Raw genomic sequence first — 72089 nt, forward strand, 5'->3', positions numbered from 1 at the left:
TCATCTGAGATCCCATCTTGGTTATTATAATATATACCCCAGTTATCATAATCATTTGTCACATTCATTTAGAGCTTGTCAAACTCTTAGATGTCTATTGTGTTGCCTTTCTGTTGTGAGAAATAACCCCGCTTTCATCATCATTATGAGCCATCAGGAAACCATCAGGAAACTTTATTAAACTTCTTGTTTCACGAGATCTGATATCCAGTTGTGATATCAAGGATAGAATCCTATTGCTGGTATTCACAGCTCTAAGTTGTGTTCTGCATGCAGAGTGGCTTTTTGTCCCATCTGGCAGAGACAAATCCAGGTTGTGAAGAAAAGAGCAGAGTCCTGCATGCTGAACCATTGCAGATATACAATTATGCATTAATAGAAATGTCTTAATGTATATTATACATCTGCCCAATAAACATTTTGAAATAAGGTAATAGCTCTGTGCAGGCCCGTAGCCAGGATTTGGATTCAAGGGGGGGGGGGGGGGGAGTCTGCGTGAAAGAGGATCTACCCTAGCAAACCTTTTGTATCGTTATCCCAATATCCCCATTGATATGGGATATATTGAGCATGGTGATCAGATCATGATATGAATAAACATAACAGTTTAAATAATAAATGTAAGGCCTTCTCGTGGACCACCTCAAGCCCCCCCCCCCCCTCCCCAGGCTACATGCCTAGCTTTGTGCATTCACCATTTATCATATAGCATTATTCAGTGGTATTGCATAACACCAACATAGTATAACTCTGCTGAAGTATATTTACACTAAGTTAAGACAATGTGGTATCTCAGCAATCATCAGCAGTAACAGACAATTCCAGTATTATTTTAAATAGTGAAGGACATAACTATGCAAAACAAAATGGCAAGACATTGCCAGAAAAGTACATGTCCCCCCTACATTGTGTGTGTGATGCTGTGAGTGCTATGGAGAACTGAACATTTTTCCAAGTTTTGAGGACTATTTGTTCAGGGCTAAAACCCCAAGGCAATCTTGGCATATCCAGCAAGTATCCATCAATCTGTTCCCATTTTCCCCATCTCTGATGTCACAGGCAAAATTCTATGTAAATTATTTTTGAAGTAGACCTTTTGAAATCAGAGGAATATAAGTTATCTGTTAACTAATAAAAGGTAAAGGTTTTCCCCTGACATTAAGTCCATTCGTGACCGACCCTGGGGGTTGGTGCTCATCTCCATTTCTAAGCCGAAGAGCCGGCGTTGTCCGTAGACACCTCCAAGGTCATGTGGCCGGCATGACTTCATGGAGCGCCGTTACTTTCCTGCCGGAGTGGTACCTATTGATCTACTCACATTTGTATGTTTTCGAACTGCTAGGTTGGCAGGAGATAACTAATAAGTCCCCTTTATTTCTATAGGTCTACATTAGGCAATAAGAGTACTGGTTTTGGCTCCAGAATTCCAACATTAAGAGGTAAAGACTTGATTAACGATAAGGAATATTGACTGGATCCCAAATGGCATTGAATACTAAAAATAAGATTGTCCATGCCATCATATTTTCCATTTTATGTATGTTTGCAAAAGTTGGACAATGATAAAAGCTGACAGGAAGAAATCAACTCATTTGAAATGTGACACTGGAAAAGAGTTTCCTGGATATGGTAGACTACAAAAGACAAATTCTCCCTAGATGTCAGGATGACTAAACTGAGATTGCCATTGTATTTAGTAAGGTAGAAGGCAGTCCAAAAACAGTTGGCCAGTTTATAATTAGCATAGTTGCCCAGCAGATATCATAATATTTTAAGTTCTCCTATAACTACTAATTCTTTGAGATTTCTGAGATTTCTTTCTGAAAAGTATCATTCATCACTTCTTCTCACTTTGGTGGCCTATAGTAAACTCCTAACTCAATGTTGCATTTCTTTCTTTCCTCATTTATCTTTACTGAAATGTGCTTAAATGGGTAGAGGACAATGCTATCACTGACTGACTACTTGTCATGGTGGCTCTCTCTCTCTCTCTCTCTCTCTCTCTCTCTCTCTCTCTCTCTCTCTCTCTCTCTCTCTCTCTCTCTCTCTCTCTATATATATATATATATATATATATATATATATATATATGTTCTGACCATTTCTGTCTTAAAGTAAACAGCGAAACAAAACACCCAAAACCCACAAAACTTGGACACAGAAGACATGATCATCCCTGCTGTGTTTAGACATCAAAAAACAAGAAAAATAAAGTCTTAATTAGAGGGAGGGGAATAATTGTTTTTTTCCCATTGCTGCCAGTTAGAAGGCTAAGCTCTGCCCACCCTGTCTCCTTGCAACCCACTCAGCCATTTAATGGCACCCAGGGCCACTTCAATAAGACCTCTTCCACACTGCCTATAAAATAAAGATTATCTGATTTGAACTGGATTATATGGCAGTGTAGACTCAAGGCCCTTCCACACAGCTATATTACCCATTTATAATCTTGTATTATCTGCTTTGAAGTGGATTATCTTGAGTCCACACTGCCATATAACCCACTTCAGTGTGCATTTTATACAGCTGTGTAGAAGGAGCCTAATATAATCCAGTTCTAAGCAGATAATATAAGATTATAAATATGCAGTAGAGTCTCACTTATCTAACATAAACACCCCGGCTGAACGTTGGATAAGCGAATATGTTGAATAATAAGAAGGGATTAAGGAAAAGTCTATTAAACATCAAATTATATTATGATTTTACAAATTAAGCACCAAAACATCATGTTATACAACAAATTTGACAGAAAAAGTAGTTCAATGCACGGTAATGCTATGTAGTAATTACTGTATTTACGAATTTAGCACCAAAACATCACAATGTATTGAAAACATTGACTACAAAAACATTGACTACTAAAAGGCTGACTGCATTGGAAATCCAGAACATTGGATAAGCAAATGTTGGGTAAGTGAGACTCTACTGTAATATGAAATAATTATTGTGGTATAATAATACAGAACAATATAATCTCTAAAACTAGGACAGTAAATAAAGAACAATACTCTGAAAGCAGGGAAATTGGGAATTCCAGAAAGGAAACAATCAGGGACAGCTAACACTTCCCAACAAAAGATTCTCCCAGGCAGGAAGCAAACAGGCATTGAAGCTGCAAGGCCATTAAATGCTAATCAAGGTGGCTAATTGCAGCATTCATATCTGCCACACTGAGACTATTGCTATTCTAACTGGCCAACCAAGGATTCCGCAAGATAGAAAGCGGCCAGGCTTGCAAGCAGCAAGGCTATTCATTGCTGTTCAACCTGGCCAACCAAGATTTCCCCTAGGTGGAAAACCCCCAAGCTCTGAAGCCACGAGGCTACTCCATCCCATACAACCAGGCCTAGAAAAGATGCCCTATGTAGAAAGCGGCCAGGCTTTTAAGCTGCAAGACTATTCAGTGCAATTTAAGCTGGCCAAACATGGATTCCCCTACAAAGGAAGTAGCCAGGCTTCAAAGTGGCTCTTTGATTGAGGGTGCTACTCCAGCTACTCCAGAAAACGGCCAGGCTTTGAGGCTGCAAGGCTATTCACTGCTATTCCACCTGGCCAACAAATGATTCCCATAAGCCACAGCAATGCATGGCCAGGCAAAGTATATATATATATATATATATATATATATATATATATATATATATACACACACACATACATACACATACACACACACACACACACACACACACACACTATAATATCAGAAGCCGCCTTCATATAAGGAGAATGTTACACCCTTAATTAACACTAGTGGAAGAGCTAAGTTGTACTTATGACTTCCTTGCGGGCCTCCCCTAGACATCTGGTGGCCCACTACTGGATGATGAAGTTCAACTAAATAGTAGGGTTAAAAAGAATAGACTTGCTTGCTTTTGTGATTCTGAAAACAGTTTATTCTGAAGCAGCTGCTTTTTTAACATGGAGATGAACGTTGTCACCTGCAAATTTAATATTTTCATTTACATTTGAGATTAATAACAAGACATAACAGCAGATGTAACAGAACTTCCTACCTTCCCTCCTCAAAACATTCCTATCCTGTTTGGACAGCCTCCATTCAATTCCCTGCGGCTTAAGCAAATGTAGCTGGCTAAGTGCTGAAGAGATCAGCACACAAATCATCCCATAATCTCAGAAGGATTTGTTTTTCCTTATATGAATTTCCAGTTATTCATCCTGTCTGAGGATTGAAAGTGGGGTGGGGATGGGAGAAACTGGTATAACCACTCTCACAAAAGTTCTTTCTCAAGATTATACATTTTTAAAGTCCTATGTGAGACAGTTTAGCATGACAGAGAAGAACCCAGTGGTGCCATGAAGAATCTCCTGACTTTGTGACTTGGTGGGCTTTAGCAAGAATCAGAGAATTCAATTTCTGGCTTCTGAACTTTGGAACAACTGAAAGCGAAAACATTTCCCTTTAACTAATACAGACATCAAGACAAGGTACAGTCTGACCCAAGTGCCCCCATCACCACTACGTTTAGGAGCCTTCAGTGGCCTAGGGGATAAAAGCCTTGTGAGTTAAAGATTGGGTTGCTGACCTGAAAGCTGTCAAGTTCGAATCCCACCCAGGGAGAGCGCGGATGAGCTCCTTCTTTCAGCTCCAGCTCCATGCGGGGACACGAGAGAAGCTTCCCACAAGGATGGTAAAACATCAAAAACATCCGGGTGTCCCCTGGGCAACGTCCTTGCATATGGCCAATTTTCTCACTCCAGAAGCAACTCCGGTTGCTCCTGACACACACACACACAAAAAAAACCACTACGTTTCATAGTCCATTGAGGACTGGAACCTGGTCATCTCAACTCCAAGGCCACCATTGTGGCCAAGGCCACTATACTATAATGGCCTTCACGGGATAAAGACCATTATATAAGAATAAACTGGCAAAGCTTTATTCCAGGATCACATGTTTGAGAACTTTCCAGACTGCTCCCAGGCTCTGGATCACCTTCCTTACAGAAATAAAACTGGCATTTTCTTTGCTATTCTTTCATAGGCTGGGAAAGATTGTTTTGTTTCAGCAACCTTGATGCCTGACACTCAGGTGGGGTAAAGGCCTTTAACAATATGCTGGAGGGTTGTTTTTTAATGGTCTTGTTTTTAAATGCCTTTAATTATATAGTTAGTTTAATTACATTTTTAATATAAGTGTGAATTAAAGCTATATCTGTTTTTAGACATTGGCAAACATCCTCTGAACAAATTGTACCATGATGCCTCAGGGTCAACATAAATCAAAATAACTTGAAGGCAAGCAACAACTATATTGACTTGAGTCCCATCCTGGGGGAAAGACAGGATACAAATACATATGATATTATTCCAATCAGGACCGGCCCAAGGTAATTTTCAAGTATAGGCAAACAGAATTTTGGTGCCCGCCCCCAAACCAATCACTAAAAAATAAAAGCATTGGATAAGTGAAAATGTTGGATAATAAGTAGGGATTAAGGAAAAGCCTAAATAAAGATCAACACTCTGAAAACAGGGGAAATCCAGACAGGAAACAATCAGGGCCAGCTAACACCTCCCAACCAAGGATGCCCCCAGGTAGCAACAGCCAGGCTTTGCAGCTGCAAGGCACCTCAATGCTAATCAAGCTGGCAAACTGCAACATTCACACTTGCTTCAAACAGAAAAGAGATATTTCTCCCACCCTGGACCTCCAGAGATATATAAACCCCACTTATCTAGCTTCCAACAGGCCTCAGAACCTCTGAGGATGCCTGCCATAGATGTGGGTGAAACATCAGGAGAGAATGCTTCTGGAACATGGCCAGGCAGCCCGGAGACCTGGCCTCGAGGAAGGGGCGAGAAGGAAGGCATTTGCCGCTTTGCAGAGCAGAGAAGCGCTGCTTCTCTGCTCTGCAAAGTGGCAAACGCCTTCCTTGCGGAGGCAGGCACAGCAGCAGAGGAATGAGTTGCCTCAATGGCACCCCCTACAGGATGGTGCCACAGGCAACTGCCTAGTTTGCTTCGCAGTTGAACCGCCTCTGATTCCAATAGTAGCATTTCCCATACATTCTTACATAGACAAAATCACGGTAAAAAAGATAAGCTTCCACCTAGTTTCTTTATTGTTCTACTAATGGGAGAAAGTTTCACAAGGAAGCATCCACCTTCCTGTTTGAAGCCTAGGGTGGTGTAGTCCAGAAATGATGTCAACATTTGTTTTTTCAAAAATATATAAAGAGCATCAGTGAGCATAAAAGAGCGAGAAAATTCTGTTATCAAACTCTTGTTCCCATCAGCTCAGTAGTGCCTGTTCTGACTGGCAGTGGGTCTATGGGGTTTTAGGCTGAGGAGGGTCTTTCCCATCACCTGCTACCTGAGATGTTCTCACCACATCACACAACCTTTGATTTTTTGATAGCAGAGATTGGCTTCTGAATGCAACATGCCCCGGGTTACTTTGTAAGTTTTATGAGTCTGTGATCAGGAGCACACCTGACAGATGCAGCCTTCCTCTCTTGTCACCTTCGTGTGATCCTTTATGTTTGGTATCAAAGAATCCCTCCAGTAGTTGAAAGCAGGTTTATCCTCAAAGGAATTTATGACAAATACCATAATTCCTTTTTTCAAGCAAGTCCTGTTTAATCCACCAACTCATTAAGCACAGCAGAGCTCCAGCAAACAACCATTATGTCAACGATAACCATATTGTACTTAAAGAATACAATTAATCCCTTAATTGGAGTATAAAATACGCCTTTTCCTCTACACAGAACCTCAGATAGTAATCAAATAGTACAAGGTGGTTATCCAAATGTTAATTAAGAGCAAAGTGTTACTTTGGAACTGTGTGTTCCTAAGGCTCCTTGAATACTGCTGAAATCATTCAGATAGAGTAAGGAGGGGAGGAAGGGAAGAAAATATAAATGCAAATCTGCAGAATCTGCAGGAAGTTTTGTTTCCCTTCTACAAAATTTCCAGTGGGATTTGGACTTCAGGGACAGTTTATTTATTTATCGTATCAGAAGTGAATTGAGAATACAGTTATAATGTATAGAAAAACTACAAACAAAATTTAAAAACTTGGCATTTTAATAAATTTCCTTTGACCAGAAGCTGGCCACTTGGAGTGCCTCTGGTGTCGCTGTAAGTAGGTCCTCCATTGTGCATGTGGCAGGGCTCAGACTGCATTGTAGTAAGTGGTTTATGGTTTGCTCTTCTCCATACTCACATGTAATAGATTCCACTTTATAGCTTCATTTATTAAGATTGGTTCTGCATTTTGTGGTACCAAAGCACAGTTTGTTCAGGGACAGATAAGGGAAGCCCAGCAGGATGACATCATTGGTCAAAAGCGAAAATAACATTGGTTTTTTTAAAATGCAAAGCAATTTTAGGCCTGGCTTAAGTTTTTTTTGAGGCAAACGAATTTGCTAACATATCAGCACAATCGATTCACTTGTTCTTTACAAGCCTATAATTGCACAATACCTATTGATGAGAGGATATGTATGTTTGTGTTGACAGAGTATGACCACACTCGATAAGGAAATTAGCTGGAGAATTTAATATCAGCAGCAAATTTCCTTGTTGAGTGTTGTCTGAAGGTTTTTGGTGTGATAAATTGTTTGCAACAGTTCTGGGTAAATAAAGAGGTCAGATTTATAAGAGAAGCTACCTGGATTCCAGAGAGAACATAAGAAAAAGAATCCCATTTTCAAAGAGGTAGCTGAATTAGTTTCTTGCTGTTAAAGCATGTCCCCAAAGGTAAACTGGATACTTAGGAAGTCCTTCTAGAAATGTATGAAATGTAATCTACATGGTTTGAGGAAATGGGCTATAGTCCACCAAAACAAATGTTATAACACAGCAAGTTTGAAAGCTACCCAATAACATTTGGGGGAGAAGAGACTTAACTGTTGATTGTTCTTAAAATGCTTAGTTGCAGTGGACAGTGATAGTCATTGATTATGTCTCATATTAAAATATTTTAAATACATCTCAAGAGACTTTATCTCTTCTTAGAGGACTCCAGGGAACACCAGTCAATCGCTGTTACAGAAAATGTAACAGATGTAACAACATCTGTTACAGAACTCCAATATGCTGATGACAACGTAGTCTGTGCGCATTCAGAAGAAGACTTACAAGCCACTCTAAACACCTTCGCAGAAGCATACGAGAAGCTCGGCCTCTCACTGAACATCGAGAAAACCAAAGTGCTCTTCCAGCACCAGCTAATCCCTCTGCAAAGCCAGGAATACAGCTTAACGGTGTAACATTAGAAAACGTTGACCATTTCCGCTACCTTGGCAGCCACCTCTCCACAAAAGTCAACATCGACACTGAAATACAACTCCGCCTGAACTCTGCGAGTGCAGCATTTTTCAGAATGAAGCAGAGAGTGTTTGACGATTGGGACATCCGTAGAGAGACCAAGGTGCTTGTTTACAAAGCCATTGTCCTCCCAACCCTGCTCTACGCCTGCGAAATGTGGACGGTCCACAGATGTCACACCAAACTCCTGGAGCGTTTCCATCAGCGTTGCCTCAGGAAAATCCTGCAAATCTCTTGGGAAGACAGGCGGACAAATGTCAGCGTGCTAGAAGAAGCAAAGACCACCAGCATTGAAGCGATTCTCCTATGCCATCAACTCCGCTGGACTGGCCATGTTGTCCAATTGCCCGATCACCATCTCCCAAAGCAGTTGCTCTACTCTGAACTCAAGAACGGGAAATGTAATGTTGGTGGGCAGGAAAAGAGATTTAAAGATAGACTTAAAGCCAACCTTAAAAACTGTGGCATAGACACTGAGAACTGGGAAGCCCTGGCCCTTGAGCGCTCTAGCTGGAGGTCAGCTGTGACCAGCAGTGCTGCAGAGTTCGAAGAGGCACGAATGGAGGGCTTAAGGGAGAAACGTGCCAAGAGGAAGGCCCGTCAAGCCAACCCTGACTGAGACCGCCTTCCATCTGGAAACTGATGTCCTCACTGCGGGAGAACATGCAGATCAAGAATAGGTCTCTTCAGCCATCTACGGACACACCCCAGGACCCTATAACTGGAGGATCATCATCCTCGGCCTATGAGGGATCGCCTAAGTAAGTACAGAAAACGAGGATAGAGGATACCTTATTGCTTCTCTTATTCCCACCATAGTTATACCTCCTTGGTTGCTCTCATTATATGAGCAAGTTGTGGTCCACCATGTCTGTCAGTTTTGTGATATGAACTCATAGAAGGGGAACATGGCAAAGTTTACTATTCTTCAGTTGCTGAACATTTGAAATGTGCAGTGGAAAAGGTTTTCTGTTGCAACAAAACTATTATCATGTCCCTGGTGTTCAGTGTAACTGGTCAAGAAATTACAGGTTTAGTTTTGAGCAACTGGTTGAAGAGATATTTATTTATTTATTTTATTTGCCATATTTGTATCCCGCCCTTCTCACCCTGAAGGGGACTCGGGGCAGTGAACATAAAGGCACAATTCAATGCCATACAACACATACTTCGAAGGTTAATTTCCATAGGTGGGAGCAAGAATCAAGTCTCAAAGACATTGGTATTTTAGAAGGCAAGCCTACTTTTACAAGGATTCTCTACAAGAAAAAGCATGACTAAGTTCAGTAGGCAGGAAGCCAAGATCAAGATCTCTCTCCTTGAGATAGGGAATACAATGAGACTATAGGGTTGTTGTATGTTTTCTGGGCTGTATGACCATGTTCCAGAAGTATCCCCTCCTGACGTTTCGCCCACATCAATGGCAGGCATCCTCAGAGGTTGTGAGATATACCTCACAACCTTACAACCTCTGAGGATGTCTGCCATAGATGTGGGCGAAACGTCAGGAGAGAATACTTCTGGAACATGGCCATACAGCCCAGAAAACATACAATAACCTTGTGATCCCAGCCATGAAAGCCTTCGACAACACAATGAGAATATAGTTTTTCTAATAAGCCTTTTTTTTTGGGGGGGGGGGGGGTGAAACCGCAACCATTTGAATAGCAAAATAAAACAAAACGCAATCAGCAATCTTTTTATGCTTCTAGATGGCTGCAATGGCTATCTGTTTGGAGGTATATAACACAAACATATATATCATGTAGATCAATAGGTACCGCTCCGGCGGGAAGGTAACAGCGCTCCATGCAGTCATGCCGGCCACATGACCTTGGAGGTGTCTACGGACAATGCCGGCTCTTCGGCTTAGAAATGGAGATGAGCACCAACCCCCAGAGTCAGACATGACTGGTCTTAATGTCAGGGGAAAACCTTACCTTATATATCATTTCAATAAAATAGATGTTTAATCATAATCTTTCTCTTGTATTATTTTTATGCTTAAATCTCCCAAAAGCATTTGTTATCTGTCATCTCTGCTTTGAGCCATGTGGTAACATTCATCCATGTTATAATTAGTAAGGATTTGAGGTGTGGTTATGTATCAGGATTGACATGTTCATACAAACACACACACACAGGTACATAACTCACTTTTTGGCAAAGGGCATTGCAAACTGACTGATGTCATCGTAGAAATTTCAGTGGATGGAAAATGCAGAAGCTTGCCTAAAATTTCAAGAATCAATAGCAAATGGCCAAGCTTATATCATACATAAGGCCAATGTGTGGAAATTCAATGATGGAGTGGTTTGTTACATTTTGTACAATTAATTGAAAATGACTGATTTGCATTCATATTTTCAAAAGGTTTTATTGGATTGACTGTTTTATCTTTGTTTTTAACCTAATTACTATTCAATATGCAGAATGCCCAATTTTATGAAATTTGTACAAAAGTAATTTTAAAAATCATATGCAAATGTTATATTTCTAAGCCTGATACAATCATATTTGCAAATACAGGTAACCATAAAACTGAAATTAATTCTTCAAGGTAATTCTTCAAGACACAGAGACAAGGAGAGTGCCTTCTAGTTGTGAACTGCAATTCGCGTAGTCTAAGTGGATTCATCCAATACTCCCCTCTCAGTGCCTCATTACCTCACACACATGCATGCAAACACTTCTGTGTTTATTGTTGGCAGTGGCTGGGATTTTGGAATAAAGATCACCCCCTGTCTCCTGATTGTGAAGCGTATCTTGCATTGCAAAGGCCAAACCATCTGGGGTCCCACAGGTAGAGAACCACTGCTCTACGGGTGCAAGCATCCTACAACACTGCACCAGGAACACAGGGGGTTTCCTGTGCTCCATTTGAAACCATGGTACCAGCATGGGGGGAAGCCACATGGCAATGCTTCCCCAAGTGTGATGGGTAAGCTTCACTACTGGTGATTACCCCGCTGCCCTGCCGATTCTCCATGGATGAATCGATGTGGGAGACCTCATCAATGTGATGAGGTATTTAATCAAAGAGTTGTAATTCAGTTGATGACTTTACCTGGGGCACATTTATACTGACCACTTAGGTCAGTGTGAAATCAGCAGAGAAGGAAGTGGGAGCAGGGAGACGTGGTTGCATGCCACAGGAGGCGTGGTCGTGTGCCACGGGAGGCGAGGTCGCGTGCTGCGGGAGGCATGGCCAGGTCTGGCTCCACTTCCCACGGGACGCGCCCTGGTACAGCCAGGCTGCTTGTGGCGGCAGTCCTTCAAGGATGGGTCTTCACCACGGCCTGGAAGGACTCCCACCGCATGCAACCTGGCTGGGCCTGGACGCACACCATGGGAGGTGGGACTGGCCACGCCTCCCACGGTGCACGCCCGCTGCGATGGGAGTCCTTGCAGGAGGTGGCGAACACCCAGCCAGGCTGTGCTTAAGCAGCGGCCTGGAAGGACTCCCGCCACAGCCTGTCTGGGACAGGACATGCACCGCGGGAAGCGTGGCCGCCCGGCATGGGAGGCGGGGTCAGGGCGCAGGAGGGCACAAAATTTTTTTTGCGTACCCCTTTAAATTTCCTTGGGCCGGTCCTGCTAGCAACAAACACCCGGCTTCCCTAAACCAGGCGGGTGCTGACCAGAGGGACGAGGCTTTCCCTCCGGCAACCGCCCGCACTTGCCAGAAGGGGATAATAGGGCCTCCCTATTATCCGAAAAATATGGTTATCCAACATTCCGCCTGCCCGTTTATGTCAAATAACTGGAACTCTACAGCATTCTTCCTCTTGGTGATGCCCGTTCACAGCAAGTAAACCTTGTGCTGTCAATTTGCCTTCAAATTCCATTAAATGGTCAGTGCAGATGTGCCCAGATTTCCCAACTAGGAAAGGCAGAAGTGTGAGAAACCAGCCAAATTGCCAACTTGAGAAGTGCTTTTCAAATCTAAGATGAAGATCTCCTTCTTCCACTCCTTAGTTGATTACTACAAGTCAGCTGAAAAGTAGACATCTTATACTTAATACAACTATGGAGATGTATGTTTCTGCAAGTTAGTTAATGAAGTGCACGAGATGATGTGATGTATGTGAGAGTGGGGGGGGGGCAGAGAGAGAATTTGGGAAGTGGAGCCCTGGTGGTGAAGTGCGTTAAAATGCTGAGCTGCTGAAGTTGCAGACCGAAAGGTCCCAGGTTCAAATCCCGGGAGGGGCTTGAGCGCCCGCTGTTAGCTCCAGCTCCTGCCAACCTAGCAGTTCGAAAACATGCCAATGTGAGTAGATCAATAGGTACCACTCCGGCGGGAAGGTAATGGCACTCCATGCAGTCATGCCGGCCACATGGCCTTGGAGGTGTCTATGGACAACGCCAGCTCTTTGGCTTAGCAATGGAGATGAGCACCAACCCCCAGAGTCAGACATGACTGGACTTAACGTCAGGGGAAACCTTTACCTTTTTTTTACCTATATTAGCTGCAGTCCCACCCACTTTGTCTTATGGTTCTAACCATAATGCCTCTGTGGAAAAATACTACATAATCACATAATATGCTATCCAGAGCAAGGAAACAATTTTAATTGTTTAATTGAATCTTCTAGTGCAGAGTTTTTCAAGCTCTGCTCCCACAGATGTTTTGGATTTCAGCTCCTACAATTCCTAACAGCTGGGAGCTGAAGTCCAAAACACCTGGAGGAGAACAATTTGAGAAACACTGTTCTAGAGGCCAGTGGGCAGTAGCCAAGCTGTTTGAGTGATTCTGAGAGCTGTAATCAACAAAAAGTAAGTTTCCCAAACTCTGGGCTTTCCAGAAGATTGGGTTGTCACAAGCCCACAAAAATTGGAGCCATTGTCTTCCCATTTTTGGACTGTTGATTTAGTGTACAGGAGGTTTTTACATGGAGACATTCAAACATAATTTGGTCCTTTCACAACTTAATTTGCTATCTCAGAATGCATCTTCTCTATTCTACTGCATGTGTAGGCAATACCTGCCCTACCATTAGGCAGGGTGAGGTAACCACTTCAGGCAGTAGTTTCTGCATGTCATGACAGGGCAGCAAATTGTTTATTATTGTGATATGGACCCAGAGAGATGTATGCTACCAGGAAAGACTTCTTGTGGGATTTTTCTGCTCCACATGCTAAAATAACTTGGCTAGTTTTGAGTACTGTGTGCTTTGATGTTGAGGGAGACCACTTGGGTGGCAAAATGTCTTGAGTTAACCCTGCCTCTAACACCATATAATAACATGAGTTCACACTTCAGCTTGAATAATCAAGCTATATTTCCACATGTTCAAATCAGCCCTGAAAAGGCAAACACCTTAGTTACAAAAACAAAACAAAGAGTTCCATGTTAAAGCAACAAGCTAAGTACTTAAATAGATTTGTATTTTGCCTGCCCAAGAATGAACAAAATCAGGTTACACTGTTTCACCTTCTGTACAGAACATTCTTTGTGTTCAACAAATTAGCTTTTGCTTATTAAAATTAATCATCCTTTCCTCACCTTTGATTTTACTGAAGGAACCTGTAGATCCTGTTTCATGTCAGATTAAACAAGCAGGTTCTTGCTGGCATTAAATATGCAGTTAGATTTCAATCTTTCCAATTAACTGAGTTACCATCTGGGTTTTTAAAAAAATGTCTTAAAATGGTTGATGGAAGAGGCATGCCTTTCAGCAATTTCACATGCAAAGCAGGTGTGTTTGTGTGTGTGGTTATAGCAGCAAAAGGGTAAGCAACAACTCTTCATTGGAAATGTTTTACTGAGAATAGACTTTTATCAAAACCCCAATATTGTTCATCAAATGAAAATCGGTTATGTATTATTACTCTGGAGCCCCCAGATGGTGCAGTGGGTTAAACTGCTGAGCTGCTGAACTTGCTAACCAAAGTTTGGCCGTTTGAATCTGGGGAGTGAGGTGAGCTCCTGCTTTTAGCTCTAGCTTCTGCTAACCTAGCAATTCGAAAACATGCAAATGTGAATAGATGAGTAGGTTCAGTGGGAAGGTAACGGTGCTCCATGTAGTCATGCCAGCCACATGACCTTAGAGGTGTCTATGGATAATGCCAGCTCTTCGACTTAGAAATGGAGATGAGCACCAATCCCCAGAGTTGGACACGACTGGACTTAATTTCAGGTTAAACCTTTACCTTTATTATTACTCTATGCATGATGTTATAAAAGAGAATAGTCAAGTTCCCTCTTTCACACAATGTCTCATCAGGGCTGTGGCAATTTGTGGCCTTTTAAACATGCACAACAGGAGGTCAAAAGTTACATCCATAGTCTATTAGTATGAACTTCTGAAAAGCCTGAGTTCAAACTGAGAACAATAGCAAAGCAGAAGATTATTAAATTATGAAAGCATCTGATAGTCTACATGTCACCACCGGAGCATGTGGACTAGTTATTAGACTTTATTGGGATTATCAACTATGATACAATACATGAGAAAATCCATATAGTGGATAGAGTTTACTTCAAAATGTAATAAGTAATAAGAACATCAGCCCTGGCCTTGTCTTTCTCAACTGCTGAGTACGCCTGTCCTGTCTGCCAAAAGTCTGCCCATGCGAAGCAGGTGGACATAGCACTAAACAAAACATGCAGGATGCCTTAAACCTACACCTGTTGATAAACTCTACAAGTTAGCTGGCATTGCCCCTCCTAATGTGCGACGGGAAGTTGCTGCTAACGGTGAGAGAAATAAGGTTGAACACTGTGAAAGCCATCCACTGCATGACTATCAGCCTCCTTTCAACAGACACAAATCAAGGAAGGGCTTCATGAGAACCACCACTCCTTTTGATGTTCCTCCAGCAACAGCAAGGGTGTCTCTCTGGGCAGCTAAACCTGGCAATTCTAACTGGATGGCCCCCCATGAGAGTCCTCCTCCAGAGGCAAAACAAGAATGGGCAATTTGGAAGTCCCTGAACAGACTCAGAAGTGGAGTGGGCAGATCTAAAGACAACTTGGCAAGGTGGCACTACCTGGAGGAATCCTCCATCTTGTGTGACTGTGGAGCAGAACAAACAACTCCGCATATGTATGCTTGTCCACAATGTCCTGCCTCATGCACGGAGGAGGAGTTGTTTAAAGCTACGGACAATGCGGTTGCTGTTGCCCGTTTTTGGTCTAAAACTATTTAGTTGCTTGTGATTTCCTTTTTTTTCATCATTTTAAAATGTATTTGTTATGCAATGCTTTTGACACGAAATAAAAAAAACTTCAAAATGTGGACCCAACTAATTCTTCACACATCCATAACTTGAGCACTTTGTCCCACACAAGTGTTAACTCAGGTTTCCTGAAGGCTGACACTGAAACGAAAGAGCATCAGGTGAGCTCCTCCATCTGGTGTTCCGCTTCTCATATTGTCCCAGCATCACTGGAAGAGTGGTGTTCCTGGAGTTCATAGAATCATAGAATAGTAGAGTTGGAAGAGACCTCATGGGCCATCCAGTCCAACCCCCTGCCAAGAAGCAGGAAATCGCATTCAAAGTACCCCCGACAGATGGCCATCCATCTTTTAAGATGGCCATCCAGCCATCTTAAAAGCCTCCAAAGAGGCTTTTAAGAGTTCCAACAACATTGTGGGAGCATGAGTACCATCCAGAAAAGTGAGGCTAGAAACATCGTGTTTCTACATACAAGAGCATCTAATCATGTGATTTCCTCATCTATAGTCTGAAGAACCTCTGACAGAAAGAATATACCTACCATTAAAACCAGATTGTGGATACAGCTACACTCCCCACTTAAGATAGTTTGGAACTGGTTTGGGAGGAATTGGCTTTGCTGTATGGGTAATTAGACTGACAGGTTTGGAACTGGTTTGAAGGTGACTACATTTACCATCGAATCTGACCTCAAACTACTCTGAGGATTTTTTCCCCATTTCCGTGCCAGCATGGAGGTAAAAAAAAAATGAAAGTGACAGGTAGGAGAGGAAGTAATCAATTACACCTCTCTGGGAGTTAAGTGCTCCCCTCCCCTCCAGCCAGACAAGCCATTTGGGGAATTTTTGGCAGCTTCCAAACACTGCATTCTGAATTCTACAAAGTGTTGCAGCAAGGGGTAAGTGTCCACACTGTACTTAGCATTCTGCAGAACTGATTTTGCTCAGCGATCTTGGATATGAGATCTGTTACAGCACATTAAATGTCTTATTTCAAATATTCCTGCAACTTTCTTAAAAGCACTGTAAGCCCGTAAATCCATGCTGCAGTGTGCAATGCATATTGTAGCTCCCACAATCTTGAAGCTACATTAAATGTGTGGTGTAGATGGGAGCCACTAATTCTTTATTACTTTCAATAAATGTTAATGTTTGATAAGTTAGGAGAAAAGAATTTGTGCATATCAGTTGTTCTCAACCTGGGGTCCCCAGATGTTTTTGGCCCTAAACTCCCAGAAATCCTAACAGCTGGTAAACTGGCTGGGATTTCTGGGAGTTATAGGCCAAAAACATCTGGGGACCCCAGGTTGAGAACCACTGATGTATATGGTTTTGCCTATCTATCTCTCAATCTTCTCCATCTCCCTCTATCATCTATCTATCTATCTATCTATCTATCTATCTATCTATCTATCTATCTATCTATCTATCTATCTGAACCCCAGTGGTGAAGTGTGTTAAAGCACTGAGCTGGAGACCCAAAGGTCCCAGGTTCAAACCCTGGGAATGGCGTGAGCGGCCGCTGTTAGCTCCAGCTCCTGCCAACCTAGCAGTTCGAAAACATGCCAATGTGAGTAGATCAATAGGTACCGCTCTGGCGGGAAGGTAACGGCATTCCATGCAGTCATGCCAGCCACATGACCTTGGAGGTGTCTACGCACAACACCGGCTCTTCGGCTTAGAAATGGAGATGAGCACCAACCCCTAGAGTCAGACATGACTGGACTTAACGTCAGTGGAAACCTTTACCTTTACTTACCTATCTATCTATCTATCTATCTATCTATCTATCTATCTATCTATCTATCTATCTAACTATCTATCATCTATCTATATCTTCTATCTGTTGTTGTAATACTGTACTATTGTTATTGCTATATTCAATAAAATTGCTATAATAACAATGAAACCAAAACTGCATCAGTGATCAGAGCTTGAACCAGTTATTTTTGGACTATAGTGCTTTGACTCAGCCAGGAAGCATGATCACTAACTTTTCCAAGCTTTGAACCAGACTTCATTTAAAAAAAATAGCAAACAGAACTAGGGCTTGTTGGCAAGCATTTTTCTTGTGCCATAACAATATCTTCTAAGTTGTCACTCTTACATAACTTACATGTGAACTGTGAGGTCAAATTGTACATTCTAAACAGACGTAGCCCATTCAATCTTGATGCAGAAGACACCTATGCTTTCTCCTATGTGCTCCTTTTGTGAGTTCAAGGTTATCCCTGAAAAAAGATTGAACCTTATTCACCTAAGAAAATTCATGAATGCTTTTAATGATTTTCACACCCATTACTTTCACAGAAGATTAACATTCAATAGAAAAACCATTATCAGGAGACACTGCCATGCTTCTCCTTGATCCTCTGGTTAATGTTTGTTTCATTCTTCAAAGAGTGTACATAAGTACTCTGTACAAGTTGGTGCAGCCTAAATTGATGGTGTTTAAAAGGGAGGGGGGAGAATCAATACCACCACTTGGGTTTCCAACTTTAACTTCAAAATACCTCCTACCCTGGAGTATAAAGTGATAGAACCAAGGCAGAGACCTCATTATTTAGGATTGTCAATTCTGTATCTTAGGGAGCATCTACAAAGTAGAATGAAGGTAGCTTAACTCCACTTTAATTGTCATGGCTCAATGCTGTGGAATAATGGAAGTTGCAGTTGTACAAGGTGTTTAGCCTTCTATGCCAAAGACTGTGGTGCCTCAAGCTACAACCCCCATGATTCCATGATTCATCCATGATTAGGTGAAGTCAAAATGATCTTATGATCATAGCGCAAGCTAGAGCCACTCCATACCTGGCTAAATTTAAATGCAACGTGGGCATGGAAACCTACCTCTTCTTGACTCTTCCATTATATATTAGAAAACTTTTTCTCCAGGCTAGATTCGAGCAGCTTGACATTAAGTCCAAGCTAGGTAGACATCAGAATATCCCCTATACGAAGAGAACCTGTGGGTGTCGTGAGGTAGAAGCAGAAGTGGAGGACTCAGAACATTTTTTCTTAAAATGCCCCTACTACACCAGGATTCGATCTCTCTATTTAGACCCTCTGCTGGAGAATCATACTCACTTAGAGAATAAGGAGCAATTGCATATCCTTCTACAGGGTTCAGATAAAAACTCTATTTTAAAACTGGCCCTTTTTACGCATAAAGCACTGGCCATTTGTGAGAAGATGGAAGCTGAGAGCTGAGACATTGCAAAATCCAAACTTAAAATTTACTATGGACAAGACACTTGTTTTACTTACCCCTGTTCTCTTTCAAACCTTACCTTAGGAAATTACTAATTTTAACCTTTTAACTCTGTATTTGTACACTTATCTAGGAGCGGGTTATTAGGCCGCAGGTCAGGATGTTTTGTATCTTCGCATGGTTTTATTGTATGTATGCATAAGTGTTATGGTTGAGCCTTATGGCTCCGATACTGGGAGACGTGGTCGTAAGACTCCTCGGGAGTCAGATACTCTCGAGGAGCGAGAAAGGAAGCGGCTGCGGGACTTATTTGCAGAACCATCTGACGAGGATTCCTTTGAGGGTTTTACTGAGAGAATGGAGGAAGAGATGGTTAGCTCAGAGGAGGATGACATGGAATGGACTCGTGTGAGGGAGGATTTGGGTGCCATTGGCAATGATAGTATGGAAGGCGATTGGGGACCTTCAGGATTAGACCCGTGGACAAGCTGGAGGGATAGGACGGGATCCACAGCTGGGGATGCTGTGGGGCGTAGTCAAAGGTGTTTCAGTTCTGATGAGGAAAGTGATGAGGAAACGCCTGGAATTAGGGTAACAGCTGATAGCGATGAGGAGCTGTAAACTGGCATAAAATGGGGTTTGGAAGCAATGGCTAATTGTGTTGGGCAAGGTAATCTGGACGAACGCTTGGGCTCTGTGTGGGAAATTCCTGAAGACGGGTGTGATTCGTTTGCTGACTACCTTGGACCTCCGTCGTCTTCTTGACGGACGCCATCTGTTTATTCTGGACTGACTGACTGACTGACTGACTGACTACGGCCTCGGACTCTCCTTCCTGTGATTATCGTTGGACCTGGTGAACTACAAACGTCTGTACCTGCCTTACGACCTTCGGACCAGATTGGAACTTCGCTGGCCGCTTCTGCCCTTGAATGCTGCGTTTGTATCTGGAAATTGCTCTTAGTTACTCAAATATAGCTTTTGGCAGCAGAGAAGCATCTGCTGCCAGTTTTTTGTATTCCTCTGAACCTTTTGTTCACCAGCTTTTGTTTGTTTTAGTCCCAGGCTGAAGTAAGCTTTTTTGGTTTGACCCGGATTAAACTCCGGTTTAATCCGGTTTATCTTTTGAACGTTTTCCTTGTGTCTTTTTACTTTTAAGGCCAATGTTTGCCTAGCCCTTGTCTTTTACGGGCATTTTTGGTTCTGTAACTCCAATAAACTTTGTTATATCTTATCTTGTGGCGTTCTGTCCTTGACAATAAGTGTGTACGTATTGTATGTTTTACATGTTTTGATATGGTCAGAAGTGACTAATCAATAAAGAATTGTTGTTGTTGTTGTTATGAGGTGAAGTCATCCAGGAGTCTAATGATACAACATCTTTGTTTACCCTGAAGCTTTCCCATACAAAGATCTGAAGTCTCTTCATTCTACTTCTGAGAGAGACAAAGGGCAGAATTAAAGTGGAACCATGAAGGTTACAGAGAGACCTTGATGTGTGGCCTTGAGTGTATAGAACAGGTCTGCACAACCTGCAGCCTCCAGGTGTTATGGACTTCAGCTCCCAGAATTCTTTGCTACTGGACAAGCAGACTAGGAGTTTTGGGAGTTGGAGGCCCAAACATCTGAAGGGTTGCAGATACTGCAAGCCTGATATAGAGTTTATTAATGTTTCAACCCTTACAGCTCAATCCTGAACATGTATGTTTAAGAACAACTCCCATTGAGTTTACAAAGAGGTGAATGTATAGTTGCAAGCTTCAATTATTGGGTTGTTGTATGTTTTTCGGGCTGTATGGCCATGTTCCAGAAGTTATTATTTTGCAACAGAGTTTGGTCTTATTGGTTTGACCAATTAAATTAATATTGAGTCAAAGTTCCCTCTTCATTGGCATAGGACCATTCTCTGCCCAATTTCCAATCTTGCTGGCCAGCTAAAAAAACCCAAGACTGGATTTCCCTCTCTAGACATCTTGGTTTTCTCCTTGTGAAGAAGCAGTTGAAGGCTTCTAGTGGCCCTTGGTCCTCCTGGCCAATGAATGAAGCTAGACAACACTGCATTTCAGGACAGTATAACGAACATAAGTAATTCAAGTCTAATATAAATCATTCTCAAATTGTAACATTTATCACCAAGTAGTCATTTTTGCAGTGGTGAAAATATAAGATGTGATTAAAAAGGATCCTGGCAACTAGAAGCATTTGCAATAGAATGGCACCATAGCTCAAGGGGTACAAAGAAGGCCAAGATTCCTCTTTCCTGAGGCTCGACCTCTTGAGGACTGATAATTGTAAGAGGTGATGGAAATATTTCATGCATGTTGTCAAAGATTACTCTATGCCATTTCGAAATATCTTGGATATTAAGGGATATACTCAGTGCCATGGCCAGAGGCGGGTTTAAAAGTTCAAAAAACCCCTGAAACATGTCAGGTTAAAAAAACACCCTGGTTTACTTATAAATTGGTTAACCAGTTAAAATTCATGAGTAAACCAGGTTTTTTTTGGGGGGGGGGGTTGAACCCTTTCATGGGGGGTTAGAACTGTTAACCCCACCCCTCCCTCTGGCTATACTTATATTTATCTTTATATACTTATATTTATCTTTAATAAATGATGCAGCTCCCATCCGTCAAACTGAGAATCTCTCTATCATTGTGTTTGATCTTAGGAAGGAGTCATTTCACAATGTATAATTTATAGTCATGATTGCACTTTTACTACCTTCACTTTACAATGGAATGATGGGCTTTGTAGTTTGCTGAGCATTAAAGCAGGAATGGACAGAGTTCAACCAACATGATACATGGGGTGGCCAGAATTAGTTTTTTGTCTCCTGGGGATAAAATAGTAAATAATGACAAGGAGCATTTTGTAGCTCTGCAGTTACTGCTAGGACAGCAACAAGATGATGATGGTAAGTGATATCCCCTGTCCCCAAGCTATGGAGCATGTAAAGAATGGTGGCCAGTTCTGAATTAGAACCGGTCTAACAATTTACATTTTTCCAATGTGTGTGGAAGCTCCAGTACATTCCTCAACTTTGGCTAACATGAGACAAGACCATGTTAAGTGGCTTTGTCCAGCATGGAGACTGAATCAGCTCTTTGTATCATGTGGATATTATAGAGTTCATTCATCCCTGCACTGATTGTTTGGCCTGTGTAGATGGGCCCTAAGAGATGAATGAAGATGTTACAGGATTCAAAAAAGTTGTACAAATGAAAAACCTAGTTACGGGAATTTGCATAAGATCTATTCTTTTTACTTTGAATGAGATATGACAAACTGAGATTTTACGGAACGTGGAAGAGGAAACTCATTCTTAAGTAAATCCGAGGAATGTGTATTAAGCAGTAGGCTTGTGCTATTTGTTCGTATACTCATTAAATTTGGATCTAAAGCACTTGTGAAGTGAGTTTTGACCTACCTTCTCACTGCCTTCCCAATGTTAAGCATTTGAATCAAAAGTAGCCTTTGTTTCTTTTGTCTTGGATGTCTGCGGATGTAGCTGTCACCATGCCCCACTGAGAGGTGAAGCCAAACATGTTGGCATGCCTCTCAGCCAATCAGGGCTGACGGAGGAAGGAGTGGAGAGGCAAAGGCATCATTCTTGTAGTCTTTTTTTTAAAAAATGAAAAAAAACTTTGAAAATTCCCCAAAAATTAGTGGATGGGTGAAACATTATGAAACTTGATAGACAAAGAGTGATAAATATGTTCTGCCATTGTAGCAAGCACCACCCCAATAGCTTTAAAAATGAGGGAGAAAGGAGCCTCTGAATTCTCCCCATTTATAATAATTTCATGGGGAGTGAGAAGCCATATGCCTGCACTAAATTACATTTCACAAAATGCATTGGGCTGGAGCAGCTATCTGTGGGATTGAGAGACAGTCTAATTATTATAATATATACAATCATGGAATCTGCAAAGAGTGTTGGGAATCATCCTGGACTACTCAAGTCTAGATGTAGTTAGATAGATGATAGAGTTAGATTGAGGTAATCCTTTCCCTGTTTCCAAAGCATGCCTAGATAGACTTTACTGTGTTTCACTCTGTCCTGTTTACGTCACATCCCTTACTTTGAAGTTAGTAGAAATGTGAATCTTCAGGACACTAACTTCTCATTGGTCAGAATGTTTTATGGCCCCAATAAACTGGACCATGAGGTTGAAACCATTTTGGTTCTCTCTTCTCCCTTTGTTCTTCTAGCTAACAAGAAGCATCTTGCTGTCTCTCCTGGCAAGATGTAACTATTTAGATATTTGTAATTTTTCCTTTCTTATTTTTCCTTAGAAACCAATCTAGAGTAGACTAGACAGCTCCCAAGCCTTTCTATCTACAATGGAGTTCTTTTTACCTGAATAAATACTTTTTGAACTTTTACTGAGACTCTGCAATCCATTGCAATCCTAAATGGTCAAAGGCTTCTCTTGCTCACCCCGTGTAAGTAACTGCTGCATTTAAAGCTTTGCTTTTGCTACTCTGCTGATTTTTGGTGGAATCTCCCCCAAAGAGGGTTAAATTGAGTCTAACCGCTCAGAGATTACCACAACAAAGAGGAGTTAAGGAAATAATAGTATATAAACCTGTGATTGTGTGTCAATACTAGGGAAGCCAAGCTAAACCTGTGCCTCTCAGCCAATCAAGGCTGCAGAGGAGGGGAGCAGAGAGGATCTTTTTAAAAAGTTGGTAACTCCTGAAGTCTACTCAATGCATAGGTAAAGTTAAAGGTTTCCCTTGATGTTAAGTCCAGTCATATCTGACTCTGGGGGTTGGTGCTCATCTCCATTTCTAAGCCGAAGAGCCAGGGTTGTCTGTAGACACCTCCAAGGTCATGTGGCCAGCATGACTGCATGGAGCACCATTACCTTCCCGCCGGAGTGGTACCTATTGATCTACTCACATTGGCATGCTTTTGAATTGCTAAGTTGGCAGAAGCTGGAGCAACAGTGGGCGCTCACTCCGCTCCCAGGATTTGAACCTGGGACCTTTCAGTTTGCAAGTTCAGCAGCTCAGTGCTTTAACACACTTCGCCACCGGGGCTCCTTGAGGCTGTATTCACACCAAATTTAAATAGTGTATTTCTTCAGGAAATAATTTAACCAATGGCAGTATGCACAGTTAGTTGTGTACCTTCAGATTTACAGCAACCTTAAATGGGGTTTTCTGGGGCTGAAAGTCTGAGATTCACTCAAAGTCACCCAATAGGTTTCCATGGCTGTAGTCCAACACTACAGGACACTCACTCTACATAGTTTGTTGTACAAAGAGGAAGGTAGAGAAAAGAAACATGGCATGGTGATTTCAGCATGAGGAAGGGCAATCTTTGCCCAGTGATTTCTGAAAGGGAAACAGCTCAGTAAAAAAGGGATAAGTTAAACTATTAATTATGACATTCCTCGACACTGGTAACTTTGTTCCATCTGTTTGATGTCATTGTTTTTGAACAAATCCAGAAAGTTCACATTTCACTAAAAAAAAAAAAACCTCAGACGTCTTTGTTTGGTTTTCAGTCAAAACAAAGACCACCTTTTAAATGTATTTTAAGATCTTTGGTTTGTTTGGAAGGAAAGAATATGCATTTAAGCTGTAAATGGACAATCAATATCTCTGTGTGCCACGAGGGAGAAGCAGAGTGACTTCTTCGTTATGTCCTTGAACTCTGCTGAGATGTCACCAGGTGCATCGGTTATTCTTTGCTGGATAGGTGTCTGGTTCAAATTCAGATTGTTAAAAGAAAGGCTTTTATTCTGTTTATGTGTATCATGCGTGTATTTGTGTGCATTCACGTGTGTGTGTGATCTTTTTGGCTTGTAACATTTTATTTCAGAGTGAAGGAAAGGTATTTTGCCTTTCCTCCTACATCAGCTGCATGGCTACCTTCTTAATTATTATATCTTAACAAGTGACTTTTAGAAAAGAATGGTTTGGAGTCATTGGGGTTTGTCTTTGTCATAATCTACAAATTAACTGTGAATATGCATTTTGATTCTTAGTTCTATTTGTCCCCAGTAATTTGTCTATATAGTTGAAAATAGTAAATTCTCTGGCAAATAATAAATAGCTGAAACAACAATCTTGAAAACTCTTTTTAGAAAGGCCACATACAGGTCAACTTGGAATTAATAAGGTTGTCTCAAGATCAGTAGTCCAAAAGCTCCTTTTAATGTGTTCCTTTTTCTTTTGGGTTTTCTAAGCTGGATTCCATAACAAATGGGCAATTTGTGGGAAAACCTTTGTCGTTTGTTTTGTTTTTGTTGCTCTTCAGATAGTAAAGACCTCATCACACTGATGGTGTTTAGGGTTTTGATTTGCCAGCCTCTGTGGTGAATTGGGGGGGGGGGCAGCGCTGTAATCTTGGCACCCCACACCGCTTCTCACTGCCAGCTGATGCTCCCCCATCACATGTGGGGAAGCGTCTCCATGTGGTTTCCCCACACGGTAGCCCCATTGTTCCAAATGGAACACAGGAAGGCTCCCAATGCTGCCACCCTAGTTGACTCACAGAGTTCCGCTGGAAGTGAGTGTGTCATTTGATGGGCAGCATGGGGCTCCATGGTCAACTGGGGTAGAAGAGTCCTAGGACACTAAATTTCCATCATATGATAAGGTCATACGTTTCCTCCAGTCTACATCTACACTGGGCATTTCTGCTGCAAAGCTATCCCACATTCAGCAGATTGAGGAAGTGCTATCAGAGTGGATGATGAAGCAGCTGCTCCCCCCTGTGGCCAGAATTGAACATCCCCTCAGGAGAAGGTTAAATTGCCTCTGCATCTGTCTGTCTGTTGTCTCTGTCTTGGTTCGATGTGTTTATGAGCATTGAATGTTTGCCCTATATGTACATAATGTGATCGCCCTGAGTCCCCTTCATAGTGAGAAGGGTGGAATATAAATACTGTAAATAAATAAATAAACAAATTCGTGCTGAATCCAGGGCTTCCTTCCATGCCAGAACATCTCCTTGTCCCTATGTCACCATCCCTGCTCTGTGCCAATTATGTGACTCCCTGCGACTACCTGGATTCTGTCCGCTGATGTCAGAAGGAAGCATCTGTACAATCAACAAAGAGGGAGTAGAGTAACTCCTCCTTCTATCAGGTCATACGGGTATCTCATTCTGAAATCAGTAGATCCAACTGCGATGGGCAGGTACTTGCAGTCTTGATCCAGCTGTCCAGATGGACTCAAAACCCTGAGATACTCCAGAGTTTCCTCTAAACTCTGGAGTATTCCCTGACTTTGCCTAAAGTAAATGTGGGATACTTACCAGAAATTCCTGTTTGTCATTAAGACTACAAGCAGTCCCCAAGTTACAAACATCCGTAGCATTTGTTGGATTTTCTTTGTGGGTCTCTAGATAGTTTGTAGGTTGTGCTTCTTCATCAGTTTGCCTATGCGGTCAGTGGTTCCCTTGATGTATGGTAAGAACACCTTTCCTCTGGGTGGATCTTTGTCTTTACTCTCCCGGCTTGCTCTTGGCCTTACAGCTCTTCTGATGTCCATGGTGGAGTATCCACTGGCCTGTTTAGTTGGTTTAGTTCACCACCTAAGTTTGATGAACCAACCTGTGTGAACCCACTGCCACTTGAGTTCAGCCTCTGCCTCAGAAAGCTTCAACAGGAAGCCAGCAATCAGTCAAAACAATAGCCTTTCAAAACAATAGCAGAGCAGCAAAGAACCAAGCACACGGTTTCCTAATGGAGTCTCAGAAGGAGTCAAGCACACGGCTTCCCAATGCAATCCAAGGAAAGAGTCAACACAAACTAAGCTTTTAAATGCAATCTCAGACAGGGCCTACCTAAAGCAAGGAGCAAAACTGACTTCTTGCCTCCTCACCTCTGTATTTTTAATGTATGTGGAAAAGCTCCTAGACATGAAGTGAGGAACATATAGCTGAGAATAGCTTTTCTTATGGCACACTAGTATGCTCTAGTACAGTATGGGAATTACTATTTTAATGCCATTATGTGAAGAAGATTTGCAACAACGTATTCCCCACTTTAACCTTGCAATGACCCCAGGCAGTGAGGTTCAAATGTCCTATTTGGTGTTGTCTTCAAGGGAGTAATCCTAGCTTTCCCTTCACGAGGAGACGATCCTCCTGCCAGAATCAGTGATCAAGTGACCGAGGTCACCACTGAATGAACAGTATTGCTAGAGCTAGTAAAGAAAATCTATCCCATGCATTGTCTCCTCTCTCTCTCTTTTAAATTAGGGATTCCATTGGTAATAAAATTTGTACAATGAATAAAAGCAATGATTGTGTCTTCTTCAGAGCTCTGCATGGGCACATCATCATGCATTAGTAATATGCACATTCAATAAAGCCCTCATCTGCTTTCAACTGACAATTGTTTAACTTTTCTTTACACCGAGGCTCATGTTCTTTTGGAGGATGGCAAAGCTTGATGGAGGTGTTGTGAAATGCTTTTCATTGAAGCTTGGCTTTAATTATGGATGTCCTGCGTGACAAGTTCTTCTTTAGCATATGTTTCTTCACTCAAAGAACACCAGTTTAAGTCAGCGATCAAAGGGAACTTGAGAGGATCACTGTGTATGAATAAATCCCACCTTAACATCTACTGAATATGGACTGATGCCCTGCCCCCAAATTGACAGGTCTCTTCATTAACCAGCTATCAAAATGTCTGCTGTCAGAGAAGGTGGGATAAGTATGGTGGTAAGCCTGGTAGTCTCATCACGCAAGCTGCCCAACAGCAAAGGCCAGGATGCCTTATGCAGCTTTTAAAAAAATCTAGCACAACCAAACAAACATGCCAGCCCTAAAATTATATCCCTGTCCACCCCAAGCTCCGAACATGTATCTGGAAAGACAATTGTACATTTATTTATTTATTTCCGCTATTTCTACCCCGCCCTTCTCCCTGAGGGGACTCAGGGCGGCTTACACAACTGGCAGGATCACTACCAGTATATCATCTTATATATATATAAAAGGATAATGGTGTTGCTCCACTGGGCAAACCAACAAAACTAAAGGCCCCCCAACCTAGAAACTTGACAACACAACCCCTCATCCACGTCTCTACATTCTTACGCTCAACAAAGGATTCCCCCCCCCCCCAAACAGAGAAACACACACTCTTTGAAGGTCCAAACCCATTCTATACTCATCACTCTTTCATCTCAAAACACAAAATAAAGAGCAACACTCTGAAAACAAAGGAATTCCATCCAGGAAACAATCAGGCCCACCTAACACCTCCCAACAAAGGATCCCCCCCCCAAGACACGGAACCACCTAAAAAAAGCCACAGCAACGTGTGGCCGGGCACAGCTAGTAATACACTAAAATACTAAACAGTTAAAATAGTTAAATAACATATTAAAATACAATATATAAAAGATTTAACACAGTGCAACACCGAATATATATGGCAGTCATCCATCAGACCTTGTGCAAGAGCCTTAATCTAATCCATGTCAGCGCTAACTGAGTTCATGTTGCATTTGAATTTTGGAAAAGGAAATATGAGGGAATTTAGCAGGAGAAAATCACAGTGCCTGGCTACAAACCCACCATCACCACTTGACATGACTTTGTTCCAACCCCTCATCCAAAATCTAGACTTTTCTTACACATGCCTGCATGTAACATGTAAGTCACAGGCTGAATCATCAATAATCTAGATCTGGGGTGAACAGAATGCACGTTTGGTCTCTTCTGTGGTTACTGAAGGCCCCCAAAGTCTCCACAAAGTCCTGCAATCCCTCCCAATTTTGTATGTGGTACAATTTTCAGGCAATGTTTCCACCCAAACCACACAGAAAGCCCACAAATTCCCGAAAGCATACAAAATTCTGGTAAAAAAACAAACAATAAAATTATATGGCCAGCAGAAACAATACTGTCAATTATAATGCTTGTGCAAATAAATATATAGAAACTGTAATGTTTGTACAAGTTGCATATCTCTTATTCAAAATGGTCAGATCCAGAAGTGTTCCATAGTACAGATTTTTTTTATTTTACAATGCTTATAGATATAATTAGATATTTTGGAGATGAGACCCAAGTCAAAATATGAAATTCATTTATGTTTCACACACACCTTATAATTATACCATGAAAGTAATTTTATACACAGTATTTTAAATAATTTTGTGCATGAAACAATGTGAATATTAAGTCATCAGAAAGCAAAGGTGTTGCGAACTAAGTCACCTATGTGGACAATTTTGGACTTTGGAATGTTTTGAATTTTGGAATTCTGGATAAGAAATGCTCATCCTGTACCAAAATACCCTTTCCACAACTAGAACACTATGTCAGAAAAAGACCTTCTGTCATATATTTACATAATATCCTTGTCTATTGATGTTACTTCAAGAGAAATTTCCTCTGATTATCTTAATGTATGGATATATTGGTAGAATTCTTCCTGTATCCATAATTACCAATGGCCAATACTTTGACCACACAACTTCACATTTTCTATGGTCAGTTTCTTGGGTCACTCATTGGTTTTAATGGTGGAATTATTTTCTCTTTGTTTTTCAAGGAAATATCATTCTCACCAATATTTCATTTGCAACTACAGTAGAGTCTCACTTATCCAACATAAATGGACCGACAGAACGTTGGATAAGCGAATATGTTGGATAATAAGGAGGGATTAAGGAAAAGCCTATTAAACATCAAATTATCTTATGATTTTACAAATTAAGCACCAAAACATCATGTTATACAACAAATTTGACAGAAAAAGTAGTTCAATACGCAGTAATGCTATGTAGTAATTACTGTATTTACAAATTTAGCATCAAAATATCACAATGTGTTGAAAACATTGACTACAAAAATGCGTTGGATAATCCAGAATATTGAATAAGCGAAATCTGGATAAGTGAGACTCTACTGTAATTTATTTCATTGATTTGATTGATTCCTAATTTGTACTCATTGCTATCAGTTTTCCCAGGTCAAGAATCTGAATTTTCTGTTTTTGTTATAACTAGATTTCTCAAGGAATAGTGCAATGCTATATTTCAAGATACAACAAGGATTAATAGTAGACAATTTTTAGCCATCTAGCCTCAGTTTAAAAACCTCCAGAAAAGGAGACTCTTCCATACTCCAAGGCAGAATATTCCACTGCTGGACAGCTCTAACCACCAGGAACTTCTTCTTAATGTTTAGCTTATTCTTCTTTCTTGAGTTTGAATCTATTTCACTGTGTTTAAGAACCTCATCACATGAGGCTTGGGCTCCATCCTAGGATGCTTTCAGGACAGAGCCCACCGGAGCCCATCATGTGATGAAGGACTACTTCCGGCAGGTGTCCTGGCTCAGTCCTGGAAGCATCCTAGAACAGAGCCCTGAGAACATGGGTGGCAGGGCGAAGCCAGGCAGCAATAGTTTCTCTGTGATGGGGTAGGGGGTGATGTGGGGTTCAGGACAATGTTTTCCCCTGTTGCCCACTGGATTTGTTTGCTGCCCCACAGATGTCCCCACTGTCCCCTGGCTTGAGGACCTCAATCTCTAGAGGAACAGAAAATGACCTTGCCCCCTCCTCAATATGACATTCTCTCAAATATCTGAGCATTGTCATCATGTCCCTGCTCAAACTTCTCTTCTCCAAGCAAAACATACCCAAGCTCCCTAAACTACTCCTCGATCCTATTGATGCAGTCAAGAATTGTATTAGCCTTTTTAGCTGTCACATCACACTGTTGACTCATGTTGATTGTGGTCTACTCAGACAACTAAATCATTGTCATATGTACTGTTTTCAAGCCAATTGTCACTCATCCTATATCTGTACATTTCATTTTTCTGCCTAGTGTAGCACCTAACATTTTTGCTATTGAAATTAATTTTGTTAATTTCTGCCCAGCTCTCAAATTTGTTAAGGAACCCAAGCAAGGAAACTATAACTTGCCAGTGATTACAACTAATGTGTGTCTCATTGATTTTAGTGGATTGGCTCTAGGTAGAACTAACAATGGATTTAACCCAATGTCAGTGCTTTTGTGCATGCAACGGGCTAGTCTGTTCACTTTCAGGCCTGCCTCAGACTTACAGCAGGATTGATGGTATGAATTATCTGTATAATTCAATTGTAAGTCCATTAAAGTCTCCCAAAGTTGTAATCCACAGTCAAAGCTAGTCCACAACACTGTCCAAGCAGGAGCAGCCGAAAGTCACAGGGAACAAGAGCAAAACATCGGTAATCCATGAACTGTAATCCACAGGAACAAGGAGTAACAAGGTATCACTGAAGCTGGAGTCAACAAGGCAAGAAGAACTCGGAAGACGCAAGGCACAGTTTTCGGCAAGGAAGTCACGAAGCAAGGCACTGGAACAAGGCAAACTTGGACCAAAGTACTGGAACAAGGCAATCAAGGAGCAAGATACTGGAACAAGGATACTTCTACCAAGGATGGCAAAGTTGACACTGCAATGAGAACAAAGAGTGGGGCATCTTTAAAGAGTTTCCAAGATTAAGGCACAATGAGAGTCAGAACGGGCAGAACTTCCCATGGGAAACTTACTCATTAGTGCACCTGAGAGCCAAGCGGCGACTTCTCACACCCTCCCTTTGACTCCTATCCCTCGCGAAGGACACTCTCCAATCAAAAACAGCACTTCCTCTGCAACAGCAACATCTGATGAACCCGACCTTGACTGATCCTCAAAATGTTCCCCAATTACTGGATCCTCTGTAAGCACAATTTCAGGCACCTGCAAGTCTTGAGCAGGCCCAAAATCCAAATCAAACTCTGAATCAAACTCTATTTCCTGCTGAAGAGCAGGCGGTGATGGCTGAGCTACAACACACCCCATCAAATAACACAGGTCCAGGCCCCACCCCATCAGTGGGTGAAGCAATGAGGAAGTGTTGCAAGAAACGTCCTCACCACCATGATAAGTCATTCATCTTTTGGGTAGCTCCAATGGAGCTACAGTTTTTACTATACTCTTATGGGGGAAACGACAACGCTCCTTGCCACACTTTCTCCTGTCTGATAGGGGAAGCAACAGAGCTGACATGCCTTGGCCTGATATGCCACCCTTCCACCATGTGAAAATAGAAAGACAGAGGGTGTGTTGCTTGTCGCGAGTCACCACACACGCCTTTCCGTTCACCGGTGATTGCTGGCAAAATGGGACAGGGGGGCTCATCAGTGTGATGAGGTCCTGGTGTCATCAATGTTTTTGAGAGTTTTGGCACACACTTTACAAGTACTCAACTCCATGAAAAGTATCTGATTCAGGTTAAATAAAATGCTTAGCTTGCATGGAATTTGACTGATACATTTTGTAAGACATACACACTTCCAATGTCAGTGCATTATGGCTTTCTTTGTGATCAAACCAAAAATCAACTTACCATTGATGCTTGTCATTGTTCATCCTCTATAAAAACTATTCCTGAATCTGTATATGATGCAAATGAAAATGCTTAAAAACCTATGCTGTGGCATAATCCCTTCATTGCATGAGGACCTTATTAACCTTGTTCAGGCAAAACAATTGTACATTAACTCAGCCAGGCCAATGCCATTTTAAATAACTGTTTTGGCTAGCTTTCCTAATCCTCTTTGATACTTTCAACTACACTTTAAAGATCCCTTTGTGGAAGTTTTCCCATCTTGCTTCTGGTTAACTTGCTGAAAATGGAACCTGACAGCCAAGTGGAATATGTCTTGGTTTCCTTACATAAAGGGATCAATAGCACTTTACACCTAATCTTTATTTCAGCTTTTAAGCTTTTAATGCATCATTTGCTCCCTTTTGACACATAGGGAAGGCCAAGGATGGGGGGGCGGGTGGCAGGAAGCACAACAGAACAACAAGATAATTTTACTTTAATATAATAGCCTGCAAACTACCCCTCCCTCTTTAACACTGCAAAAGAAGCAGAGGGAGAGATGTTAGGGTCCCCAAGAAAACATTTTATTTTACTTTTCAGTAGACTAAGCAAAGGAAATGACTTTCCAGTCAATAGAAAACTAGTCAATCTGCATGGGGTAGAGGGACAAATAATGGAAAGAAATGCTGTAAAGGAAATTGAAGGGCCTTTTGCAGCCTGCACATAAAGGTGAAGAAAACACTTTCTTGAGACCATGCATGACCAAATGCCACACTAGTTGGCTGTCCCCCAACTCACCCCCACCCCATGTAAGTCTGTAAGTGCTACCATGGGGAGGATAGGAGACAAAAGAATGCAGAGCTCATGGAGTTAACCAGGCTTGTCTTCATGAAAGATTCCTGTTAAGCACCCCTCCCTTTCCCTACAGGCCACCATGACTGCTATCCAAAGGCCAGTTGACATTTGAACTGTTAACAGGGCACAATGTTCTGGGAATTTTTCTAAAATAAAAGATTTCCAATGGATTGTTCATGCTGTTATGTTCTCATTACTTTTTTGTTTAATTATATCACAGTCTGGCTTAATATATGTTATTCTAAAGAGGTCTCTTTACAACATTACTTTAAATAAGTAAGGAATGGATTGATAGAATGAATAAAGTTCTGCAATATAGAATTATGATTTTGGCCCATCAAAGCAAACCTCTTTTTATTTTGCATGTTCTCAATATCCACACTGTTTTCAGATCTAAGGCTGGAAAAAGATCTAGCATTTTCCTATATGTGTTACATTATAGTTTTAGCGTTTTCAGTGAAGTAAGAAGAGTAGAAAGTAGGAAGTGTTCTACTGATCAAATAAAATGATAAAGATACAACAGTTCCAAAACCACCCAGATTCTGGGAGCTGTACAATCAACATTTCCAAATAGGTCTTCCTTGGATGCTCAGCTACACGGTGCAGGACTTTTAAACAATTATTTATTTATTTATTTATTTGCAGCATTTATATTCCGCCCTTCTCACCCCGAAGGGGACTCAGGGCGGATCACATTACACATATAGGCAAACATTCAATGCCTTTTACACATACATTACACATATAGGCAAACATTCAGTGCCTTTTAACATAGAACAAAGACAAGACAAACATAGGCTCCGAGCGGGCCTCGAACTCATGATCTCCTGGCTTGCTTTCCCGCCTGTGCCACAGCTCGGGCCCTTATTTCCTCAAGAAGCTTAGAGAGATCCTTCTCAGCCCCACTCAGGCCTCTTCTACACTGTCCTTATATCTCAAGATCTGATCCTAGGTTATCTGCTTTGAACTGGATAATATGAGTCTCCACTGGTTATAGGGCAGTGTAGGAGGGGCTTCAGCTGCTAAGTAACATCTCAAACTCAGTTTATCTCAAACTGTTATTTAACTCTGTACTTTGTATGCCCACTCTTGGTAGTGGAGCTAATTTAAGATGATCAGGAGTAGGATGTGTATTTGGGAGAAACTTTGTCCCATTTCGTGTCCTGGCTTTCATTGGGGCCCCCAATCTGTGTTTTTTAAGCCTCCCGAAATTGGGAGGGTTGTTTTTGGTTCTTTTGTTTCATAGCCCGAAAATCAGACCAGTATTGGGAAAAACTTTGTCCCATTTCATGTCCCGGCTTTCATTGGGGGTCCCAATCAGGTTTTTTTTAAGCCTCCCGAAATTGGGAGGGTTCTTTTGTTTCATGGCCCGAAAATCAGACCATTATTGGGTGGGGGGTTTCTCATCCACTGACTTCACTTCCTGGCGTGCGCTCTTCTTACCTGGCATCTGCTGTTTCTACTCTAGAGTAAGAGGCACTTGGCTGCAGGCACTGGCAGGTGGGCATGCCTTCCGAGCCTGCCTGCATGCCCCGCCACACATACACTCTCTTTGGAAAAACACACACTCTCTTTCCAAGGCAAGGAGGCAAGTTCAGATGCACATGAAAGCAGGTTTCGTGTAGAGCAGATATTCATGTTTCATGCTTCCAAAGAAAGGGAAGACATGAAAGAAACGGTAGAAATGGTAGGAACGAATGTCACACACATGCTTAATCAGTAGTAGTAGCCCCATTAGCATACTGCCTTGTCTTTTCGAATAACAAAGTAACATTTGAAACTTCGTATAGCTCTGCAGTGATGTTTGCTTAAAACCCCTCTACTAAGAGCACCAAACTCTCAATTGTTTAGTAATTTATACATATCCCTACGCCTGCTTGAAGGTCTGTAAATTCAGATTCCAGTTTGGAAACTTAGAGGCAGACTTACTTGAGTCTCTATGGGTTGTTGTTTATATGGTGCTATTTTAAATATTATTTTAGAAGTCATGGATATTTCATAAAGTCAATCACATAGGAAATGAAAATAAACCTGCTAAGAGCATGAAATGAAATAAACTGGGTGGTTTGGTGGGTTTTAAAATGGATTTATGCATTCAGTGTTCAAACAAATAGAAAATGCACTAACAGCTTATTTGCAGCATTTGTTTTGTGCACAAAATTTAGAAGGAATATGAGTCCGGCAGATTACTTGGAGCACTATAATATAGTAGGACTGCTCAACATGTGACCCACCAAGCAGAACACAACCTACTATTTATGTAAGGCAGCTCACTATATTTTCCCCCCAATCTGCCTATACAAAACCAAAGAGATTATCAAACACCTGCCAGACTACATAACAGAAAGGCTAGATAGTCATTTCTTGGTGGAAGCACAAATTGTGAAAGTCAAGATTTCTGAAACATTGGGTTTTTTTCCCAATATACTGGTAGATATAGATCAAAAATAACATTTCTAAGTTACTGTTTGCCCCAAACAAAAATACATGTTGGTTTCCTTTATGCAGATATATTTCCTGAATATATATTTTTTGCTTTTGGTGATATTCCCGAGGGCGTGACTTTTTCATTGTGCAGTCTGTTTTATATAATTTGGCTACCTCGCAATCTCTGTAAAAGAGATCACAAGCATATAGGGACTATAATACTAATATAATAACTTTATTTTTGTATCTCACCACATCTCCCCGAAGGGACTTAGGGTGGCTCACATGGGGACCAAGCCCAGTAATACACAATGAAATACAACATAGATACATTTAAAACATGTAAACATATAAAATCATAAGGCATATAAAATACAATAAAAATATACTCAGAACCAATAACCAATAGCTATGGGCAATAAGCGTATTAAAAATTGGAGGCAAGACAATAAAAATTATGTATGTGCAATATCTTGCATGAAATGGTCCAGAAAAAAGTGCAGTAACTGGGTATAGGTGGAAGTAAAGGACACCGTCAATTTATGTCAAATTAGTCAAACGCACATTGAAATAACCAGGATTTCAGATCTTGCCTTTGAGCCCAAAGCTCAAATATTTTCAAAGGAACATGAAAAAATGAACACAAATACAGACTCATCCAAAATGCTTGGGACTAGAAGTGTTTTGGGTTTCAGTTTTTTTTAACACTTGTGTTTGCATAAATGTACATACTGAAGATATGTTGAAGATGGGACCACCCCAGCCTAAACATAAAATTCATTTCTGTGTCATGTACACCCTATACACATAGCCCAGTGGTTCTCAACCTGAGGTCCCCAGATGTTTTTGGCCTACAACTCCCAGAAATCCTAGCCAGTTTACCAGCTATTAGAATTTCTGGGAGTTGAAGGTCAAACCCATCTGGGGACCCCAAGTTGAGAACCACTGACATAGCCCAAAGACAATTTTATAAACAATTTTAATGAATTTTGTACATAAAAAAGCTTGCGTACCTTGAACCATCCGAATGACAGCTGACAAAATTCCCCATCACTGGTAATTTTTAAAACAAAGCATCGTACACATCAAGTAATAAGGTTTACATTTTATTCATCTTTGGTAGGAAGGGGCTGACAAAATAAACCTTTCATGCCAAGGATATTATCTGACTTTATAAAACCCGATGTCGCACCCCAAAGCTGCATGGACACCTTGAAAACCACACTGAAGCCCAGAATATAAGCAAGCAGCTGTTTATTGAAGGATATAAGAAAGCACAAGCAAATAAAGTTCAAAGTCAATAGGTCAAGTCAAAGTCAAGCAATGTACTTATCTGTCCTTAAACAGAAGTCCAAGAATATCTCTCATGATTATAGTCCAAACTGGAACTGTGCTTAGTCCCACAAGAAGTATAAGGAGTAGTCCACACAAAGTTCACTTCCTAAACAGGAAACATCAGGAAGCCACAAGGAACAAGAACCAAACTCAAGGTAATCCAAGAAAACTGTAATCCACACAGCAAAGAATCAGGAAGGCTCAACTGGAAACAAGGTACAACAAGGCAGGGAATAATTATAATCCACAAGGCAGAATCTTGGCTTGAAAGTCTCAGATGCAGGAACATGAAGACAGAGATCTTCATGACACCTCTGCAGTGCAGAGAAAGCAAGAAGTATTTAAGGAGATTTCAAGGCTATTGTTTCTAAGGAGAGCTATCCTTCTCATAGGAAAGTTGGTCATTAGCATGTTTCTGAACCAGAGGTTGACTTCTTTGCACACATTCCCTCTGGCTCCATTCCTGGGTAAACATCTCCCTTCTGTTCATTCCCTCTGGCTCCATTCCTGGGTAAACATCTCCCTTCTTCTCCCCTCCCATCACTCTCCTCCAGGCTGCTATGCCCATCTGTTGACCTGGCCTTGACTGAACAGAGGAATGCTTATCTCTGGTTTCAGAACCTCTGCTGAAACCAATTCAGGCAAAGGTAGCTGGATTTCAGGCATTTCAGGCCTAGAATCAAAGACTACGCCTGACCAGAAGTACCAGCCTATCCACCCATTTTTTTAAAGTGACTAGCATGGGCCACATTCTTTTGGTGATCTAATTTTAGATATGTGAAAATCATTGCCAGTAATTCAGAGATAATAAATATTTAGGGTTATGTAGAATCCACCTGAAAATTTATCAGAGGTATGAATTCCCCTCCCTTTTCTGCAAAGCAAAGGATTCTACTGGATGGAGTCATGGTCATTACAGTACAATAATAGCTCTACAGCTGTGTAGTGTAAAGTGATCCTTAGTTCCCTCAATTAGTTAGATTGACAAGGAGGTTTATCAGATTATCAGACACTACGGCTCAGAAGTGAAACTGCCTAAAGGTGACATTATGTTGGTCTTTTGTTTTCTCCTAATTCACACTAAATATTTGAATTACTGGGCTTCTCACTGGATAGTGGCTTCTGCATGGCCAAGCTCCTCCAAGGAGGTATTTGGCCTCATGTTCTGCCTTCGGAAAGTTCAGTGTACCATCCTTACCTGCTTAAGTATACAAAATGATATCATTTTAAAATCTTACTGTCTCATCAATGGAACAAAGGAAAGTCATGCTGCAAGAGTTGCAGGAGCTCAGTGGTCATTCTATGACTTCATCAGTTAGGCAAAATTGCCCATGGTATGACACTTTGACCTCATTTGAGGCACAGAGCCGCCAGATCCTATCTCATGATTTCAATCTACTTCCAGCAGGACTTCATGCCTCAAGTGAAGTTGAAGTGTCATAAGAGGCTGTGCAGATAACACGGAAGGCTTCCCATGTTGCATAGGAAACAACAAGGGGAAGCCAGGCAGTGACACTTTCTCCTGTGGGACGAGATGAGGGGCAAGACTGGCGATGTGGGGAATGAGGCAATGGGTTTCCCATGCCCCCTCCAAGCCCCACTGGATTTGCCATGATCTGCAACAAATCCTCCCCTCAATGTGATGAGGTCCTTAATTTTGCATGAGTGTGTACTGCATTGTGATATACCTCAGACAAGCACGAACATAGAAGTTCACAAGTCAGTTCATTTTATAAGGAAATGTTAGCTATTTTTTTGTTTGGTGCCATGCATGTGAGGTAGGAAGCTTTCTACAAGTGCACTGCTGAATACACAATTTTAAGTGCATTCTTGGTTACAATATGACCTTGGTTAGTGTCCATCTCTAGAACCCCTCATGCTATGTGCCTGATCCAAGCCTTCATGGATATAGGTTTTCAGCATAATGTCTTGTTCACTGTGACACATACAACCTGGGCAAGTAATTGTTTACAATCAGATAAGCAATTTTATCATCTGGCTCTGACTGTCCAGTTTCAGAGCAGATTTCAGCAAGACTCTGGCTATTTGGTGATGTGAGCTCATGAGAGCCATGGAGTTGTCTTTAGCACCAAGAATCAGAAATAGCTAAAACAAGGTATAGAGTCTTCCCATTGAAAGTAAGGGCAATGACTCTGCAAAATAATTAAATTGGAAGTAGCTTGCTACTAAATCATAGAGTTAGAAGAGACTTCACAGGCCATCCAGTCCAACCCCCTGCCAAGAAGCAGGAAAATTGTATTCAAAGCAGCCCCAACAGATTGCCATCCAGCCTCTGTTTAAAAGCCTCCAAAGAAGGAGCCTCCACCACACTTCGGGGCAGAGAGTTCCACTGCTGAACAGCTCTCACTGTGAGGAAGTTCTTCCTGATGTTCAGGTGGAATCTCCTTTCCTGTAGTTTGAAGCCATTGTTCCGCGTCCTAGTCTGCAGGGCAGCAGAAACAAGCTTGCTCTCTCCTCCCTATGACTTCCCCTCACATATTTATACATGGCTATCATGTCTCCTCTCAGCCTTCTCTTCTGCAGGCTAAACTTGCCCAGCTCTTTAAGCCGCTCCTCATACAGCTTATTCTCCAGACCCTTGAGCATTTTAGTTGCCCTCCTCTGAACACTTTCCAGCTTGTCAACATCTTCCTTCAATTGCAGTGCCCAGAATTGGACACAGTATTCCAGGTGTGGTCTGACCAAGGCAGAGTAGAGGGGGAGCATGATTTCCCTGGATCTAGACACTATACTCCTATTGACACAGGCCAAAATCCCATTGGCTTTTTTAGTTGCCGCATCACATTGTAGGCTCATGTTTAACTTGTTGTCCACGGGGACTCCAAGAACTTTTTCACATGTACTTCTTTCAAGCCAGGCGTCCCCCATTCTGTATCTTTGCATTTAATTTTTTCTGCCTAAGTGGAGTATCTTGCATTTATCACTGTTGAACTTCATTTTGTTAGTTTCGGTCCATCTCTCTAATCTGTTAAGATCGTTTTGAATTCTGCTCCTGTCTTCTGGAGAATTAGCTATCTTTCCCAGTTTGGTGTCATCTGCAAAGTTGATGATCATGCCTTCTAGCCCTTCATCTATGTCATTAATAAAAATGTTAATCAGAACCGGGCCCAGGACGGAACCCTGCGGCACTCCACTCATTACTTCTTTCCAGGATAAAGAGGAAGCATTGGTGAGCACCCTTTGGGTTCGTTCGCTTAGCCAATTAAAGATCCACCTAACCGTAGTTTTGTCTAGACCACATTTTACTAGCTTGTTTGCCAGAAGGTCATGGGGGACTTTGTCAAAGACCTTACAGAAATCCAGATATGCTACATCCACGGCATTTCCCTTATCTACCCAGCTCGTAACTCTATCAAAAAAAGAGATCAGATTAGTCTGGCATAATTTGTTTTTGATAAATCTATGTTGACTATTAGCAATGACCGCATTTGTTTCTAAATGTTTGCAGACCACTTCCTTAATGATCTTTTCCAGAATCTTGCCTGGTATTGACGTGGGGCTGACCGGACGGTAATTGTTTGGGTCATCCTTTTTTCTCTGCTTAGGGACCACATTTGCTTTCCTCCAATCTGCTGGGACTTCTCTCGTTCTCCAAGAACTCTCAAAGATGATTGCCAATGGTTCTGAAATAACTTCTGCTAGTTCCTTCAATACTCTTGGATGTAGTTGATCTGGCCTTTTCAACTAAGTTGCATTCATGATTTAATCTGAATGTTAAGGGGCCTACCCAAGTTTTGGATAAGGTTATTTAAAATTCATACTAAAACTTGGAGCAGATTCAGCACTAGTTTTAAATAAAGAGAGAGAGAAACCTGAAGATTTTAGGGCACAAAAAGCCAAAGGCTCTTTTTAGGTTGTATCTATCCACACTGTAGAATTAATGCAGTGTGACACCACTTTAAATTCCATAAATTAATGCTATGGAATTATGGGGATTGCTTCTTTGGTAGTAATTCAGAGAGCATGTCAGTTTAAAGTGGTATCAAACTGTATTAGTGCTATAGTATATATTCATGTTGAGGCCTCATCTACACTGACCGCTTAGGTCAGCATAGTATTGGATTAGCTCCACAGCTGCTGTGTGTCAAACGGGGCTGATCCATGGTAATGCAAGGCAAGGACACAATAAACTGCCTTGACCCATGTTACGAAAAATCTCCTCCTGAATTAGTGGCTGTAAAGACAGTTGGGTTGTTTGGGTGAGATGGGAACATTTAGGATGGCCGGTCAGTGGTGCTGAATGGGGGGGCCAGGCTGTGGCGCAGGCTGTTGAGCAACCAGCTGCAACAAATCACTCTGACCAAGAGGTCATGAGTTCGAGGACAGCTCGGAGCCCCATGTTTGTCTTGTCTTTGTTCTATGTTAAGGCATTGAATGTTTGCCTTATATGTGTAATGTGATCCGCCCTGAATCCCCTTCGGGGTAAGAAGGGCGGAATATAAATACTGTAAACAAATAAATAAATGGAGTTCTGGGTAGATAAGACTCTGGGCAGTTGAGCACATCAGATCAGCCCCACAAAAAGGGTTCAGTATAGATGTGCCCTTAATTTCAGTTCTGTTCAATGGAAGAGAAACATACAAGACTTTCTTTACAGCGGGGTTATTTTGATATCACTCCATTGCTATTTTGGTTCTCTCTTTTCTGTTTCGTTACATAAAATGCTAGGCATCTTTCATTTCTATGTTGATGACCAGACTATAAAAAATGTTTCTAGGAAATACAGTGGGAATGGATGGTAATATTTACACTGTATAGACTTAAAGAGGACTAACAAAGAAAAATCATTTTCTCTGACATATTTTTTTTATTTTTAAAAACCCTTCAATTTTTCCATCCTCGGTAGTTTTATTTCCAAAACAACTAGATTCAAACTCCTTGGACTGTGGGTGAAGGGCAGAAGGGCCCCTAGCCTATTTGGATTATTTTCTCTTCCATTTAGGTATTTCTTCATTTTAGACTACATGGGGTAAGGGCAGGAAGAGAAACAATGAGACAGCCTCAGTTTCAGGTCTCAGAACAGACCCTCTGACTGTGGCCTCAGGCTCTCTTCTATTAAGCTGACCTTCTGCCTCCAAGCCCACTGACCTGTGACACCATTCAACTGTTATTTAATCAATTCAGTCAAAATTAAAAAGATGTATTTGTGTTTGCCTCCCCGTTCTCCCCCACCACCACCACCACCATCACCAGTCCCCTCCTTCCCAACACACCCACTGCTTCTTTCTGGTTTAATGTTTTGGTGACCTTTGTAGCATTTGATTTTAGCTGTCAATAACACACTAGGTCCAGATTGGTTTCTCCCTCCTATCTGATAAATAATAAAGCAAGTTCTATGGAGAACCAGGGTTAGGATGGAGTTGCTTAAGAGTAGTCTATGTGATTCAGGGCACGGCACATCAAAAACATTACTGCACAAGCAAATGTAAGGTGTTTGAGTTGGGTGACCCCTTAGAAATGAAGGGCCAGAAAGATGCTTTTTTGTTCATTCAAGCCCCACGGACTTTATAGTGCTAGCTTTTTAAAGTGAACCTATGAATTAGTCTCCTGTGTTAATATTGTATGTTTTATGTCGATTTTAACGATTGTTTTTATTGATATTGATGTTTTTATTGGATAATGGTTTTATTGCTGTGTTTTGATATTTGGTTGTTTTATTGGGCAAGGCCCCATGTAAGCCGCCCCGAGTCCCTTCGGGGAGATGGGGCGGGGTATAAAAATAAAATTATTATTATTATTATTATTATTATTATTATTATTATTATTATTATTATTATTATTATAGGACTAGCAGCCTGTAATGTTATGCCCACCTAGAAGGAAACATAGTTGTGTTTTTTTACTAAATTAAAGTAAAGTATGATCATATATAAAATGTAATAAAGTAAGTGATCTGTTGGGAGAGAATAAGAATATGGAATGTTTAAAAGGATGTTTTAAAAAGGTGGGTGTGTATACAAGTTAGAGGGAAAGAAAAAGATTAGCCACTCTCAGAACGATTACGTTCAGCTAGGATTATAAGAAAACAGAGTATTAATGGGAAGTGGTAGAATCAGTTGACTTTCAATACATTCAATAAGTAATCTTTAATTGTATATTTAAATTCTGTTTAATAAATAATTTTCATATTTTCCACCTGTGCCTTCAGAAACACTACAGCAGGTGGAGGTAAACTCGATGCCAGTGGGGCTGGACAAGTAGAGGTTTCCATGTCACAGCAGTAGGACAAAGAGTCCTCACAATTGGGATTAGCAGTGGGATGATAGGAATAAAATTTCACATAGGAATCAAGAGGACATCTACAAGATTGCCACATTTGGCAGCAATAGTGAGACTGTTGGATGCCCCCTACATCTTCATTAAGGCAGCATTCTATACTATTGTTGTAGTAAAATAAAAGCTAAAGCTTATTTCCTCAAATTCATCTATCTGAGAAAGAAAGTAGAAAGGAAGAAAGTGAGCCCGAGATTTCCTAAATCTCATTTTCATAATACACCCATTGTGTTGGCAATGATAAAAAATGTTGTCTAATTCTAACAGAATTCATAATATTTTAGCTTTTCACTTGTTCGTATCCTGGTTCATAATAGTAACTTTATTTTTGTATCCCATCCCATCTCCCCGAAGGAACTTGGGGCGGCTCACATGTGGACCAAGCCGTAATACACAATAAAATACAATTAACATAGATTCATTAAAATATGTAAACATATAAAATCATAAAACATATAAAATACAATAAAAACATACTCAGAACTGATACCAATAGCCAGGGCAGTTCAACTGTGATTGATTGGTTGACTGATTGATACATTCATTGATTCATTTTAAATCCTGCTTTTCTTGTTGCATAGAACCCATATGCAAAACACAAAACGTTATTAATAAAAATAATAAAGTATAATTTACATAATATAATACAAATAACGAATTTCAACCGACGGTATTTATTCTTGTTTACTGATTTATTAAGGAACTGAAGATGTAATCTAATTTGTTTGGGGTCTATTTCATTCTAATCCTACAAGGCAAGCTTCTATATATTTGTTAAGAAGGAAATCCAATTGATTTAGTGTACAGTAGCTGAAGCCCCATCCATACCACACTTTGTTTTGTTGTTAACTGCCTTCAGGTTCGCCCCATGGAAATCCCATGAATGAAAGCCATCCAAATCACCCTCTCTTCAACAGCCCTGCTCAGGTCTTGCAGACTCAAGGCTGTTGCTTTTCTGATGATGATGATGATGATGATGATGATAATTACAACTTTATTTATATTTCACCTTCAAACTACAGGAAAGGAGATTCCACCTGAACATCAGGAAGAACTTCCTCACTGTGAGAGCTGTTCGACAGTGGAACTCTCTCCCCCGGGCCGTGGTAGAGGCTCCTTCTTTGGAGGCTTTTAAACAGAGGCTGGATGGCCATCTGTCGGGGGTGCTTTGAATGCGATTTCCTGCTTCTTAGCAGGGGGTTGGACTGGATGGCCCATGAGGTCTCTTCCAACTCTACTATTCTATGATTCTATGATTCTGTCTCCCCAGGAGGATAGTGTTTATTCATCTGGAATATGGTTTTCCTGTTTTACTACCATCCTGCATTTTTCCAATAATTATTGTCTCTTCTAATGGGTCATTTCTTCTCATGACATGGCCAAACTAAGACAACCTCAGTTGAATCATCTTGGCATCTAGAAAAAGTGCAGCCCATAAACTGTGTGTACACAATCCCTTTTATATTATTACTAGCTGTGCCCGGCCACGCGTTGCTGTGGCGAAGTCTGGTGGTATGGGAAATAAAGTATTGAGGAATTGGTGGTAGTTAAGGTCAAGGGTAAAGGTTTTCCCCTGACATTAAGTCCAGTTGTGTCTTACTCTGGAGGTTGGTGCTCATCTCCATTTCTAAGCCGAAGAGCCGGTGTTGTCCGTAGACTCCTCCAAGGTCATGTGGGATGACTACATGGAGCGGCGTTACCTTCCCGCCGGAGCAGTACCTATTGATGCACTCACATTTGCATGTTTTCGAACTTCTGGGTTGGCAGAAGCTGGGGCTAACAGCGGGGGGCTCTCTCCGCTCCCCCAATTCAAACCTGTGGCCTTTCGGTCCAGAAGTTCAGCAGCTCAGCGCTTTAACACGCTGCGCCATCAGGGGATATTATTTCCTAAAGGTTGTGAATATACAATATTTCTGATTGGTTTTTTTTGTTTGTTGGAGGCAAGTATGAATGCTGCAATTAGGAAAAATGATTAGGATGTAATGGCCTTGCAGCTTTAAAGCCTGGCTGTTTCCTCCCTGAGTGATTTTTTTGTTGGGAGGTGTTAGCTGGCCCTGATTGTTTCCTGTCTGGAATTCCCTTGTTTTCAGAGTGGTGTTGTTTGCGATATTTTATGTGCTTCTACTGTCGGTGGCCCTGAGAAAACAGAGGATTTTCCAGACTTTGATGATGGGAATACTTTGTCGGGAGGTGTTAGCTGGCACTGATTGTTTCCTGTCTGGAATTCCCTTGTTTTCAGAGTGGTGTTGTTTGCGATATTTTATGTGCTTCTACTGTCTGTGGCCCTGAGAAAACAGGATTTGCCAGACTTTGATGATGGGAATACTTTGTTGGGAGGTGTTAGCTGGCCCTGATTGTTTCCTGTGTGGAATTCCCCTTTTTATTTACTGCCCTGGTTTTAGAGATTATATTGTTCTGCATTATTCTATCCCAGTAATTATTTCATATTAAAGAAGAATCTCCCTTATCCAACATTCGCTTATACAATGTTCTGGATTATCCAACACAGTCTGCCTTTTCATAATCAATGTTTTTGTAGTCAGTGTTTTAAATTCATTGTGATATTTTAGTGGTAAATTTGTAAATACAGTACAGTAGAGTCTCACTTATCCAACATAAACGGGCCGGCAGAACATTGGATAAGCGAATATGTTGGATAATGAGGAATTAAGGATAACCCTATTAAACATCAAATTAAGTTATGATTTTACAAATTAAGCACCAAAACATCATGTTAGACAACAAATTTGTCAGAAAAAGTAGTTCAGTACACAGTAATGCTATATAGTAATTACTGTATTTATGAATTTAGCACCAAAATATCACGATATATTGAAAGCATTGACTACAAAAATGCGTTGGATAATCCAGAATGTTGGATAAGCGAGTGTTGGATAAGTGAGACTCTACTGTAAATGCTACATAGCATTACTGCGCATGGAACTACTTTTTCTGTCAAATTTGTTGTATAATATGATGTTTTGGTGCTTAATTTGTATAACGATTACCTAATTTGATGTTTAATTGGCTTTTCCTGAATCCCTTCTTATTATCCAACATATTCACTTATCCTGCCGGCCTGTTTACGTTGGATAAGTGAGACTCTACTGTATATTTCTAATCTTATATTATCTGCTCAGAACTGGATTATATGAGGCCCCTTCTTCACAGCTGTATAAAATGCACACTGAAGTGGATTATATGGTAGTATGGAGTCAAGATAATCCAGTGCAAAGCAGATAATATAAGATTATAAATGGGTTATATAGCTGTGTGGAAGGGCCTTGAGTCTACACTGCCATATAATCCAGTGCAAATTAGATAATTTGTGGAAGAAGTCTAAGTGAGGCCTAAATCTGCCTGTCCCCTAACTGAAACCTGGCTGTCCCTTGGTTGCTAGGCAACCAAGTGGGCAGAGATTAGCCCTCTAAACTGGCAGCAATTGGATAAAAAAAATTATTGCTCTCCCTCTAATTAGGACTTTATTTTTCTTTTCTTTTTGTTGTATCAACCTTGAGGCGTGGATGATGGGTTGTGTTGTCAAATTTTGAGGTTGGGGGGCCTGTACTTTTGTTGTTTTGTGAATTGCCGTGATGCCATCACTCTTTTATATATATAGATTATTATTTTATTGTATGACACAGCAAACAAGATAGATATGTTGGATTTCGTTTCACAAAATCACAAGTCGAACACTTCCCAAGTGTCTAGGACTGTGTGATGTATTTTCGGATGATGCACGCAGATCCCAGGAGGGTGGCCTTTTGCAGTTGGCAGATCGTAATTTTGTCAATGTCTATTGTTTCCAAATGCCGGCTGAGATCTTTTGGCACAGCACCCAATGTACTGATCACCACCGGGACCACCTGCACTGGTTTCTGCCAGTCTTTGAAGTTCAATCTTGAGGTCCTGATAGCGGCTGAGTTTTTCCTGTTGTTTTTCGTTAATGCGACTGTCACCTGGGATGGCAACATCAATGATCCAAACCTTTTTCTTTTCCACAACTGTGATGTCTGGTGTGTTGTGTTCCAGAACTTTGTCAGGCTGGATTCGGAAGTCCCACAGTATCTTTGCGTGCTCATTTGCCAATCCTTTTGCAGGTTTGTGATCCCACCAGTTCTTTTCTTCTGGGAGGTGGTACTTGAGGCATAAGTTCCAATGAATCCTTTGGGCCACATAGTTGTGCCTCTGTTTGTAGTCTGTCTGTGCGATTTTCTTACAGCAGCTGAGGATATGATCAATGATTTCGTCGGTTTCCTTGCACAGTCTGCATTTTGGGTCATCAGCTGATTTTTCGATCTTGGCCTTAATTGCATTTGTTCTGATGGCTTGCTCCTGGGCTGCAAGGATCAGGCCTTCTGTCTCCTTCTTCAGTGTCCCATTCGTGAGCCATAGCCAGGTCTTCTTCTTCTTCTTCTTCTTCTTCTTCTTATTATTATTATTATTATTATTATTATTATTATTAATATTTCTTATCCACCTCTCCTAATGGCTCGAGGTGTGCTACAACACGTAATCATAAACATAATATAAAATGCACATATTAAGACATATTGCTATGAAATGCATATATTAAAATGCACAGAACAAGATTAAAATATAGTGAACAAAAGGCGTGAGTTAAAAATTCATAATTAAAACTGACTGAGAAGACCCGCTGGAAGAGATACATCTTCAGTTGTATCTTAAATTCTGACAGCTTATTTAGCTGTTGGAGCTCTTCCAGCAGATCATTCCACAGTCTTGGGGTGGCCGATGAAAAGGTCCTCCGGGTGACGGTGGTCAGCCAGGTTCTGGCCAGCTGGAGTAGCTGCTAGGGGTGTGCAAATCCATTTGTTCTGTTTTGGTATTCAATTTTCTGCCGCCCCCATTCTGTTTCTGCCCCCCCACCCCGAGGACCTCAATGTTCAGGGGAATTGTACAGGAGAAGATGATCCTGTAGCTAACTTGGACCCAAACCATATAGGGCTTTAAAGGTCAAACCAAACACTTTGTACTTTTCCTGGAAACTAATTGACAGCCGGTGGAGAGACTTTATTATGGGAGTAATATGTTCAGACCAAAATGCTCATGTAATTAATCTGGCTGCCATGCTTTGAACCAACTGGAGTGACTGAAATTGGTACAAAGGTAAAATGCATTGCAGAAATCCAATCTTGATGCTACCAGTGTATGCATTAACATCTTTAGGTCCTCCAATTCTAGGAAGAGGTGCAGCTGGTGTATCAGCCAAAGCTGGTAGTAAGCACTCCTGACAATCGCATTTACTTTTTTGCATTTCTAATTTAAAAAACAAACAAACAAAAACAATACATTAAAAGTGGGGGAACAACATTTCATATAGTAAAGTAGGAAAAGAAAGAGAAAGAAGGGAATACAGAGGGGAGGGGGAAGAGAAAAAAGAAAGAAAGAAGGGGGAGGGTAATATTTAACTTCCATTCATCTTCTTCACAAATATTTTCTCTTCTTTAAATCAATTTCTTCTATATTCCAAAAGGAATTCTTATGTTTGGTCTCCTACTCTTCTTCATTTTTTCTCTTTTAAAACTCTTTCTTACCTATCACAATTAGTTTAGACTTTGCATAAAGTCTTCATAGTCTTTCCAATCAGTTAGTCTTATTTGTTTACCTGTGACTTTCTTTAATAAAAAGGTTAATTTGTCCATATCTTTTATTTCTGAATTTTTTTCCAACCATTGTTCCTTTGATGGGGTTTCTTTTTGTCTCCATATTTTGGCATAAACCATTCTGGCCGCTGTGGTAAGGTATGTGAATAAGATGTCCTGATTTTTGTTTAAGTTCATGCCTGAGTTTGTCATGCCTAATAAATAAAACTCTGGTTTCTTTTCAAATTTTGTTTTTAGGATCTTCTGGGATGTTTCATGAATCATATTCCAATATTTTGTTGCTTGTTTGCAGGACCACCACATGTGGTAAAAGCTGCCTTCATGCTGATGGCATTTCCAGCATTTGTTTTCCAAATTTTTATACATAATACCAATCTTTTTTGGGGTCATGTACCACCTATGCATCATTTTTAGCCAATTTTCTTTTAAGTCAGATGCATAAGTATAATTTAGTTTAATGTTGCAAAATGTTTAAACCATTCTATTAAAACACTAGCTGTGCCCAGCCACACGTTGCTGTGGCGAAGTATGATGGTATGGGAAATAAAGTATTGAGTTGGTGGTAGTTAAGGTAAAGGGTAAAGGTTTTCTCCTGACATTAAGTCCAGTTGTATCCGACTGCACATTGAAGTGGATTATATGGCAGTGTGGAGTCAAGATAATCCAGTTCAAAGATGATAATATAAGATTATAAATGGGTTATATAGCTGTGTGGAAGGGCCTTGAGTCTACACTGCCATATAATCCAGTTCAAATCTGATAATCTGTATTTTATAGGCAGTGTGGAAGAGGCCTAAGTGAGGCCTAACTCTGCCTGTCCCCTGGGCTGCGTGGGTTGCTAGGAGACCAAGTGGGCAGAGCTTAGACTTCTAACTGGCAGCAATTGGATAAAAACAATTATTCCTCTACCTCTAATTAGGACTTTATTTTTCTTTTCTTTTTGTTGTATCAACCTAGAGGCGTGGATGAGGGGTTGTGCTGTCAATTTTTTAGGTTGTGGGGTGTTTAGTTTTGTTGTTTTGCTGGTTGCCAGGATTCCATCACTCTTTTATATATATAGAAGATTGTAAAAGTACTCCCCAGTGGCCCAAGATGTAGACATTTCCCTTTTAATACCCTTCTCAATGGACTGAACAGATACAAACTCAGGAAATGCAAATTATGTTGATTTCTTGTTACTTCCGGCTTCATTTTCAGCCAGTTTGGTCCCAAAAAAGCAGCAAAATTGGCACTTGCCTAAGTGCGCACTCCTGAATTATACTCACATGGGAGTAAACCTATTTAAACTCATTGGGACTTACCTCTTCATAAACATGTCCAGACAATACTTTTAATAGACACGTATAAGATTGAACTGTTAGTACGTACACTTAGCTTTCCACTGTAAAGCTGTAATTGTAATTCTATGTATTTAGAAGACTGCCTAATACATGAGATTTACTTCCACTAATGTACCAGGTTAAGATAATACTGCAATGCTGTGCACACTCACTGAACTCAGTGGAGGCAAAGTCTCTCTTCATGTGCATATAGCATGAAACCCTAACCACAATATGCGTGTGAATGATATTGTGAAGAAAGTGCCCTGAAGGGAACATTTTCAAAAATACTCCTGTTTATTTGTCATGGTTCTGGAAAGATGCATAACCTACTTTAAATGTCTGGGTGTTTCTCTCTCACACTTGAAACAAATGCTACATTTTACAGGAGAAAGAGTACAAGTGTAAAAATTGCCTATGTTAGGAACAAAATTGTTACTGGGCTGACTAGATTAACCATGGTAATTGGCACTGTGCACTGCTTCTTTTTCCTTTTTTTTAAGCCCTGTGCTGAGCTTTGCAGGCGGTAGTAATAAATAATGTGCACTTAGCTGCACCATTGGTCATTCACAACCCTATCACAGCAACCTCCCCCTATTCAGGGAAGATAAATGTGATTTAAATTAATAGCTAGTCCTAAATAACTCCTCAGCTGGTAAACGATCCATTTATCTGGCCCAGACAGGCGGTGTCCTTTGATTCATAGTCCCCCCTTACAATGTGAAGGGTGCGTACAAAAATTGTTATTACTTTTTAATAAAGTGTAGCAGTCAGTCTTCTGTCATTTATCAGAAACGGAGGCTTTCTGACAAACGGAAATATCTTACCAGTGGGATGAATGAGTGGGATGGAGGACACATTTCTCAACAAAAATAATCACTGGCTAAACAATCTCATAAAAGTCAGCTTCTAAGTACCTCCAAATAAATATATGCAACCAAAAGACATGGCCTTGATGTGTTTATTGAACTAAAGAGAGAAAGAGAGAGAGAAGAGGGAAAGTAACTAGTCTGATATTTGTTTTTAGGTCAAACAGAGCCATTCTTATTTACATTCTTTTTTTTCATGGTAGAGTTGTAAAGAGACTAAAAAGCATCAATGCTCTTTAGTTTGAGAGATACTTCATAATACATTTCCAAAAAGAAGGCATGTCTCCCCACCTCTCCTTGGTGCCCACTCTTATAGAAGAGCATTTTTGCATGAGGGAGAATGAGATGGGTTGGGTCTAATTATGCAGAATCATATTGCTATGTTCAAGCTGGTATTTATTTATTTAAAACATTTATATTCCGTCCTTCTCACCCCGAAGGGGACTCAGGGCAGAGAACAACATGCTGTATATACTCGAGTATAAGCCTAGTTTTTCAGCCCTTTTTTTAAGACTGAAAAAGCCCCCCTCGGCTTATACTCGGGTGAGGGTCCTGGTTGGCTTATATTTGGGTCAGGTTATACTCGAGAATATATGGTACATTTATTATTTTTCTCTATTATTATTGGAATTATTACATTTATTATTTTTCTCTATTATTGTTGCTACTATTACATTTATTTTACTCTATTTTTATTATTATTAATAATACATTTATTATTTCACTCTGATCTTATTATTATTATTGCATTTATTATTTTAGTCTATTTATTATTACATGTATTATTTTCATGTATTTATTATTATTATTATTACATGTATTAATTTACTCTATTATTATTAAAAGGATACATAAGCACATTTACATGGAAGAAGGTGAGAATAATGATTTGATCAGAGTTGGACGGTCTTATCTTAAATTTGAGCTTGATGTAAATATTCAAAAACATTGAACCTACTGATGCCTCAATTAATGTAATTTTATTGGTATCTGTTTTTATTTCTGAAATTTACCACCCTCGGCTTATACTGGAGTCAATGTTTTCCCAGGTTTTTTTGTGATAAAATTAGGTGCCTCGGCTTATATTCAGGTCGGCTTATACTCGAGTATATATGGTAATGTAATTTTATTGGTATCTATTTTTATTTCTGAAATTTACCACCTTTGGCTTATACTGGAGTCAATGTTTTCCCAGTTTTTTTGTGGTAAAATTAGGTGCCTCGGCGTATATTCAGGTCGGCTTATACTCGAGTATATACGGTAATGTAATTTTATTGGTGTCTATTTTTATTTCTGAAATTTACCACCTTTGGCTTATACTGGAGTCAATGTTTTCCCAGTTTTTTTGTGGTAAAATTAGGTGCCTCGGCTTATATTCAGGTCGGCTTATACTCGAGTATATACGGTAATGTAATTTTATTGGTATCTATTTTTATTTCTGAAATTTACCACCTTTGGCTTATACTGGAGTCAATGTTTTCCCAGTTTTTTGTGGTAAAATTAGGTGCTTCGGCTTATATTCAGGTCGGCTTATACTCGAGTATATACGGTAATGTAATTTTATTGGTATCTATTTTTATTTCTGAAATTTACCACCTTTGGCTTATACTGGAGTCAAATGTTTTCCCAGTTTTTTTGTGGTAAAATTAGGTGCCTCGGCTTATATTCAGGTCGGCTTATACTGGAGTATATACGGTATATACGGCAAACGTGCTATGCTGGGACACAAAACAGCTACAAATATGCACAAAACATTAAAACATTAAAAGCATTAAACATCAAAATCAGTTATATCTACTTTAAAATCAGCTGTTTAAACCAACTCAGGACACCATGCTGGCTCCGGTCAGCGGAGTAGGTTTCCTATTATTGCCTCATTGCCCCAAAGGCTTGGTCTCACAGCCAGGTCTTTACCATCTTTCTAAAGGACAGGAGGGAGAGGGCTGATCTAATCTCCCCAGGGAGGGAGTTCCATAGCCGGGGGGCAATCACTGAGAAGGCCCTGTCTCTCGTGCCCACCAATCGCGCCTGTGACGGTGGCAGAACCGAGAGCAGGGTCTCCTCGGAAGATCTTAATCTCCGCGGTGGTTCATTGAGGGAGATGCATTCAGACAGGTAAACTGGGCTGGAGCAGTTTAGGGCTTTATAGGCCAAAGTCAGCACTTTGAATTGTGCTCGATAGTTAACTGGCAGCCAATGGAGCTGACACAACATGGGAGTTGTGTGCTCCTTGCACGCCATCCCAGTTATTAACCTGGTTGCCTCTCTCAACACAGATTTTGCACGAGCACACACTCGAGCACACATTTTGAGATGAGATTCTGTGCAACACTCCCTCTAACATTTCATAGATGCAAACTGAGATACACATAGACAACCAATATCTGAGTTTGATCAAGATGACAAAAGTTACTGATTAAAAAGAACACATAAGAAAGGAGTGGCTGCAGCAATTTGCTTTTGCTTGATTCTACAGGGGAAGGCAAGATTCTGACTTCCCTACTCCCACTGAGCTATTTAAGTGCAAATCATTTTTGCATCTTGAACTCCAGCAATTGAAGTAAGTCAGGGGCAAAGGGGAAAGTTGTGGGGAGGAGACAGAAACTGAGGGATTAAAAAAAAATCTGTATCGAGTCCTGGTGGATGAATCTGGCAGCATGCCCTTTTTAAAGCAATCTTTTATTTATATATTTATTTTCAATGTGAAGTTCTTCCCATACGGAATATGAAGACATTAGCAAATTTGGTCAATTTGTACCAAAAACAAACTTTAGTGAAACTATCAGATTCCAAGGGAGGTACAGGAAATAGTAGTAGGGAAAATAATTACCTATCAGAAAAGGTTATGTGTTTTTATACTTCAAAGCTAGGATTTTTATGGACCCTTAGACATTTTATGGGCACTTAGATATTTTGGTTCTGAAAGAAAAAAGATAAGACCTTTCAGAAGCTCCAATTTTTTTTTAACCTTACCTGAATTTATTTTTGTATTTATATGTAACAATTGTATACCCCTGCACATTAGCCAAAGAGTGATTTGTAAGATAGCTAATATGACAGTCCAGACACCCAGTCTTACAATTTAAGATTTACAATAAATAATGTATAAGGGACATGGAGGTAGGAGGACAGAAAATTAAGTTTTCATTATGTTTTCAAACATAATAAATTTTATAGTCTTTTTATAATTCAAAGCTTATATTCAGTTGGATAGAAAAGTAAATGAATCTTGTTGCAGTAGCTGCTTCTAGTTTTGTTTGAGGGAGGAAAGCAACAAATTTGTACTACTACTCCTATTAGGTAGTACGGAAATATCAGCTCTTCTCTATCCCCCAAGTGAGACACAGAGCTGGAATGAGTCTTTTTTAAAAATATTTTTGTTTATGATTTTGGTTGTACATAAAAAGAAAGAGTTACATATTAGATATATGTGAAAGCCGTATGTATATATGTGTGTGTGTGTGTGTGTGTGTGTGAATATATATATATATATATATATATATATATATATATATATATCGGATATAAAAGTATTTTATGAAGAAAGAAAAAAGAAGAACGAAAGAAAGAAAGAAAAGAAAAAGAAAAAAAAATACCCTGTGCACACATATATGCGCATTCCTTCCAGATCTTCTGCATGTCAAGGTATATTTTCTTTCTGCTCTAGGCATTTTCCCAATAAATGCCCCTTTACACCTTTGAGCTTAATATTGTTTTTGAAACATATTTCACAAGAGTTCAATGCTTTCTTTTGTTAAATATTCCCTTAAAGTTCTCCAGTCAGTCTTTTGTCTTGTCGACATGTTCTGTGTTATTGCGTATGTTAATAGGTCCATTTTTCTGATATCTAGTAATTTCAATATCCAGTTCTCCAGGGAGGGGATTTCTTGAGTCTTCCACAATTTTGCTAGACATATCCTGGCTGCTGTTACCATATACATAAAAAGCTTATCAGTATTAGAGTCCATCTGAAAATCGGAAATTCCCAATAAAAAATATTCTGGCTTTATTTCAAACTTTTTACCAAGTATTTTCTACATTTATTTGTGGATGCCTTGCCAGTATTTTTTTACTTTCTTACATCCCCACCACATGTGCATAAAGTCTCCCTTATATTTCCCACATTTCCAACATTTTCCAGCACCTTTCCCCTTGGTAAATTTGGCTAATCTCTCTGGCGTAATATACCACCTAAAGAAGATTTTATACCAATTCTCCTTCATTTCAGTCGCATATGTAAATTTTACTGGAACTGAGCAGGAAAACAAACAGACAACAATAACTTTGGCTAAACGATCTACTAAGGATCTCATCACACCCACCTTTTTGGCATCTGAGGACACTAAAGGAATAGTTTAGTGACAGATAGGCACGCTGCCCATCACATGATGTCACTGCACTTCCTGTTGAAGCCTCTCCCCCCCCCCTCAACCGGGGTGGAAGCATCGTAGGACTCTCCCCCCCAACACAGGAAGGCTCTTGTGTTGTGCTGGCTCCAGTGGAGTCAGGGCATTCAGTGACACGTCAGGAATACTTCATTCATGTGATGAGAGAAGCGGAGCTGCTCAGGAGTGGCACACAAGATGGCGAAGCTGCCTGCTTTCCTGCTGTTTTGCCATGGAGGACAACGAGGGGGGTTGTCCATGTCATGAGGTCGTATTTCCCACCACATTTTTATTCCAACCTATTCACAGCAATGATCAGAATAGATAAAGTGTATTCTAAGCATCAGTAGAACTTTGTAGAACTTCAGAGTTAAGCAGGCAAAGACAATGTGTGAATGACCTGAGGTCTATGTGGCCAGCACAGGATGTAGGCAGAGCTTGTTTGTTGGTCAAAAGAATCTTCATCACTCTCTTTTTATCATTCCTTGCTTTTGACTAGTCAGCTCAATTTGAGCTTTAGATTTCCTTGCACTATTCCTGCAAGGTTGTGTTCTTTGCTGGTGATTCATCCTTTCTTCCATTGTTTATACATGCTCTTTTTTCTTTTCATTTTCTCCTTGAATTTACTGTGTAGCCACATTGGCATTTTCAGATATTTCCATTATTTCTTTTTCCACAGAATAAATAAAATAATAATAAAACTTTATTTCTAGACCGTACTCTCTCCCAGAAGGGATTGTTGCTTTGATCAGTTCCTTCTTCATGAAATCCCCAACATGCTGGCCATCTTCTTACTGAGGTTACATCACTGGTAGACCCTAAGAAGATCACTGGTTAATCACTGGTTAAAACAATGGTTGACCTGAAGTTAAATCACTGGTAGACCCTAAGAATATTTATGAAATATTTATTGAAATGTATTTTGCTTTAACCTATGTGCCTATTTTTTGGGTTTTATGAGATGTGCTAAAGTCAACAATGAAATAAAAAGTTTTCCATACAGGCAAAATTCTGAATAGTGAGTTCCAAGCTGATGCCCTCTTTTAGAGTGTATGTTGCTTGTAGAGTCAATCTAGGACCTAAGAAATAAAAAGCCTATTCACAGAGGTAAAACTGAATAAAGGTTCTACTTATGTTCTAATTAACCAAATCTTAGCTAGAGGTTCTGTTACTCAATCAAGGTTAGATGAGGGGAATATTCCTTCTCACACATCTAGGGAGATGGGATAAATAACATTTCATCTGAATTCATTGCTTTTAGCTAGAAGGTGGACACAAAACAGAGAGTGAACCCCACACACCAAGTCAGTTGGGTAGCAATGATGAAGCTAATTAGGAATTTTCTTTAAAAAACAACCCTTTGCAAATTGCACCAACAAATAAACTGAGTCTTGGAAATGGTAGGAAAGTGTGCCTTATTATCATATGAGGTGAGGTTTCCCCTTGCCTGGAGATGAACCCAGCAAAACTGGAAAAGTTGCACCATAATTTCCCACATGAGATGATACAGGAAACTTGTAGATTTAGGGCCAGGCTTCATGAACATGACACCTTAAAAATATGAGGCACTGTAATTGATCTCAGAGACAGTGAAAGACAGCACTGACAAGAGGATTTACAAGCTCAAAACATTTGTGAACTACTATCTAGTTCACACACACTATCAATCTTACTACCATGTGTGGCTATAAATACAAATCATGTTTATATCTATGGGATGGAAATTGGACATGGATATGGAATCTCCTGGTACCAAAAGAGCCCTGCGTTTGCTTCTGCCCCTAACTAGCCCCACTTGAGACAATTTCCATTGTAAAAACATTGACATTATGAGTGAAGGGGTCAATGTAGGAGAACTTAAAAACCTACAAGAGAAAATTATATTCCTATGCATTGAGTAGACTTCAGGAATTACCAACTCCATGCTCCTCAGCAGGAAATTACTTTATAAACAAGATATGTTTCTGGGGTGTTATGTGGCCATATGGGCGCGTTCTAGCAGCTACACAGCCCGGAAACCACACAACATCCCAGTGATCCCGGCTATGAAAGCCTTCAAAAATACAATAGATGAATCACCTCTCTGTCTTTCTGTGTGGTTCTTGTATCACATAAAGTTTCTAATCCCATGTTATCCAGCAAAAAATGATACCCAAGAGCATCGTTTACAGCTAAGATCAGGCCTCACAAGAGTTCTACTAGTGACCCCCTTGCTATTTCATAAACAGAATAATTTTCTCCATCTGCCTTGGAAAAGAAGCAAAGGTTTATAAAAGAAAGAGGCCACACTTCAAGCCCCTCCCCTCCTTTTCTGGTCAAATACTTGATACCACATTCTATTCAAGGCCATTCAAAGTATTCACCAGTAACACGATCTATAAGCAAGACATGATCCAGTAATTTTCAACCATTTTTATATCCTATTGATTCTAAATTGAAGAAAGAGAGATACAAATATGCTTAACTCTCCCATGTAAATGATGATTTAGTTGTGTGGTTGATGATTGTATTTGTATCTGTCCTCCAGAAAGCTCAAACCAAAATGCACACCTTCCAACCTTATCTTTAGATCAATCATTTTCTGTAAGTCAGCCAAACAAGATAACTCAGTTTCTTTCATGGCTCAATGGGGACTAGATTCTAGATTTCTAAAACTCTAACCCTAGCTGAGAACATATGGCTTGCAGATTGATGTAATTCACTTTGTGGCAGACAGGTACCTAGAAAGTTCCAAGACTCTCAATTTTTAAAATTGTTGGGGATTTTTCAACAAAAATGCCCAAAATACCTTGCCACAAAATGTTTCAGATGTGCTCCCGAATCTCTCCACAACATCTAGTGTTCATCCATCAAACACCAAAAGAATATTAAAAAATTAGCCAACCCTGAATCAGAAATGTATTTATTTATTTATTTATTTATTTATTTATTACAATATTTATATCCCGCCCTTCTCACCCAATAGGGGACTCAGGGCGGCTTACAATAAAACACATATATAAAAATTATACAGTGCAATATAAATTAGTTAAAAATTATTATTAACTTACATCAGTATTCATAAAATACATTATAAAATACAGGTAGGCGTGTTCAGTTCAAAAAACTGGGTGTCCTGATGCATCAGGACAGTTAATTTGGCTCATAGAGTTGGGCAGGGTGAAAAATGGCCTCTGTCCCTCCACGATTGACCACCTCTTCTCTAACCCCTACCACCACACTTGCCACATAATGTTCATAATCTATGAAACAATCAATTTGACCTAGTGCTGTAATTCCAAAAGGCTTGACTGACATGCAAATGTCCCTTACATATAAACATATCAAATAATTAAAGTTTCCCATAAATGCCAAGTAGTCACCCATAAAATAATGCTGCCTACTGTTGTCTGTGCAATTTGCAGTTTTGGCTTTGCCTCCCTCCATTCATCTTCCATTGGAGACAAGTTACTGTGTCTCATCATGAGTACCATATTAAGCCTTACCAATCACACCAAATTTTACTGTTTAGAAGCATTTAACTTATAAGAACATCATGAGTACCATATTAAGCCTTACCAATCACACCAAATATTACTTTTTAGGAGCATTTAACTTATAAGAACATCATGAGTGCCATATTAAGCCTTACCAATCACACCAAATGTTACTGTTTAGGAGTGTTTAACTTATAAGAACATCATGAGTACCATATTAAGCCTTACCAATCACACCAAATTTTACTGTTTAGGAGCATTTAACTTATAAGAACATCATGAGTACCATATTAAGCCTTACCAATCACACCAAATTTTACTGTTTAGGAGCATTTAACTTATAAGAACATCATGAGTACCATATTAAGCCTTACCAATCACACCAAATTTTACTGTTTAGGAGCATTTAGCTTATAACAACATCATGAGTACCATATTAAGCCTTACCAATCACACCAAATTTTACTGTTTAGGAGCATTTAGCTTATAAGTACATCATGAGTACCATATTAAGCCTTACCAATCACATCAAATTTTACTGTTTAGGAGCATTTAACTTATAAGAACAACTGCTCACACAAAACTGTAGGAAGTGAACCCACTCTGAAGATATGTTTATTTCCTATTCTAGAATTGTACAAATGTAAAACATTTTACATATGCTTCTATCCTTTTCATTGAGCAAAAATGTATCCTGCTTCCCAGTCACTTGGGAAACACTAACCTATCAGCATCAGTTGGATTTGCTCACAGTGAGCAGAATGCAACCTAAATTGATAATTCTAAATCTTTAGGTTATTTCCCCGGATCTTCCACTCAACAAATTATTTGCTTAGGATCTAAAAAGAAATGAGGAGAAATTTAATTTATTTTGTGTTAAAATCATCACCACCATCCATGCCCGCTGACAAATACACCGCAGTGTTATGCGAGAATAAATTAGCTCTTTAATTTAGTTTCCTCAAAAAGAATGCAACACAGAAGCAATCCTCTTGTGTATAGGCCAGCATTAAGCTTCATATCCAGGTAACAGTCAATCCATTAACCTTTGCTTTCCATGTAACCTGTGTGCTGCTTGCATCACAGTTGTGTTTAATACCTTTCTCTTAATAGTTGCACACCCACAACTGAAAAGGGCAGAGCAGCTCTTCATGACATTGACTGTATGGCTACAATAATAAGCTTCCCTTTTCCTCATCCCCCCAGTTTCCCCCACCTTACTCTTTCCTCCTGACTCACTATGGGTGTCAGCAGCCATTTTGGGAAGGTAATCTAAAAAGAGCTGTAAAGGCAGAGGTCATGTTAAACTGTAACACAAATGTTATTCCTCGATTATCTGGAGGGGCAAAGGTCAATGGCTTCAGGCTAAAGCAACTGCAAAAGCAGAGTATGTGAATGTAACAAAGAGAAAGGGTGGCGGAGGGAGGGATTGGTTGTTGGAGGAGAGGATTTAAGCAAGCTTTGTGGCTAAGAATGTTACACCAATCTTCTGGGTTTCTCTTATTTTTATTTCTTCAACCGCTATCAAAGGTTTCTACATTACACATGAGCTGGGATGCGACAGGAGCAAATATTCTGACTCCATCCTTTTCTGACATAAACTGAAAACAAGAAAAGCTTGATGGTAAAACTGGAAGGGGGTGGAAGGAGGTCAAATTTCTGCAATGCCACTTGCTTGATGAATGGCTTATGATCAGATTTAATAAGAACAATATAGGAAGAGCATTAGAACTGCCTTACTTGATCAGACTAACTGTCCATCTGTCACAGCACCCTGTTTCCAACAGCAACTAACCAAGTGCCTTGAGGACATTTGTATATATTGGGCATGGGTGGAGTCAACAGCCTCCTCACCACCAATGGATGTCTGTTCCTACTAGGACTCAATAAAGCAATGAATGGGGAATGGGAAGGGGCAATTCTGTGCCGAATTCTATTTGGAGCTTCCAGTGACTGATGTTCCACCACCATCCTCCTATGACACAACTAATCTCCTTGGTACCAAAAATAAATTGCTTAAAGCCATGCCTGCACAATTCCAAAGCTATTGAATCCACCTAAACAAGTGGGTCAACCAAGAATTCAATAAAATTCTTGAGGTTTTATGTCTACTTTGAATTTTAAGTGGAAAGGAAGATCTGTTCAGTGTATCGAAAATTAAGGCAAATAACAATGACATTCTACTTAATCAGTCACAAATTTTAAAGATGGTTTAAATGAGGATTAATTTAGTGAATAAAATTTATTTTCTGTCTGTGTGTTCGTCAATGCCATTTTGGATTCCATGTCAGAAGAAAAGCAGGGAATAAATGGAATAAATGAATTGGCTACATGGACATGCTGAACCTGATCAAAGAGGAACTTACCACCTTATCATAAAGGCCAAGCAAAGCGGGTCGCTTCAGCTGGCTTTCGGTGCAGAAAGAGGGAGCAGCTGGGTGAATTTGTCAGCCCATGTGCCGGTACACTTTGGGAAGCCTCCCGTCTTGAAGGAAAGCTTCTCGCGATGCTTTTACCCTAGTTGGGGATGGAGCTACAGATGTCATCTGATGGCTGCCATGAGGTTCCGTCCCCCAAGCTCAGGCCCGTAGCCAGGCTGTGGCGCAGGCTGGTAAACAGCTGCTGCAATAAATCACTCTGACCATGAGGTCATGAGTTCGAGGCCAGCCCGTGGCAGAGTGAGCACCTGTCAATTAAAAATAAAATATAGCCCCTGCTCGTTGCTGACCTAGCAACCCAAAAGATAGTTGCATCTATCAAGTAGGAAATAAGGTACCACTTATAAAAAGTGGGGAGGCAAGTTTAACTAATTTACAACGTTGGAATGAGGAAGTGAGGAGGTACCATCAGAATGGAAGATGAAGCAGCTGCTCCCCCCTGTGGCCAGAATCGAACATCCCCTCAGGAGAAGGTTAAATTGCCTCTGCGTCTGTCTGTCTGTTGTCTCTGTCTCGATGTGTTTATGGGCATTGAATGTTTGCCCTATACCTACATAATGTGATCCGCCCTGAGTCCCCTTTGGGGTGAGAAGGGCGGAATATAAATACTGTAAATAAATAAATAATAAATTTTAATTGGGGGGGGGGGGTGCCGAGTCTGACTGAGAGAGGATCTACCCTAACAAACCTTTTGTTATCCCAATACCCCCATGCATATGGGATATATTGAGAAAGGTGATCAGATCATGATATGAATAAACATAACAGTTTAAATAATAAATGTTATTTTTTTTACTTTCATTAACAAAATGTTTAGAATACTTTTTGACTTATTTTTTTACTTTACAGCAACAGTTTTCTTTTCTTCTCCCTGGCCATTTTGTCAATTCTTTTTTCTGGTTTGATAGTGATGTCCCGATGGATGGAAATCATTGCTAGTCCACTAAGTCTCTAGTCTGTCATTAAACTTCTAGATACACTTTTCACTCTCTTCATGATTGAAAACTATCTTTCCACACTACATGTCATTACTGGTAGAGTACCTAATACAGTCAAAAGGAAATTTATTGACTGATAGTAAGTTTTGTCACACAGTTCCAACACTTTAAGTACCTCAGTATCTTTCTTAATTGATGGTGTAATATTATACCACATTATGTACTCAGCCTTGACAGTTGTTCCATATGGTGAACTTTGTCTAGATCTGAAAACCCAGGGAGGAGAACCTGGAAACTGGTTAAAATGTCTTCATTTGACATGAATCTTTCAATAATGTTCTGTATGAGTGAATCGACACATGGTATGAATATCGCAACTCTGGAATAATCTTCAGGATTAGTCCCTGGATTTGCCCGATGCACCTGTCTTGAACTTTGCTTTGGAATAGTCAAGTTGCTTTGAAATATTTTTTTCAGATGTTGTTCTTGCTAAGTTTTTTTTTCATGTCAGGGGCAACCGGAGTTGCTTCTGGAGTGAGAGAATTGGCCATCTGCAAGGACGTTGCCCAGGGGACGCCCGAATGTTTTGATGTTTTACCATCCTTGTGGGAGGCTTCTCTCATGTCCCCGCATGGAGCTGGAGCTGAGTCAAAGAGTTGTTGTTTACCTGGATCCAGAAAGCACTGAAGGCAGCCAACATCATATCTGGACCAAACATGGCCAACTGTGCATACAGGACAGGCGGGGATTGGGGGCGATTGACCTTGGATCTGGGAGTTGCAGTGCGCCCTTATCCAGAGGGCATTGAACCAAGCCAACGCCTGATCTGGACTAAACTTGGCACATAGAGCCAATGTGCCCAACTGTGCATAGAGGCAGGGATTGGGGAATGATTGCCCTTTTTCAAATGGGAGTTCAAAGCTAGCAGCTAGACAATAAATACCCAGGGAAGCATGCAAATGAAAGCTCTTAGTGCACATTAGTGTTCTGTGATCTGTGTAATCACCATCTAGACTTCAAACTGGTTCCAGGTTTCTTATGTAATAATCTTCACAGTACACATTAGTGTTCTGTGATCTGCGTAATCACCATCTAGACTTCAAACTGGTTCCAGGTTTCTTATGTAATAATCTGCACAGTGAATCCACTTTCTTCAATAATGGTTTGAAATTGCATTAAATAATCAGTGTAAATGGGGCCTAAGAGGCACTCGTTCACACTCACACACACTCTTGAAGAACATTTCTGAATGAGAATCAGACGACAGAATGCCAGGGGTAAAATGTCTGGTCCTTTTCTGTATCAGCATCTCCAAGCTTGGAAGAAGGGAGAAAATTAGAAAATGCAACTTGGTGAAACCAGCCCTTCCATTAACCAGTGCGAGGCAGCCCCCACAAACAGCACATGTCAGGCTATATAAAGTGTTAGCTCTTTTATGCTTTTATTATTAATTTTTCACTGTTAGAGATGAGCAGAGGTGCTTGAAAGGTTTTCCTCCTCCAATCAAAATGACTTGACTGGCTCTAGCTACTATACACCTTGGGAAGGAATACCATTTGCCACATTGTCTCAATAAAATGTTCTCAGCCAGTTCTGGAACACTATTAGGGCAAAAGAAGAGAAAGTGAAGAACAGCAGACACTAATGGTAGAGAAATGGCAACAGAATGGGCTGAACAATTTATGATCTATCCTCTTATCCAAACACTCTATGCTTTACCATTTCAAGTTATCCTCACACTCAAAACTACTTTTCATTTTTTAAGAGTGTTGTGGTTCTTTCACACATTTTGGTGTGTAACTTTTAGTTAGTCTATGGTCTCCTAAATGTATAAAGGTGTGCAACCTTTTAAATGTTTTCATTAATACAGTGGACTTCTGACATAAGGAGCTCTGGAAAATATTTATGAAAGTAACAAGTAACAGTTGTTCCATTTTATCTATCTCTTGCTCCAGCCCTAGTGCAGTCTAATTGAAATACAATAATTATAAATGAGTTTAGCTTCTCAGTTTAATTTCCTTCTGAGTTGTTCCATTTATTTCTCCCTAGTCTTTGTTAACGTGTTTTAATTAAAAGAGTTAACAAAGCTAAGAACAGAGACTAATGCTCAACCTGGCACCAACACTCCTTTGGCAATATTCACAAAATAAATTATTTTTCCTTAGTATACAGTATTTGCTAGATTGCCACCCAAATATGAGCGGAAATGAAATTCTAAGTAAGTGTGCAGATTCCATAAGCAAACAACTGGGAATGAGTGAGCGGGAACACAGTCAAGGTAGCAATGGCATTTTCAAAGTAGAAACATGTTACATTTTCTCTAAAATCACATACAGATTGAATCTGGGGGTTATTTGGAGGGGAAAATAGTTGGGAATTTGAAGGTAAGTCAAAACTATGGGAAATTTAATAAAAATAATCTGAAAAGTTCTGCCCAGTCCTACTAATAATTCATGACTCGCAGATGAGATTAAAGCTAATTTCTATACTGAATTTCCTTTTTGTAAGTCCAAGTGATGCAGGGGACACACCATTCAGATTAATAGAGATGATGACATCATCTGCTCCATCCATCATGCTTCCCAAGAATTTGGAGAAAGAGTGGATTTTCCCAAACACGGTATCCTGTAACAATGCAAAGTATCTTAGGTTGTCTTGGTTTTGTCTTGGAGCTGCCCTGGCAGAAACACAGCCCAGGGGCTATTGACACATATGCATTAAAAGCTACCATTACACCATTTCAGAGTTGCACTTTCAAGATTATAAATTCAAGATTTCTCCAGCTAGCATGGCTATTAGCTGAGAGAGATTCAGAGTTGCAGTAAAAAAAGTAATTTTACTAGCTCTACCACTGATAAGCCCTGTCAAATTCAGTAGGACTTACTATTGAGGAGCCACATGTAGAATTATATACTTTGGCTGGAGTCCTGTGCACACTTACACAATGGGACTTGCTTCAATTAAATCTGAGTTACAAATGTTAGGAGAGACATTATGTATGCTCGAAACGTAGATGTTTAAGTTCATTTCATTAATAACTATATGACAGGTCATCCTTATCTTTATGGAATCCATACCTCATTAACATCAGTGGCAAAATTCCCTTTGATTCCTATGGAGTCACTGGACAACAACAGAAGTGTAATTTCTTCCCATCTGACATATAATCAGAAACATGTTTCCCAGAAAAAGTCACATTGAAAAGTGCTGTAGCTGATGGAATATTACTAAAATGCTCAGACCTGCTGCAAGCAGGCTTTTGGCTTGTGGGTGTACAGAGCTAGGCACAAGGAGCTGCTAAGAATGAAGCCAGCCAGCAGAAGGATCCACATGGATAGATGACCTTCCTTGCTGGGAATAACAAATACATTTCTTACCTCAGCAGCTGGGACTTGCATCTGCCAAATTGAACTCAGATTTTCATCTTCCTGAGATAAAATGTCATTGTGAAGTACTCTAATCAAGTCCAAAAGTTTAGTCAACTTTCAGCAGGAAAATTCCACTTCGATTAATTGAGCCTTATTCTCAAGAAAATGTACAAAGACTATGGACTTTATTTCACCAAGTGACCTTCCCACAGCATTTGCATGATTACAGAATCTATGTCTACTGGATTCATGAGAGCGATGCCTTGCTGCTCTATGGTACCATGACCATATGTCGTGTTAGGAAGTCAACTCCACTCTCTTACAGTTCTGTGAAATTTTTGGTAAGGTATTTGTTTATTTAATAGCAACTTCTCAGTTTCAGTGAGGAGCTTCCGGTGGCCTAGGGGATAAAAGCCTCATGACTTGAAGGTTGGGTTGCTGACCTGAAGGCTGCCAGGTTCAAATCCTACCCGGGGAGAGCGCGGATGAGCTCCCTCTGTCAACTCCAGCTCCATGTGGGGACATGAGAGAAGCCTCCCACAAGGATGGTAAAACATCAAAAACATCGGGGCATCCCCTGGGCAACATCCTTGCAGACGGCCAATTCTCTCACTCCAGAAGCAACTCAGGTTGCTCCTGACACGAAAAAAAAAGTTTCAGTGAAATTTAGTTAAAATTATATATCTGTAATTATTGGGAGAGGGAAGAGGAGATGAGAACATTCTCACCTCCTGATGTCACTTCTGTGTTGACATGCCTGCATAAATGTGGCTGGGAATCATTGCCCTAGGTAAATTGTGCCATAATCGGGAGCTATGGATGGTTTTTTATCCATCAACAGCAAGGGATGTTTGTCATGGGGAGGTGGCAGTTGGTTGCACACAATGTCATGTCATAGGAACTGTGAATATAGATAGTGGTTCTGTTTCTATGACAGAGAGGAGCTCCCTTCTGGTTACATGGGCACCTCTGCTGATGTCATCACAGGGTGTCCGTGATGACTAGGAGCATGATGGTCATCTGGGAATTGTGACACGGAAAGTAAGGTGATGGTCCAGCGAGCTAATATGGTCTCAGCCTGTCTGGATCTTCTGGATTCTGATCTTCCACAGGTTAGGGATGATACATGTAATTGAAGGCAGAGTCCAACTACCACTTGTTAAGTTGAATCGATCACATTCATTTCATGAACCGTAAAGACTTTTAAAAAAATCCTCAAGGCACTTTTTTCATTAAGTATAAATAGAAAATATTTGAAAAATAAGCAAAGTGTTTGCATGCTTTAATAGAACATGTATGCTACCCTGATCTCATAGCAAGCTAGCAAGATATAGACAGACAGACAGACAGACCGTCACATAAGCTACAGATATAGATAGACAGAGGATAAAACCCATAAGGGCAAGCTAGGTAAAAGGAGAAACCCCAGCTTCAGGGGGAAAATTTTGACCCTTCTGGAGGTGTTAATGTCTAAGGAATATGAACTGGGTTCACATCAAGTTCATGACACTGATAACCTGTAGGGAAAAAAGATGCAGCCTGCATTGCAAGTTTTAAATATTTACTTACCTAATTATAAGGCAAGGTATGACATGTATAACCATGACTATAGATCCAAGGGAACAAAAGATTAACTGAAGAGGTTGCACTTAAATGAATGCAGCCATAGTGATTAAGATAATTAGCTTGGCTAGAGAAGCAGACACTTGAGTCTAGAAAATGCCATCTTTGATTCTGAACACAGCATAGAAAATTATCCGATAAGGGTGTTCATGTTCTTCATCCCCACAGGAAAAAAAATAATTCCTTCAGTATTCTGCAAGTATTCTGAACAGCTCCTGATCACTGTTTGGGCCACAGAAATTATTTATCTGTAAAGAAATGCACTTTTTATTTCAATGTTGCCTTTCTATGGGAAAATGTTTTTTATGCAGAAACCACTTTCTGTGCAGAACAATGTGCTTTTTTTCTGTACAAAAACACAAATCTGTGCAATAAATTTACAGATATTTCTGTGGAGATTAATACTTCCTGAGATACAAAGAACCTTTCAGTGGTCTTACAGCTGCCTGTATTCTTCTTTGAGCATCAAGTAATGTCTAGAAACAAGTAGAAAATAGATATGATTTATTTCCAATATGGCCTCTTATACATTGTAGGTAGATATGAGGACTTTTTCATGTGACTATAGGAGCCCATTCCGCCAGTGTATTATTTCTCCAGCCCATGGAAGTTGCCAATTTCTGTTTTAGCATTTCTATAGTCTAGCCCTTAGGACCAGAGTACTAAAACTGCTCAATCAGAAAAGGGAGGGAATCAGCAAGGAAAACGAAAAAGAAAAAAGATTTAAGAGTAGATAATAATTACATTGGAAGTAAAACATCAAACAGCTGTTCTTGTGTAACTCCGGCTCATTCTGGTATGTGTGTATGTATGCATGTGATACAGAGCCTACATTGTGTCCCAGATCTGTGTAGCATTAGTAGAAGCAGTAATTAATAGTAGCAATTAATAATTAATTTTAATCTAGATATATAAATTCTAGTGTTTGCAATTTTGCTACATAGCTTCTCACCCTCCTTGTATCTAGTATCCTTGACAATATAGTCTCTTTAGTATCAAAGTTTTATAGGCCATGGCTAGATCTCTAATAAATTAGTCTCCTTTAATGTCACAAATATGGAGGGGGGGGGGGAGAGAGATAAAGCAACACACACAGTCACAATCACAATTCCATGTTACTTTCCAGTTAAATAGCCATAATTAATTCCAGAGAACTTGGGATGCCGAGATGATGTTTTCCACTGTTAGAAGATTTTCATGCTTTTGTTTTAAAGCCCTCCCTCAGTGTTACATCCATTTATTAACACTAGTTCATACTCGTGATTAGTCATGAGTCATTAGTAGAATTTAAACATTCAGATTGAGAACACCATTTCCAATCAACATCTCTGCTATACTCATTGTAGAAATGCTGGTAGACAGACACCATAACAACATTGTCTTGATTATTGTCTTGTGGGTTCTTTCTTTAGATATATATCACACATTATGATAGCTGACCTCTCAATACTGCATCAGATGATATGTAGCTAAGATTTTGGGGCTCTGGCTAAGCATTAATATACTAATTGTTTCTACTGCTGATGTTGTTCTAAGACAGGGGTCCCCAAACTAAGGCCCGGGGGGCAGAGCTCATTTATCTGGCCCCCGCCCTCAGTTTTATAATATAATATATTGTATATACATATAAATATTGATAATAATATTATAATGTAATACAATATAAAACTAATAATAATACCATATAATAATATTAATTATATATTCTATATTACATATAATATTACAATATAGTGGTATAGTTCAATATAGTAATATATAATGCTAATATTGTGCTATGCTAATAATATAATATATTGTATGTACATATAATTTGTAAGCCACTCTGAGTCCCCTTTGGGGTGAGAAGGGCGGGAAATAAATGTAGTAAATAAATGCAGCAAATAAATAAACAATAAATAGACTTAGGCTCGCCCAAAGTCTGAAATGACTTGAAGGCACACAACAACAACAACAACAACAACAACAACAACAACAACAACAATAACCCTAATTAACTTGACTATCTCATTGGCCAGAAGCAGGACCACACTTCCCATTGAAATACTGATAAATGTATGTTGGTTAAAATTGTTTTTATTTTTAAATGTTGTATTGTTCTTTCATTGGTCTTGTTGTTGTTGTTGTTGTTGTTGTTGTTGTTTTTGCACTACAAATAAGACATGTCCAGTGTGCATCGGAATTTGTTTGTATTTTTTTTTTCAAATGATAATCCGGCCCCTCAACAGTCTGACGGATTGTGGACTGGCCCTCGGCTTAAAAAGTTTGAGGACCCTGTTCTAAGAGGTTAAAATACTGCAATTTGGGGCATTAATAAGCTCATTTTGAGTGCTTTCTTCTAAGAGTCCATTCTCACTCAGTTGTTTTTGCATTTGCACATGCATGTCAGCCAGAATATATGCCACACACATCCATGTTTACTGCAAAGAATACAACATATTTATTTTCAGTTCAGTTCAGTTCAGTAGCCTTTATTTCGGTCAACAAACCATTGGCTAGAATCAAGTCACAGTACAATGTTGGAATACAGCGTTTGAGTAATTTATGACATTGCATTTGGCTTATGGTTAATAACAAGTATGTGCAATCTCTATTGGTTATTTGACTATCTTTATAATCTAAAACAAAAACTGATTGCAGATTAATAAACCGTCCCCTAGATACTCTTTGTTATATTCTCCACACTTACAGATTTTTCATAAAGCACTTACGGCTTTTTGCCGCTGAAAAGAGAAATTTAGCCACCTGCTCAGTAATCCTTTTGTCAAGATCAGACAATAAATAGCTGTGGTACAAATTTAGGGTTCTTCCTGGCCATTTAGAGAGTAGAGGGGATATTAACCTTAATCTGTCATCTTTGTAAATTGTACAAATAAAAAGTACACGTATTACAGTTTCGACATTACCCTCCCCGCAAGGGCATGCTCTGTGTTCGTATTTAGTGCCTTTGTATCTACCCTCTAATATGGCTAATTTGAGTGCATTGAATCTGGCCCAGCTAAAAGCAAGGCAAAATTTTGGTATATTTAAGTTTTCTAGATATTTAGCACCTCCCATAGAATTAAATGTTAGGCCTAGAGTCAATGGGGAGCATGTGGAGAGCGCCTGAGTCATTGAGGTTTGTTTGTCTATGTCACTAATTCGCTCTGCTAAGATCTTCATAGTCTTTTTATACTCAAAACCCCTCAGTATGTTCTCTGGAAGCCCCAATTGCCTAAACTTCTCATTTAATGCTTTGATTAGGTGGGATTTGAAAAGGTCTTTTTGAATCAAATATGTATATCCCGCTTCAGGTCCTTTGAATAACCTCTCAATCCAATATCCTAGGGCCCTTCTCCAAGCTGTTGATTCCAATGAGGCTGTTCCTGATTCAAGTCTTAAAACATCAGATGGAACACAATTGGGGACAGTGAACAGTTTTCTAAGGAACCCTGATTGAACTTGTTCAGCTTTAGATGAGAAGCCTGTGATCCAAACAGGAATTGCATAAAGTAGCTGGGCTGTTACCTTTGCTTGGAACACCTTTATTGCAGCAGGGGTATATTGACCACCTTTTGTGTAGAAAAAGCGTATTATAGCTTTACTACTGGATAGAGCATTTTGTATTGCCATTTTTTGATGACAGCCCCAGGAGCCTGAGGCCTGAAAGGTCACCCCCAGGTATTTAAAGGAAGAAACTTGTTGTATTAAGTTTTCTCCTATACACCAGTTATGTCTGGCTCGCTTTTTTGAGAAAATCATGATTTTGGTTTTACTGTAGTTTATCTTTAGCTGATTTTTCTCACAATATTCGTGGAATGCCTTCAGCACTCCCTTGAGTCCTACCATGGTGTAGGATATGAGGGCAGCATCATCTGCATACAGCAATAGGGGTATATTGGTGGATGAAATTTTAGGGGGATGTCCATTTGGTAGTGAAACATGGGCGGCCAAGTCATTCAGGTATAAATTAAACAAAATAGGGGCCAGGATACAGCCCTGGCGCACCCCCCTGTTGACAGCTATTGGTTTTGAAAGGTTGCCTTGTACACCACATCTTACTTGTGTTGTAGTGTCTGAGTATAAGCTCTTGATCAGCCAGAGCAACCTTTTGTCGATTGTGGTCTCCTGCAGTTTTTGCCACAGCAAAATTCTTGGGACTGAGTCAAATGCAGCTTTTAGATCGATGAAAGCAGTATATAGTCCCTTGTAGGGACGTTTTTGGTATTTTTCAGCTAGGTGGTTTAGCACAATACAGTGGTCTATGGTAGACCTCCCTTTTCTAAAGCCTGCCTGTTCCTCACCTATTATTTTTTCAGAGTCTAACCAGTCTAAGAGCCTGTTATATAAGTGGCGAGAATAAAGTTTTCCCACCACCGAGAGCAGGCTGATGGGATGGTAATTTGCTGGGTCATTTTTGTCCCCTTTTTTATAGATTGGGATTATAATAGATTTTGACCACGAGGCAGGAATTAGGGCTGTGCGGTTAATATGTGTGAAGAGGGGGGGCAGAAAGGCTGTCCACCATGAGATGTTGTTTTTTAGATGTTCGGGGACTATTTGATCTGGGCCTGGGGCTTTACCGTTTTTAAGTGATGAAATCAAACTTTTAATCTCCCTACCGGTCACCAGGGGCCATTGTGGTGCATCTGTGCTACTGAAGGAGATCACTGGATTCTCTTCCCATTCCCTTCTGGGTATCTCTTCATTTGACCCATATAGTATAGTAAAATACTTTTCCCACACCTGTGCTGGTATATGGCATTTGGGAGAGGTTTTCCCAGTTCCCAGCATTCCCGTGACCAGGGTCCAGAATTGCTTGGAGTTGTTGTTTAAGGAAGCATCAACCAGGGCATCCCATCTTCTGTTCATTTTCTCCCTCTTGTTTCTCACTAACATGGCTTTGTATTGTTTTTTGATTGTATAGTACATTTTGGGGAGATTCTGGGAGTTTTCTGCTCTATAGGACTGATAAATCTGGTTTAGCTTCTTTTTTAGTTTTGCACATTCCTTCTGTGTATCTGTTGTCCCCTCTCCTTGGCTTTGGGTCCTAAATCTGCCTACTAATTTTTTCCCTGAGACTATTAATTCTTCTGTGAGATGTGAGTATTTTGAA

Source organism: Anolis carolinensis, chromosome 4, assembly GCF_035594765.1.
Source record: "Anolis carolinensis isolate JA03-04 chromosome 4, rAnoCar3.1.pri, whole genome shotgun sequence".
Classification (NCBI taxonomy): domain Eukaryota; kingdom Metazoa; phylum Chordata; class Lepidosauria; order Squamata; family Dactyloidae; genus Anolis; species Anolis carolinensis.